Source organism: Mobula hypostoma, chromosome X1, assembly GCF_963921235.1.
Source record: "Mobula hypostoma chromosome X1, sMobHyp1.1, whole genome shotgun sequence".
Taxonomy (NCBI): Eukaryota; Metazoa; Chordata; class Chondrichthyes; order Myliobatiformes; family Myliobatidae; genus Mobula; species Mobula hypostoma.
In genome coordinates, this window is record NC_086128.1 from 13,319,731 (window position 1) to 13,391,819 (window position 72,089).

Consider the following 72,089-nt stretch of genomic DNA (forward strand, 5'->3'; position numbering starts at 1 on the left):
CAATAATAGAGAAAATGTGCATTGCCCACCTCAACTGTTGGTATTGCAATTGAGGCTGCTTAAGTCAGGAAAATCAGGAATCAAATCTAGGCCCTACAAATGATCATTTCTGGGTAATTATTTTCCTCAAACAGTAAATAGACACCACTGTAAGGAAGAGTCAAAAGGAAAAGACAAGATTGGAATGGTTTAGAAATCATTTAAAACTCAAAATAGTCAAGTGAAAATTTATTTTAACTTTCAAAACTGCATAAATTACAAGACAAAAGAACTTAACTTGTGCCCAAATACAACAGATATAGTCAAGATTTAAGCATATATTGGTTATAAAGTGTAAACAATAGTTTTACTGACATTCAGGGCACCAAGCCACTGGCTCATCAGTAACTAGTTAATAGGAATTTTGTCAGAAATATTAAAACTCAACCCTGGCACACAAAAGCTCCACTCAATGGGGAAGTGTGCAAAGATAACATCTGAATAGTATAATGCCATACTTACATATTAAGTACAAGTCAATATGATGCTGAGTAGTTTTCAGACACACCAAATGATGGAGGAGACTGAGGATGGATGTTGTATTTTTAAATTTGCAAACATATTTTGGTGGTGTCGCAAGATTTACAAATAGACTTTGGCTACCTTCACTGTTGAACACTCCTGGTTGAATCTGAATCAAATGAGTCACTGGATTTGGGAAACTACTTTTAAACAGGTTATTTTACACTTGGCTAACAATTCAGTTTAAACTGGATACATTACTGCACCATGGCATTGTTAGAAAATAAACTGTTGTCCTTGTACTTAAGAAGCAGTCATATGTACCAATATATGCTCTGCATTCTCTAGTTTAAATAGGCATTGCATTCCCTTAACTTTGTGGCAGTCGCCAAGCTCCTGCAATCAGTTTATAGGGAAATTTCAGTTAACTGGTGTAACTCAAGGTTGTGAAACTGCAGGAGTCCTTTAATAATAAAACTGGTAGCTCCAAAAGGATTGTAGTTGCATGCATCATAATGTCTTGTTCATATCAGAGATAACAGGAAACACACCACAACTTATTAATCAAGTGGTCACAGTGTGTTAGTGTATTGTCAGGTACACTGAAATTTAGACAATTTCCACATTGCTGAAAGACGTTGTTTACAATAGTAGGTAGAAGTGTTACGTTGCCCGGATGCTTGTGCGAATCAGGCAGTGTATTGAATTGATTAATCACTAAGTGCTTACTTGTACAAATGAGACAGCATATGTAGAGAAAGATTTATGTAAATAAAGTATGGTCTTTGTGTTTTAGTGTGGAACACTGAAAATTGCTCTCCAACTGGCAATGTAACCAAAGTTCAAAGGGCATCATTTTACTGCAATTAAACTTGTTTCCTCACTGGAATTAGAACAATAAAACAGAAAATTCCAAACTTCATAAATGCATCTACAGGGCAGGGCTTCCTTGCTCCTCCTGAACAGACAGTAGACATTCCTTGACAGACTCCTGGCTGGTTATGCGGGGAGGTAGCTCAATTGGGACAAAGTGCTGTGAAGCAGAAATATATATAAAAAAATTACAATCCAAGATTTAGAAGCTTCTAGGCTGAATTTCAGGGTTGCAAATTTGTAAAGTTACAAACCAAAAAAAATGGAAAGCAGCTGCTTCCCACAGTTACAATTTCATTACATCTGGGTTCAAGTAATGGAAACTTCTGCAAAGTTCTCTAAAATTTAAAGATGAAATGCAATTAAAGTGGTGGCAATGTGCTTACTTCATGCAAATTGGCTTCAGCCAATTTGAAGATTAACTTGGAGTCTGACTTTTGAGTGTCTTCCCTACGATTTGCACCTCACTTTGTGTAAGCCATGCATTGCTTCATTGTTTACATGTATTTAGGTCGATTTGTAATGTTGTTGTATACAAGCAGGCCACTAATCTAGATCTGGCATGTTGTAAACCATGAATGGGTCAAGGAATATTGACCCATTTCTTTCCTTACACTGGGGATAGGACAATATTTTTTTTGTTGGTTGCCAGTATTACTCACCATAACTTCTTGCTGCTCAAGTATTTTGGCCACAGGGTTGGTGCAGCTTCTTTCTTTCCTCCCATCAAGTGACAGATTGACATGAGGAAAGTAGCAGGCAACCTCTTCATCCAAAAGAGCCTCCTGAAAATGCTTCCGGCACCCAGAATGGATCTCACCAAACCTCTGTTTCATGTCAGTCAAGTACAGGCTACTTCTCTCTGAAGGTCAGAATGGACAGGTTTTAAAATTCACAGTGCAGCTTCAGTAGTATTCTACTGGAGTCTTTTGGTGACAATATATCCAAGTCAAACATAATTTACTCTCTCCAAGAGTTCTCTAATCAACACTTGCCTTTACGCTTTCCAAAAGTGGAATGAGTAACTATTTCTAAATTGCATTCAACAGGTTTCACAATTCACAAGTATGGGATTAAACAACAGTTATTCATTGATTCACGATCAGGGTAGAAGGTGGAAGTGTTACGGGTTGGAAACTCCACTCCAGGACTCAACCTAGGCCAACACTGGGTGTATTTTAGCTATTCCTCTTCTGTTACACATTGTGCCAAATCACCACTGTATACACAAACAACAGGAATTCTGCAAATGCTGGAAATTCAAGCAACACACATCAAAGTTGCTGGTGAACGCAGCAGGCCAAGCAGCATCTATAGGAAGAGGCGCAGTCGACGTTTCAGGCCGAGACCCTTCGTCAGGACTAACTGAAGGAAGAGTGAGTAAGGGATTTGAAAGCTGGAGGGGGAGGGGGAGATGCAAAATGATAGGAGAAGACAGGAGGGGGAGGGATAGAGCCGAGAGCTGGACAGGTGATTGGCAAAAGGGGATACGAGAGGATCATGGGACAGGAGGTCCGGGAAGAAAGACAGGCGGGGGGGGGGGGTGACCCAGAGGATGGGCAAGAGGTATATTCAGAGGGACAGAGGGAGAAAAAGGAGAGTGAGAGAAAGAATGTGTGCATAAAAATAAGTAACAGATGGGGTACGAGGGGGAGGTGGGGCCTTAGCGGAAGTTAGAGAAGTCAATGTTCATGCCATCAGGTTGGAGGCTACCCAGACGGAATATAAGGTGTTGTTCCTCCAACCTGATGGCATGAACATTGACTTCTCTAACTTCCGCTAAGGCCCCACCTCCTCCTCGTACCCCATCTGTTACTCATTTTTATGCACACATTCTTTCTCTCACTCTCCTTTTTCTCCCTCTGTCCCTCTGAATATACCTCTTGCCCATCCTCTGGGTCACCCCCCCCCCGCCTGTCTTTCTTCCCGGACCTCCTGTCCCATGATCCTCTCGTATCCCCTTTTGCCTATCACCTGTCCAGCTCTCGGCTCTATCCCTCCCCCTCCTGTCTTCTCCTATCATTTTGCATCTCCCCCTCCCCCTCCAGCTTTCAAATCCCTTACTCACTCTTCCTTCAGTTAGTCCTGACGAAGGGTCTCGGCCTGAAACGTCGACTGCGCCTCTTCCTATAGATGCTGCTTGGCCTGCTGCGTTCACCAGCAACTTTGATGTGTGTCACCACTGTATACACAAGTCTTTCATTGATGTATTTTCAGACATGGACAATGACATACAATAAAATGCTATACAAGTGCCAGACCTTTCTTTTCTAAAAGAAAGTTTTTTTCCCTGTACTGTATTAATTCCAGTCACCTGCAGGGATTTTTTTTTTTACTCCTCCTGTGCTGAGAATGACTATCCCTAATTTTTGCTGTATGCTTTTAATTCAGTGATCAAACAAAGATTCAAATCACATAGAGGTGCCGTGCATTTTAGTTCAAATTGGAGATTGTAAATCCTGGCAAAATGATGGATTTTACAGAGTGATTTATTCAATACCATGTAGAACTCAAAGTCATTTTGCAATTCTAATAGTTATTCACAGAATTGAAACATTCTCACTAGCTTTATAACCAACTAATAAATAAAAGGACGGAGTTTTAACAGCATAAGCCATTTCATTTAAATTCTAATTTTAAAAGGATATGGAAGGCAGGTGTAGAAAGAAAAGGGGAATAGATCTAATCAATGAAGGCACATAAGGCCATAAATAAGGAGGCCGCTGTCTATCTTAACGCCATAGCAATTCCCAAGCTCTCAATATATCAGAATATTGCTTCAGACACCCATCCTTCTAAAAAAGTGTCACAATATAAATAAACAAAGATAGGTAGCCAGTTGGATGTTGACCTGGAGCCATACAGGCGTGTGCCAATCTGAAAATTTAACAATGGAAATTAACCTTAATTAACAGTAATTACCATTCTGTGGTTTTTACAAAGGGACATGCCAGATTGAACATAGCTACACTTCTGGAGAAGATTCCACTTTAATAGAACTGTAAAACAGTTCTGCACCTTAACATACAAGTAGCTCACCTGTGTTGCTACTACAGGAGGGAGATTGGCGTTTCAATCCTTGGGCAGTTGGGAGCAAGTCTGCAGAGTTGTAGCTGACAGATGTGGGTAATGTGCCCATCACATTCAAAGGGTGTTCAGTGGAAGGAAGCAAGATCTCAGACTGCTGCTTGATAGTACAAAACTCACTTGCAGCTCCAGAAACAGCATTAATCTTTTCTGAGTCGTGCACCACTGTAGGTTTTTGACTGGAAGTCGGTTCTGTATTGCCGGATGGTGGAACACATCCTTCAGCTTCTTGCTGATTGGAGGCAGTGGCAATGGGACTAGGTTTCAAGATGGCACCAGACAGTTTGGGACATCCTTCTGACAGGAAGGGTACACTTGCATCACACCTGCTTTCTGCAAGTGTCTCTTCAATTATCTTCACCTCCTGAATCTCTTTCCGTAGAAGCTGAGCAAGGAGCTCAATTTTCTATAAAATCAAAATATATCATAACAGTGAGGGCTTGGAGAAAGTAGAACCAAGTGACACAGAAAATCAGTTCCCCTGCTCAGTAAACACATTGCTTCTCACAGTGAGAAGTAAAGATTAGAATTAGCAGCTGAAAACTGAGCAGCTCTTCAACCTGTACATTTGGCCAGAGAACAGTAGACAGGGAAAGAAGCTCAGTACATGAAAAAAAAGATGGGGGGTGGGGGGGGGGGGAGAAGAGAGAGACAGAGAGAAAAAACAAAAAAAATCTCTCCCACTCAGAACTTTAAATTAAGCTAACAAATGCAATGGTAGAATAAATTAGCCTAATTTGCTGTTTTCATTTGTTCAAAGCTCTTTTTTTAAAAAAAAGAAAGGAGCAAGAATGTGGTAGGTTAAAAGGGGCTGAATTTTGCCTCAAGTCTCCCACTAGCCCTGTCTCAATACAAAATTACTGGGGAAAGAAGAAAGTTAACAAAGTACTTATAATACCCAAGGGATGCCAAGTCAACATCACTGGTAGCAATATTTTTAATCAGGTTTAAATTATGTCATTAAACACTGGTTCTTGTACCTTCAGCTTTTCCAGCTTTAGGTCCACAAGTGCTGGACTCTCCTGAGACTTTGGTCCTTCTTGTTCTTGCTTCAGGCTTGGTGTCTCTGGTACTTTCTCTTTATTTCCATCCTCAGGATCATTGAAAAGACAAATTACTACCTGATCCTAAAGTAGAGAAATGACAAATCTATTATACAGTGCAAAATCATCACACTAATTCTCTGAAAAGATGAACCTCTGTCTATTGAAAAATAAATTATCAACATGATCGCACATCTGGTTTGAAGTGATTATTTAGTTCAATATTTAACTATATCATTCAACAACTTTGCACCTTGAAGGGGAGAGCTTACAATGGTGCTTTACAGAGGGAGAGAAAAAAAGATGGATCCAAGCCACAATGCCAGTATTATGATGGGTAACTGAAAGATTGGTAAAAAAAATGTTCAGAACAACTGTTTCAAACGCCAACTCCCCTCCCACACCTCCACCGAGTTATAATATGGTACATCGTTGAATTGAAATCTAGGTATCAGTCACTTGCCATTGGATCCTTTTCATTGTCTGATGCAGTCCTGTTAGTATCCTTGCCTTTAACAGAGCAAACATCTGACCATTTCACATATTTGTAATTTGCAACCTGTAAGAATGAAATGGAGCTATGTTAACAAAAGATTTGTATTACATTTCTCAATGCCTATGAATGAAAGTGTAACTAGAAATTCGAGATCTCAAATTCTCAATCCATTCTTACAAGAAAAGGAAGCATGCATAAAGATCAGGTAGCGAGAATTGTAAAATAAGATCTATTGGTATATGAACTGAAATTGGAACTTGCCAATCATGCCATTAAATGAGAAATCATTCTGAGAAATGAGAAGTAAGAGGAGCAATAACTTTAAACCAGCAAATGGCCACTTCTAAAGATCTGATGACAAATGAAGTACACATGTAAGAATTCTTTATTAAATCGATGAGACCCCATTGTCACTAAATGCCCATTAATTCAGTGGGCATACTAAAGAGGGAAAAATTATGCTCTCATTTTAATTAACACAGATGTCAAATGACCATAAAGCCATGAGACATAGGAGCAAAATTAGGCTATTCGGCCCATGAGTCTTCTCCACCATTTCATCTTGGCTGATCTATTTTCCTTCTCAACCCTATTCTCCTGCCTTCTCCCTGGAACCTTTCACACCCTGACTAATCAAGAATCTCTCAGCTTCCTCCCTAAATGCACCCAATAACCTAGCCTCCAGTCGCCTGTGACAATGAATTCCATGATTTATCACCTTTTTGGCTAAAGAAATTCCTCCTCATCTCAATTCTAAATGGACATCCCTCTATTCTGAGGCTGTGCCCCCTGGACCTAGACTCCCCCATTATAGGAAACATTCTCTCCACATCCACCCTATCTAGGCCTTTCAACATTTGGAAGGTTTCAATAAGATCCCCCCCTCATTCTTTCACATTCTAGCGTTTAAAGACCCAAAGCATCAAATGCTTCTCATATGAAAACCCTTTCATTCCTGGAATCATTTTCACAAACCTCCTCTGAACCCTCTCAATGTCAGCACATCCTTTCTGCTCACAATACTCCAAGCGAGGCCTTACCAGTGCCTTAAAAAGCCTCAGAATTACATTCTTGCTTTTATATTTTAGTCCTCTCAAAATGAATGCATTTGCCTTTCTCACCAAAGACTCAACCTACAAATTAACCTTTAGGGAATCATGCACGAGGACAAGTCCCTTTGCACCTCAGATTTTTGAATTTTCTCCTCATTCTGAAAATAGTCAATAATTTTATTCCTTTTACCAAAGTGCATGACCATACACCTCCTGACACTGTATTCCATCTGCCACTTCTTTGCCCATTCTCCTAACCTTTCCAAGTCCTTCTGTAGCCTCTCTGCTCCTTCAACACTACTTGCCCCTCCACCTATCTTTGTACTGTCCGCAAACTTGGCCACAAAGCCATCAATTCTGTCACTAAAATCATTGACATATAATGTAAAAAGCAGTCCCAACACTGACCTTGTGGAATAATTCTAACAGATTGGTCAGGCAAAACATCCCCATTAGAAAACCATGCTGACTTTGGCCTATTTTATTATGTGCCTTCAAATACTCCGAAAACACATTGAATTTAAGTGAATTGACTTTTATTTCTTCCATCCTTCACATACACGAGGAGTAAAAATCTTTTATGTTATGTCTCCGTCTAAATGTGCAACTTATAGTAATTCATAATAAATAGTATGTACAACAGGACAGTCAATATAGCATAGAAATACAATGTATCAGTGTGAATTAATCAGTCTGATGGCCTGATGGAAAAAGCTTCTCCTGGAGCCTGTTGGTCCAGGCTTTTATGCTGCGGTACCGTTTCCTGGATGGTAGCAGCTGGAACAGTTTGTGGTTGGGTGACTAGGGACCCTAATGATCCTTCGAGCCCTTTTTACACACCTGTCTCTGTAAATGTCCTGAGTAGTGGGAAGTTCACGTCTAGAGATGGGCTGGGCACCACTCTCTGCAGAATCCTGTGATTAAGGGAAGTACAGTTCCCATACCAGGCAGTCATGCAGCCAGTCAGGATGCTCTCAATTGTGCCCCTGTAAAAAGTCTTTAGGATTTGGGGGCCCACACCAAACTTCCTCAACCGTCTGAGGTGAAAGAGGCGCTGTTGTGCCTTTTTCACCACACAGCTGGTGTGTACAGACCCCGTGAGATCCTTGGTAATGTGCATGCTGAGGAACTTAAAGCTGTTCACCCTCCCAACCCCAGATCCATTGATGTCAATAGGGGTTAGCCCATCTCCATTCCTCCTGTAATCCACAACCAGCTCCTTTGTTTTTGCAACACTGGGGGAGAGGTTGTTTTCTTGACACCACTGTGTCAGGGTGATGACTTCTCTGTAGGCTTCCTCGTTATTATTTGAGACAAGACCTATCAATGTAGTATCGTCAGCAAATTTAATTAACAGATTGGAGCTGTGGGTGGCGACATAGTCATGGGTATACAGGGAGTAAATGAGGGGTTCAGCACACAGCCCTGAGGGGCTCCTGTGTTGAGTATCAGAGCGACAGAGATGAGGGAGCCCACTCTTACCACCTGCCAGCGATCTGACAGGAAGTCCAGGATCCAGATGCACAGAGCAAGGTGAATGCAGAGGTCTCTGAGCTTCCTGTTGAGCCTGGAGGGAAGTATGGTGTTGAATGCTGAACTGTAGTCCAAGAACAGCATTCTCACATAAGCATCCTTCTTCTCCAGATGTGCAAGGACGGTGTGTAGAGCTGTGGCTATTGTGCTATCTGTTGAGGCTATTGAGTCATCTGTTATCAGTTGTGTTGGTAAGTGAATTGCTAGAGACTTAACAATCGACTTCAACATCTTTCCAACCACTGAGGTCAGGCTAACTGGTCTAAAATTTCCTTTCTTCTGCCTCCCTCTCTTCTTGAAAAGTGAAGTGACATTTGCAATTTTCCAGTCCTCTGGAACTATGCCAGAATCTATTTATTCTTTAAAGATCATTACTAATGCCTCCACACTCTTTTCAGCTACCTCTTTCAGAACCCCGGGGTGGAGTCCATCTGGTCCGGGTGACTTACCTACCTTCAGACCTTTCAGCTTCCCAAGTACCTTCTCAGTAGTAATAGCAACAACACTCACCTGCCCCCTGACACTCTTAAACTTCTGGCATACTGCTAGTATCTTCCACAGTGAAGACTGACGCAAAATACTTATTCAGTTCATCCACCATTCCCTTGTCCCCATTACTACTTCTCCAGCGTCATTTTCCAGTGGTCTAACATTTCACCTTTTTCTTTTACTCTTTATATATCTAAAGAAACTTTTGGTATCCTCTTTGATAGTATTGATTAGCTTACCTTTGTATTTCATCTTCCCCACTCCCCATACGGCTTTTTTATTGCCTTCTGTTGGTTTTTAGGATTTTCCCAATCCCCTAACTTCCCCACTATGTTTTGCTCTATTATATACTCTCCCTTTTGCTTTTATGTTGGCTTTATGTTGTCAGCCAGGTTGCATCATCCTGTTGTTAGAATACTACTGCACTACTTTTTTGGGATGCATCTTTCCTGCACCTTCTGAATTGCTCTTAAAAATAGCTCTGCTGTCATCCCTGTTAATGTCCCTTTCCAATTAACTTTGGCCAGCTCCTCTCTCATGCCTCTGTAATTCCCTTTATGCCATTGTAATACTGATACATCTGACTTTACCTCCTCCATCTCAAACTGCAGGGTGAATTCTATCATATTATGATCATTGTTCCCTGTAGGGGTTCATTTACCTTAATTAACCTCCCTAATCAAATCTGATTAATTACAAAATACCCAATCCAGAACAGCTGATTTCCTAGTGGGCTCAAACACAAGCTGCTATAAAAGCCAACTTATAGGCATTCTACAAATTCTCTCTCTTGGGACCCAAAATCAGCATCAACCTGATTTTTCCAATCTACCTACATATTGAAATTCCCTATGACTATCATAACATTGCCCTTTTGTCATGCGTTTTCTGTCACCTGTTGTAATTTGTAGCCCACGTCCTGGCTGCTGTTCAGAGGTTTGTATACAACTCCCACCAGAATCTTTTTACCCTTGCAATTTCTTAACTCTACCCACAAGAGTTCTACATCTTCAAATCCTATGCCAACCTCTTTAAGGATTTGATTTCATTTTTTACCATTAGAGTTTCACCACCACCTCTGCGTACCTGCCTGTTCTTTCAATACAATGTATATCCTTGGATGTTAAGTTCCAAACTATAATCTTCTTTTAGCCACAACTCAGTGATGCCCAGAACGTCATACCTGCCAATCTCTAACTGTACTACAATATCATCCACTTTATTCCTTATACTGTGTGCATTTAAATATAACACCTTCAGTCCTGTATCCGTCACTCTTTCTGGTTTTGTCCCCCTTTTTTACATTGCAACTCATCACATTGACTGCAATTTTTCCCTACCATCTGCCTGTCCTTCCTGACAGTCTCCCTACACACTGCATCTACTTGTATACCAACTGCCCCATCCTCAGCCTTATCACTCCAGTTCCCATCCCACTGTCAAATTACTTTAAACCCTCTACAACAGCTCTAGCAAACTTGCCTGCAAGGATATTGGTCCCCCTTGGGTTCATGCATAACCCATCCACAGGGGTAATCAGTACTGGCTGCTCATTTCCTTTCCCACTCCTGACAAAGTCACCCATTTTCCTGCCTCATACAGCTTGGGGGTAATCACCTCCCTGTAGCTTCTATCTATTAACTCCTCAGTTTCCATTATGAGCTGAAGGTCATCGAGCTGCAGCTCCAGTTCCTTAACACGCTCTCTGAGGAGCTGCACCTCAGTGCACCTGGTGCAGATGTGGTTATCCGGGAAGCTGAAGGTCTCCCAGAATTCCCACGTCTCACACAAAGACCACAACACAGCCCCGGAGCCATCCTTATGGCACTAAATACGCACTAACAGACAAAACATGCCATACAAAGTACAGTAAACTCTTAATATGGCATTTTCAGGCTCGAGTGGTGCCGGACCAGCAGATCTTCTGGATTTTTGGATGCTACTTTATTAATAGTTCAATACAATTTTAATTTTAAAAAAATTTACAAGTAACACTTCAGTGAACCCTGCAAGTGGAAGAGCAACTAACATAACCAGGTGAGATAGCGTGTGTGGGGGAACTGGCACCCAAGTTGTAATTGCAAGTGTCTTCTGGTGTGCCAGATGCCGAATTGTCATCCTTTCTGAATGGCAGGATTGTGGATTATCGGAGTTTTACAGCAGAACATGACCTTCTATTTTATCTCAAACAGATTCCTTTTATCATTCTTCAATCACCATTTTTAAGGATTTCAAATGCTTGCTGCTGTATTGTTCTATACTTCCGGTATCACCCCTAATACCATACAGTGCAATTCACAGCAGGATGGTCACTATTTAGGGGCTATGGGCAGGTAGGTTAGGAATATTAAAAAACAGATTGAATGAGTATGGATACAATAATATGATCTGCTCCTTCCCCTGGAGTATCAAGCAACTTAGAAAGCTTGCAAGTAACCAACACTAGGGTAAGAGGCAAGGGTAGATTATTTTCAACGTCAATTTCAATTGAGAGGTGCAAAACATGCACATCATATCCTTGAAGTTACACATTAATTTTCAGGCTCAGTCCCAATGAATAAGTTAATAATCAAAGAGGAAGTAGCTAATAATTTAGGAAAGTTCAATATATTCAACAAATTTGCTCAAAATCTTTGAGGATGTAACATGGAGGTTTCGAGGGGAACCTGTGGTTTCCAAAAAGCTTTTGACAAGGTGTCACTTAAGACGCTGGTGCATAAATTAAAAGCCCGGTGAAGGAAGAAGCATGTTAGAATGAACTGAAAGGTGGCAGTCTCATAGAAAACAGTCAGAATAACTGGGTCCTATTCAGACTGGAAGGAGGTAACTAGCAGCGTACTGCAGGGATCAGATTCTGGTCCACAATTGTTCACCATTTACAATATTCACCTGGAGGAAGGAACAGTATGCAAAGTTTCCAAATTTGCCAATGATATGAAAATAAGTGGAAGTGCACATTGTGACTCTGCAACGGATATAGATGGATTGAGTGACTGGGGAAAAGACTGGCAAATGAAGTTTAATGTGGGGAAGAGCGAGATTGTGCATATTGGTAAGGGAAATCGAAAGGCTAATTATGTATGGAAAGAGACTAAAAGTGGGTGAAGTTCACAAGGATCTAGGTGTTCTAGTGTATCAATCACAAACATTTAGAGGGCAGGTCTAACAAGTAGATAAATATTTGATGCATCATGTAATAGAAGGGTGTGGAGAACTAGCACAGAGCGGAGGCCAGTGTAGATCAGCTATGATCATATTGAATGGTGGACAGGCTTATTCCTGCTCCTATTTTTGTGTGTGCTAACTTCCACAACAAGCACTTTTCTCAGTTATTATTTTCTTGCACCATGTCTTACTACCTTGTTATTTTCATTTTGAGGAAACCAATTAACAACCAGTTAAAACCAAACCCCAACGTATACTGACCACACTGGAGGGGGGAGCAGGTGTGTGGCTCGATTGCCATAGCTTTTCAGATGGAGTGCGAGTACTGCTCGAGGGATAGTTAGATGGCCGTGACACATTTTCAGGTGATTGCATGCCCAGAGCTGAAAGAGAAGTTTTCATACTGTTAGCATCACCATTGCCTTGCAAAACAAGAGTGACAATACAAAAAGGCAGCACAATGTTTTGCCTTGGTTGACAGTTTTAAACTAACATAAAGGACAATGATATCTCTAACTAATCAATTATCTTTGGTGAAAAGACTGAACAATCTCAGTCAAAGCCAACTCCACTTCTGTATTTATTTGCTATGAGTTTCACTGTTGAATTGAATAATTTGAATTGACTATTACTTTCATCCTTCATATACATGAGTAAAAATCTTTACGTTACATCTCTGTCTAAATATGCAATGTGTGATTTATAGTAATTTATAATAAATAGTATGTACAACATGACAGTCAATATAACATAGAAATGCAGTTGTGTCAGCATTAATTAAGCAGTCTGATGGCCTGGGGGAAGAAGCTGTCCCGGAGCCTGTTGGTCCTGGCTTTTATGCTACAGTACCGTTTCCTGGATGGTAGCAGCAGGAACAGTTTGTGGTTGGGGTGACTCGGGTCCCCAATGATCATTCGGGCCCTTTTTACACACCTGTCTTGAATCATGGGAAGTTCACATCTACAGATGTGCTGGGCTGTCTGCACCACTCTTGCAGAGTCCTGCGATTAAGGGAGGTACAGCTCCCATACCAGGCAGTGATGCAGCCAGTCAGGATGCTCTCAATTGCGTCCCTGTAGAAAGTTCTTAGGATCTGGAGGCCCATACCAAACTTCTTCAGCCGTCTGAGGTGAAAGAGGTGCAGCTGTGCCCTTTTCACCACACAGCTGGTGTGTACAGACCACGAGGTCCTCGGAGATGTGGATGCCGAGGACCTTGAAGCTGCTTACTCTCTCAACCCCAGATCCATTGATGTCAGTAGGGGTTAGCCTGTCTCCATTCCTCCTGCAATGTACAACCAGCTCCTTTGTTTTTGCAACATTGAGGGAGAGGTTGTTTTCTTGACACCAGTGTCAGGATGATGACGATTTCTCTGTAGGCTGCCTCATTATTATAAAGCCCCAACCCTTGCTGTAAAGAAACTTCTCATACTCCATTTCAAATACATTTTAAATAAACCTAGCTCTCTGTCAGCACCTCTCGACTCTGTATTGCCTGATAGTTACATGCTGCTTGCTTGACCCCATTTTCTCTGCCACAAATGTCATCATGTAACCACTGGCTTTACTCTCACTTCCTGCCCTTTCTCTCAGGCTCAACACCCTTTGCAACTTTTGTCCAATTTGTTCCCAAGCCAAGATTCCACCTCTCAAAGATATTTTGTTTCTGCTCTCATCCATGCTTTTATTATCTTCAAACATAACTAGTGTAATGGGTTCCTGGCTCACTTTCAATAAGCTTCTTTTATCAATATTCAAAATGATTTTTAGGATGTCTAGTACATAGGACACCAGTTGAAACTGAACAATGCAGAACTTTTGCATACAAAGCTCCACTGCTGCATTCCAGCTTGCACCAACTCTCATGTGAGAGTTGATACTTTGAACCTTTACGTATTTTTCAAATAGTTGCATTACCAATGTATAACCAGAAGACATGGATTCAACCATCGTTTACTGAGCAATTGTGGGCAAATAAAATGAAAAAGAAACCAGCACTGGCCTGATCACTTGGCTCCTGATATTCAGATTAGAACAGCTCGTGGGTCAGATCGGTTGTCCTGCCTAGTTGCTGTTAAAATGCTGCTTGTGGAAGCTTGATACACACAAATTGTCTGCTATACATCTCAATGTCAAAACAGTGACTAGACTTTATCATGAAGTACTCTGGGACATCTCAAAGTTGAGCAACCTATTAAGACACAACAGTTTTTTTCACCTACTTCTGGTATTTGGTTTCAAAGTACAGGAAGCTCCAGCAGAAATCAACATGGGAGTGGCACAGCTAGAAGACTCACTAGCTCCTTCCATCTGAGGAGAGGTGAAGAAAGTGTTATGCAGTTCTTAGATCATGGAAGTGGATTGAAAGGGACGAGGAAACAAAGGCCACATTATGAAACTGGACAATTTTAATGAGTAAAAGACTTACTGATCTTGCTGACATAGCTGAGATTAATATAAATTTATTTCTCCATTCTGAATTTTTTCCAACTTGGAATCCAATAATTGCAGGATGTCTAAATTAAAAGCTTATTCTTTGCTCAAACTGACACACTAGATTGAAGTTGAAGGCAGAGTACAAGGTTAATGGTGGGATTCTTAGTAGCGTGAAGCCGATGTCCACAGATCCTTCAAAGCTGCCACGCAAATTGATAGGGTTGTTAAGGCGACGTATGATGTGCTGGCTTTCATTAGTCAGGATATTGAGCTCAACAGCTGTGAGGTAATGTTGCAGCTCTATAAAACTCTGGTTAAACCACACTTGGAGTATTGTGTTCAGTTTTTGGAAGGACATGGAAGCTTCAAAGAGGATGCAGAGATTTACCAGGACACCTCCTGCATTAGAGAACATGTCTTATGAAGAAATAGCAAGCAGGAACTTTTCTCTTTGGAGTGAAGAAAGATGAGAGATGACTTGATAGATGTGTGCAAGATGATAAGAGGCATAGATAGAGTGGATATTCAGCACCTTTTACTCAGGGTGGAAATGGCTAATATGAGAAGGCACAATTTAAAGGTGTTTGGAGGAAAGTAGGGGAGGGGGGGTGATGTTGAAGATAGAATTAAAAAAAAAACGTGTAAAATGTTAAAAAAATAGTAACTGCATGGGACACACTGCCAGGGGTGGTGGTAGAGGCAGATACATTAGGAGGAATATAGTCACATGGATGAAAGAAAAGTGGAGGGCTATGTGGGAGGGATGTTTTAGATTGGCTTTGGAGCTCAACACAACATTGTGGGCTGAAGGGGCTGTTCTGTACTGTACTGGTACCATCAAAACCATCAAAGATCACAATAAAAGCACCGAAGATTGTAGCAAAAAAAAAATACTGGTGGAGGAACTCTGGAGCGAAATGGACAGTCACATTTTGGGTTAAGACTGTTTATCTGGAACGAGATCAGAGGGGAGAACTGAATTGAAATTTGTCAGTTAAAGACATTGATAGATTATTGTTGATTATCATTGATAGAGTTTACAATAAATTTTACTTCCTAAATATTGTTTGAACATTTAAGACAATTGTATTCCACATTCTGAAATCTACACTCCATAGGTAGTCCCTGCATTCTTTAGTTTCCACTTTGTATTAATGCTTTACAGCAGGTCAGTTTAGTTCTTCTGTATCCTAAAACAAATCAGAAACAGGAAGCCAGAAATCAATTTCCTCTTCACTTTGACTATTGTTGGGATACCTTGCAGTCATTATTTACCACCACATAGCATCAGCCATAAAAGCTAAACAAATAGTCACTAGATGTAAAGAATGCAGAAAATCAAATTTTGAATTTAATTGATACAATCGACACATTAAGTTAGCAAGTAGGAAAACAAATATTGTGGTACAGATTTCTTCACCCCATAAAACACATCAAGAGCAGGTCAAGAAATTTGAATTTCTGAGGTAAATGTGCAAACTTGGTGGCTCAGTAGTATAGATAAGAGAGGAAATACTCTTTTCCATTAAACACATCCCCAGTAGTTGACCAGGATTGGGTCTAACAGGATAGCTACTTCCAATAAAGAACATTATCCTGTAATTAACTTGATCACGATATTCCCATATTTTGACAGCTGGGGTTGGAAGAAAGGAAGAAAATTAAAGAGATTTATAACTCACAAGAGCAAAAAATATCAAGTTGCTTAGTGCTGTTATCCATAGACATTTAAAAGACTTTTACAAACCAAGTTGGAGTCTGGGCCATTAGGTTTATGTCTGGCTAATTTCTTTGATGATAAATGATGTCTACTGCTCATTGGGTTGTACAGTTTCAATGGTTGAAGAATTCTGTTTGGAGAACTTATTTCAGAAGCTGAAACAGAAAGTAAATGGAACGTTGTTAAATTGTTTTCATGATTAAAAAATGCACTGTCATGGTACTTTGTGAACATATTGAAATCTGCTGTTTCCTTAATCAGATCTTGAATAAAACCAAGTATACAGATGTGGAATAAAAATACAACAGCTCCATCAGTGAAAGTTGCGGGGGGTGGTGTGGGGGGAAAAAGGAGTCTGCAGCAGAAGGTGATTCTATGTTATTGCCATTTGGAATTATCATCTGCAGTGAAGACAAAAAATAAATGAAAATGTGAAGCTGGTGGCCTAATTCATACCTTGCCCAGTCACAAGATGAAAACACGCTTCTTTTTATAGGAATGGCATGTGGGTGGGGAAGGAAGGGGCTTCCAGAAGTACCCCAAAAAGAATAAAACGAACCTCTGTTCATCTGTCCATTAGGTACTTTGCCACTGTACATTTGATTCCGTAATCAAATCTGATACAATGACATCCAAGGATGTGAGAATGATCTAATGCAAATTATCCAACATCCAACTTCTCTGGCAGACTTGAGCACCTGGTTGGTCTCAAATTGCTTTCTCTCCCCACTAGCTGGATGCATTGCAGGAAGTAGGTAGCAATGGAATTAGAGTAACACTTGCATTTAGGACAATTACAGGTCCAGATTCCCTACTGGTGCATGGTTTTTCTGTTACACAGGTCTCCATACCCAGGCTGCTTACTGACCTGTAGCACCAGATTCCAAAATGTAGCATAACAAGTCCAATGTCAGTTTATCTTGCCAGTATGGGTGTCATCAGTGGACTACAGTGCTAGCAACAGAAGGAGCAAGTGGAAAAAGATGTTCTACGCTAAACTCATTGACGTGGAAGTCATTCCTAGAATTAGGTTATAACATGGCAGTTCCAAAACTAAAAGCTGTATAGTTCTTGGTATCTCCTTTGCAATTATGGTTTAATATGGAATAGTGGTTGAGTAATGTCTGTTTCTTGATTGCATCGGATAGCAATGTCAAACTGAAATTGATAATTTTAGATGTAGTAACAGTACTTCCTGGAACAACAAAAGCTACGAAGAGAAATCTCGGTGATCTGCATGAACAGTAGAGCAGGACGTGATGGTATTATTAGCAATGCAAGGAAACAAATTAAAAATACAAACTATGTTTTAAAAACGTCATTGAGTTTGTTACACCAGTTTATTTCATTGCACAGGTGGACAAGTCTAGACTATGGACTAAATGAGAGAAGAAAGGATGAGGCTCTGGACAAAACCATGCATATATGGGATGAGAAAAGGGATGGAAAATCACTACCACAACTCTCTTCCCATTCCCTACATCCTGTATGAGGTTTTACATGTGGATTAAAGCAATTATGAACAGCAGCTTACCCTTGGTATCCAGTTTAGCAATACAGGAAGCACGACCCGAGGAAAATGGAAGAGCAGGGCGATTACAAGGCATATATGATGATCTCCCCATCTGCAAGTAAAAATTAAACAAGGTTGAATAGGTTAGGCTTATTATCTTCTGGAATTCAGAGGAGCAAAATGAAACTTAATTGAAACACACAAAAGATCCTGTGGTGGATGTGGAGCATATGTTTCCTTTTTGGAGAACTTAGAACTCAGAGTCACTACTTCAAAATAAGTAGTCACCCACAAAGGTAGAAATGACAAATTATTTTCCTTATGGAAGGTTGATGCCTTTGGAACTCTCTTCCTCAAAAGAGTGGTGGAAACAGTATTTGGATATTTTTAAGGGAATGGTAGATAGATACTGAATAAGGAGGGTGAAAAATTATTGGAGGTAGATGACCGCACATAGTTGAGGCACCAGTTGGATCAGCCACAATCTTATTAAGCAGTGAAACAGGCTTGATGGGCTGAGTGGCCTACCCCTGCTCCTACCTCCTGTTTGTATGACCCATATCTTAACCCAGGAACATCAAATCTATTTGCATTCTCAATCTGTACAACCTTACACATTACAAGGCAAGATATTTCCTGCGGGATTCTTCAATTGTAGCTCATATTGTGAGGAATTGTCCATTCTTAGATTTGCACTTCAAAATGCATTACTTTCCCTACACTGTGTTACAAACTTCAAAGACCAAGTCAGCACTTTTCAGATAATCTGAAGTTATGCTTACACAACTAAGGAAGTGGAATTGAGAACATCAATATTCCAATATTTTAGCCTCTGGAACAACATGTAAAAGAAGAGAACCCATTAGAATTTTTTTCTAATTTGAGCTGTTGTCACTGCCATCCAGACTCTGAAACCCCTTTTTTGGAAGCGCATCTCTTTCTTGAGCCTTTCAATATTAACAGCACATATTCAAGGAAAATACACAACTTTGCACAGTGTTGTGATTTATTTTGATATCTCTGCACAACAAAAGAATTATAATCCCATACACTGGTACATAACCTAAATTACCATTATTCACCAATCCCGCAAGATAATTAACAGACAATTTGACTGTAGGGGTCTACATGGCCAGGCAAAATGAAACACTTATCCTTCTGCTCACTCTCCAGAAGGATCGAACAATGTTGTTTATTTTACCACTCCCTGATTAGGAGCATCAAAACAACTGGCAGAATCATAATTGCAACTTTGGTCAAGTAGGCACAGACCAAGAACAACATTTGGGATCTTTTGATCAGCAAGGTTTCTTCCTTACAACAAATTTGATTACCAGAGCAACCCTCTAATTCCCTTGGGTAGAACCTTAGCTTGGCTCCACTGAATTTTTAATGATGAGGCCAACATTCATTATCTATCCAAATTGTCCTTGATAGCATAGTGGGAAACTACTTTCTTGAAATGCTGTGCTCCCATACTGTCATTGAGCAAGACATTCAAGGATTTAGATTCAATGACAATGAATTTCCAAGTCTGGATGGTGTGCCTGTTAGGATTGTGCTCTATGTATCTGCTGCCATTGTCTTCTTGGGAGTAGGAATAGCAAGTTTGGAAGGTGCAAGTAAATGTGGTGTACTTCACAGACAGTCACTATGCATTAATGGGGGAGTGAATAAATGTTTAGGGCGGTTGATGAAGTGCAAATCTAGCAGGTTGCTTCTCGCAAGTTGCACTTATCCAGGCAGATGGAGCACATTGCTTCAGAGCTCTGACATAAAGATGCAAAATTTATTCAGGGCCCCAGTAAACTCCTTCTTTGTTTCCCATACCAATCTGGGAATAGATGTCATCTGGTCCTGGGAATTTATCAAACCCCATACACCTCACGACATCTAACACTTCCTCATTCTTAATACCGACCTACTCCAGATTATCTACATACTTCTTCCATCTTCTTCATGACCACAAGTGGGAAGTATTCACCTGGGACCTTGTGCACATCGCCTGACTCCACATACAGATTACCCATTTGGTCCCCAAGAGGAGCCACACTTTGCCTGGCTACAGTCTTGCTCCCAATATATTCTAAAAATCTACACTAATCAAGTCCACATTACTTGCAACCAGTTTGTACTTGCCCACATATCCAATCTAGACCCCAGCTAACTGCATACCTGGTCCAGATTCATGAACCCCAGTGACTCCGACCCTGACCAGTTGCCCCTAAATGGTCCTGAATTCAGAAAAGCTCCACTCTTGATACAATGACAACAGCATACTGTTGGTGGTGGTAAAACAAAAAGATAAAAATCATGTACATGCCTTTGGCAGCAGTCAAACAACTCTTAGGAGCAAATGCAACTTACTACCTTAAAAACTAACCACCATCCTATGATTTAATACTTTCTGCTGACAATTTACTTTAAAACTCCGATTCTCACACCAGATTACTTTCACAAATTGGGTGGATACAGTAAAAGTTTCATCCATTCAATATGATAAAATCTTAGTGATCTTATCTTCCGGTTTAAGATGGCGCTGCTGAAGCCCAGACACTACTTACTGGCAACAAACAAAACAAAGATTACATCTAAATACTTTATTAATAACACTTATTCTTGTAAAATTTATAGTAAACGATCAACCCAAACAATAGAGAGGCAAGCGAAGGAGAGGCTGAGAGAGGTTCAAAGTGTATGGGTGCGAGGCAAAGTCGAGGCAATGTGGGGCCAAACAGAGTGGAGGAAAGGCAGATTTGAGGCCTGTCCACCTAAACCAAGAGCGAAATTTGATCGATCTAAGTGCCAGGCCTATTTGGAAAGTGTGGGTATGGGCTGAAACATGGCAGCAGGGTCCGTATCGATGTGGAAGGGCCCAGGCCCTAGTGCGGGGAATGACCCAATGTTTAGAAGATTTAAACGCCGGGCCAGATGGATTAAAAAGCTAGGGTACTGGACTGGTTCTACTCGCTGCTCTGCAATGTTTACTCGGCTCTGCACTGCACTGAGGCTGAGGCCTGCTCCGGGTTTTGTGTCTATGGACTCACTTTTGTTCTGAATGCAATTTGCTTACTTTTATTGTTTGCATAATTTGTTTTTTTTCTCCCCCTCTCTGCATATTGGGTGTTTGACGGACTTTATTTTTAAATGAGTTCTACTGGGTTTCTTTGTTTTGTGGCTGCCTGTAAGGAGACGAATCTCAAGGTTGCATAAAGCACACATAGTTTGATAATAAATGTACTTTGAACTTTATCAACAAGGTTATGATTCATGAGACATTTTCCAACATAATAATTCGACTTCAGAAGTAGTCTATGGATTCAGAAGGACTTTGCATTCCATTCAGAATGTCAGTGATGCTATGGAATGAAATCATATCTGTAACATTTTGAAAGAAGAAAAGCATTAAATAAACTGGAACAAACTATAATAGCATTTATCCAATTATGATTTTTTTTGGGAGAGTGTGTCAGGAGTCTAATATGAAAATCAATAAATTGTAGGTGCCAGAAATCTGAAATTAACACAAAATGCTGGAAATGTTCAAGTCTGACAGCATCTGTGGAAAGTGAAACTGTTAGTATTCCAGATTTAGGAGTCTAAAATGCTTCGAGATCTATATAGAATTTTGTTTCAAATCTCCAAATTTAAAAATAATGCATACATGTAAATTATTTGTTGTAGATTAATTATTCACTCATATCCCCTGCTTGGCATCCCCCGTTAACCTGAATAGGTTTTAATGCTGAGGCTCGGAGTATTGCGAGCAGTTTTGGGTCATGTATCTATGAAAGGGTGTGCTGCCATTGGAGAGGGTCCAGAAGAGGTTCAGGAAAATTATCCTGGCAATGATTAATTCCTGGTTAACGAATGAGAGCACTTGATGGCTTTGGGCCTATATTCACTGGAGTTTAGAAGAATGAGGTGGCGGGGGTGCAACATTCACTCTCTAATTTTTTTTTTAAACTGCCGCACAGATCAACCATTGCTTTGAGCAGGAAATTTATTTTATTTTATTTTTTTTACGTGGCTTGTAAACTTCGTGGCACTTTGTAAAAAAGAAAATTCCAGCTGTATGGCAACAAAGACAAGGTGTGCAGGAGCATTTCAGTTACTGTGTGGCCGTACACCTGTGCAGCTTAAAGGCAACAATGGCCAGGGGTGGGGTGGGGGAGTAGATTTCTTTGTAACCTACCGAGTATTGAAAGGCCTAGATAGAGTGGATGTGGAGAGGATGTTTCCGATGGTGACAGAGTCTAGGACCAGAAGGCACAGCCTCAGAATAGAAGGACGTCTCTTTAGAACACAGATGAGGGGGAGTTTCTTTAGCCAGGGTATGGTGTATCTATAGAATTCATTGGCACAAGTGGCTGTGGAGGCTAAATCATTGGGTATATTTAAATCAGAGGTTGATAGGTTCTTGATTAGTAAGAGTGTCAAAGGTTATGGGGAGAAGGCAGAATAGGATTGAGAGGGGATCAGCCATGATCGAATGGCAAAGCAGACTTGATGGGCCGAATGGCCTAATTCCACTCCTATGTCTAATGGTCTTACAAATAGAAGGAAAAAAAATCAAGGCTCAGGATCCCTAGTTATGGAGTGGTGTACTGCTGGAGTTTAGCACTAACGCTGCAGCTTTCTTTGACTAAGTGTAGTGAGGCAGGGCCAAGCATTAAGTATCCACCAGCAAGGGCAAGATGGAAATAGAATAAAAGGAGGCAGCAGTAGGCAAAAGTATGCATGTGCTAGTGTCCATGTAGCAAGGACTGGTCTCACAAGCACCCCCTTATTATTGGGCTGAAACCTTGCCATGGTCAGTCTCAGTGGCAACTGGAGAACAATGGCCACAAATTATGCACAGGCCAATTTCAGGACTCTGTGAACAACCTAACGGGAGCAGATGAAATGTTGCTTTTATCATAGACAAGGAATTTGGATGCTCTGATCTTGACTTCATTGCTCTAAAAAAATAGAGCAAGAGATGGCAAGAACAAGGAAAGGAAAACAGAAGGAATACAGTCTTTGTGGAATCAATTTCCACAAAAAATTGTGTTGTAGGTTTTCTATGTTTCTAAAAAGAATGAATTATCTGATGTCTCAGAGACTTTCCCTGTAGGATAAATGAATGTCTCTTGACCCTAAGCTCACTCTTAACATGGAACCAATACATATGCCCCAACTCTAGAAGCTACAGGTCAGGGCAAAAACCACAATCTATGCCATCCTTGAGAAAACTCATCCCAAAGGCAACCAAACCGAACCCCCGGTCGACCTCAACACTAGCATCTAAATATCCACAAATCTCTGGAAATGTATGATTAGCAAGGAACGCCAACTCTAACAGATTCACCCTCCTGCCAAAATACTTGGAGCACAATTTAGTCATAACAAGCTCCATATTGTCAAAGACACACACATAAAACTTCAAGGCAACACTCATGATCCAGACATTCGTTTCATCACCCATCTCAGAACCAGAGTGCAAGCAAGTCACCCATGACCTCAAGGGTATATCAAAGAAAGCAAAGGCCAATTAAGCAGTTCATTTTCAGTTACTGGGAGCAAACGGGGTAGAAATACAAACAAACTGTAATAGGTTCAGATCTCAAGCTATATGTAATCCAAATCTCATTAATAACTCATTCATCTATTAGATCAATCATCAGCAGGATATTGTAATCTAAAGCCCTGTATTACTTCCAGAGGATGCCACAAAGAACCAAATTTATTGCAATATCCCATTAATTTAAGTGAAGATGGTATTTCCAAGGACTGTGGTTACCAGCTTATCTTTAGACATTAGTTCGTATTTATTTGCATATGCCATTCACCACCTCTGGAATTCCCAAAGCACATTGTAGCCTATGAAGTACTTGTGAAACTTTGCTCCTGTTGCACTCCATCAAAACTGGCAGCAATTTGCACACTGCAAGGGCTACTACCAGAAGTATGATAGTGACCAAATAATCTGTTTTTGTTACAAGTATGGGCTGGTGCACCTGAGACTGAAGGCTATACTAGAAGCAGCCTCTGATCAGCAGAAATGGCCCATAAATTGTGAGAACATGAATAATGCTCTGTCCCTGAATGCAGGAATAAATACATGTCAGGCCCCAAAAATTGTTCATTCCAGATATAGGAGATATGCTTGCTTCTGCAATGAGGTAGCTGTTAAACTCAGAAAACACCATCTTCTGGGTTATGCCTTCCAGAAGCTGTCATCCAAAGTTCAGTGCTTTTTCATCCACAATATGGTGGGTGGAAGGGGGCATGATGGTGTGTAATCTGCTAGTTACTTCAAGGTGCGATATAGCAAAGTCCAGTGCTGTATGCCAAGCCTCTGCCCCTACAGAAGTCAGTCAAATAGAGTTGTACTTGCCAGGGAATCTTTACTCCCTGTAAATCCACTTAACAGCTTGGTCTTGGGCATTTCACATGGGCCAAAAGAAATAGCAAGGAACTCCGAATTAAAGCATGATATAGAAAAGTTATTGCCAAAATTGCGCACAATGATACTAAACTCAGATAACATTTTGAAATTACTGCAAGTATTAATTATGGTAAAGACCTACACTTAAATTGCTTACAAATATCAGCCAAGTTTGCGGCAAATACTTTGAGCATTCTTTTCAAAATAACCTACCGCAAATGGGTTTTGCGCAGGATACTTGCAATGGAGTACACTGTCCTTCGCAGGGGCTTGGATTATCATGCTAGATTTGCCATAGAGGATGCTGAAAGTATTCCTGTCATCAGTCGATAGGGCATTCCCCAGTGCCATACTTTTGATATTACCTACATCAAGAAAATCCACACAAAAAAAAACTTGTAGCCATGGTCTCTTTACAGCTTCTGATATAAACAATGCTACTTGTTTGAAACAATACAGAAACTATTAAAAATATATGGAAAATACCTGGATTTAGATTAGGTGGCTTAGAATTTAGGATGCTCTTTTTCACAGACACTCCATTTGCCAGACTGGGTTTGTCACTGATAATATTAAATGCATCAATTCCAACATTCGATAGGATGCTCTGTAATGCCATTGGATTACTCACAAAATCTCCATCACTATTGCCTATAATTGTATAGAAAAGTGTTATTCTGGATGTTCCCACATGGAAACACTGCTCCCACTTTAAACATGCAGAATACCGTGCTATTGTACATGCAGAATTAAGAGAAATGCAGGACTACATGGAGAGGGCAGGGAAACAGGACCCTCACTAGCTGCATTGCTCTTGCACTGAGTCCATTCCACTCTGTGATCAATGTCCTTCTTCCACAAGTGAAGTTTGTCATTCTAGTATCAAATCCTTAAACTCACTGTTTACATAATACATGGACAATTAGAAACACTGGGGCTTTGCTTAGGAAAATACCAGTGTGCAATAGCTTCCACTTTAAAAGGATGACTGAACAAATGAATGCTCGACATAAAAATGCTATTAGTACAAGTGTTTGTAATTTATTTCCAGTTGGTGAGGGAAATGGAAAACTCTGCCATTTTGAAAAATGTAAACATTAGAGATTCTGGAAATCCAGAGCAACACACACACACACAAAATACTGGAAGAACTCAGCAGGTCAGGGAGCATCCATACAAAGAAATAAATAGTCGACGTCTTGGGTTGAGACTCTTCATCAGGACTGGAAAGGAAGGGGGAAGAAGCCAGAAAAAGAGAGTAGGGAAGAAGTAGAAGATAAAGATGATAGGTGGAGCCAGGTGGGTGGGGGGAGAGGGAATGAAGTGAGAAGCTAAGAGGTGATGGGTGGAAAAGGTATAGGGCTGAAGGAATCTGATAGGAGAGGAGAGTGCAGCATGGGAAAAGGGGAGGAGGAGCAGCATCAGGGGGAGGTGATAGGCAGATGAGGAGAATAGAAGAGGTATGAGGTAAGCCAGAGTGGGGAATGGAAGAAGAGGGAAGGAAAAGGGGGAAAAATTAGTGCAAGTTAGAGAAATTGATGTTCATGCCATCAGGTTGGAGGTTACCCAGATAGAGTTCGAGGTGCTGGTCCTCCAACCTGAGAGTTGTCTAATCGCTGCAGTGGAGGAGGCCGTGGACCAACATGCCAAAATGGGAAAAGGGATTGGAATTAAAATGGTTGGCCACCAGGAAATCCTGCTTGCTGTGGATGGAGCAAAGGTGCTTTGCAAAGCAATCCCCCAATATACAGTATCTTGGGTCTCACCGGTGCAGAGGAGGCCACTTCGGGAGCACCGGATACAGTAGACAACCCCAATAGATTTGCAGGTGAAATGTTGCCTTACCTGGAAGGAAGGTTTGGGGTCCTGAATGGAGGTGAGGGAGGAGGTAAATGGGCAGGTGTAGCTTTGTTCCATTTGCAGGGGTTAAGTGCCAGGAGGGCGATTAGTGGGAAGGAACAAATAGACAAGGGAATCACAGAGGGAGCGATCTCTGCAGAAAATGGAGAGCGGTTTGGGGGGGGGGGGTGGTGATAGAGGATGGTAAAGATGTATTTGGTGGTAGAATCCCAGTGAAGATATTGTTGGTTGCAGAGAATGATATGTTGGATATGGAAGCTCATGGTGTGGTAGGTAAGGACAAGAGGAACTCTATCCCTGTTAAGGCAGTGGGAAGATAGGGTGAGCACAGATGCTCATCTTTAAAAGGTAATATAGCTCATGTTAAAGTTGGTATATCCTATTCAAAGAAACAGCAGGCAACACAGAGGCACAGCTAATAGAGCCACTGCTGCGCAGTGGCAGAGGCTCAGGTTTAATTCTGACCTTGGATCTTGTCTGCATGAAGTCTGGATGGTCTCCCTGTGACTTGTGTGGGTTTCCTCTGGTTTCCTCCCACTTCCCAAAAATTGGCCACTGCAAATTGCCCCTAGAGTGTAGGCGAGTGGTAGAAGCTGGGAAAGGAAGGGGTGGACAGGGTTGATGAAAGTGAAGGGAGAATTTTTTTTTTTTTTTTTTAAAAGAGGGATTAAATGTAGGATTAGTGTAAATGGATGGTTTTGTGTAGAATTGGTGGGGTAAAGGACCTGTTTCTGTATGACCATGACCCCCATGACAAAGACAGGTAAAGCACATGAAAGGGCACACAAGATATCTTGGTTGTAAATATATCCAACAAAATATGATAAACCTAACTTTAATCTCTCATTACTCAGAATAAATGAGAGATCCATAATAAATGCAAAATTCCAATGGAGGGAAATGCACACGGCAAAGAACATGTCCAGATGATAATAGTGATCATAAAGGTGCAAGATCTGATAAGTGTTTACAAGAAGTTTAAAAGTTAGATATCCAGTGGCGCACACACATAGTACAGCTCAGGCTGCTGAGCTCTGGTCCTGACAATGCATCCAAACCAGAATGAGCGTCAGTGTGCTGAATAAGTTTCAGATGATCTACTTTGTCAGTACTATGCTATGTCAATGGGCTCTAATGTAAAGCATATCTGATCAAATAGCCTTAATCAGTACACACTGGCCAAATAAGTTTTCAGCTATGGCAGTAATGAGAATACACAAACGGACGTTCCCTCTTATCCAGTGGCAGGTTACTGAGATTGTGGGTTAAGTGTTAGCCAAGTCCTGAACTGGGCAACCTTTGGTTTACAAAAGGCTGATGCCAATTTCCATAAGCAGGCAATCTATGAATGCAAAGAATTTCAAAACAAATATTGTGTGCCACCTTTTAGAAGCATGCAGCAAAAGCAACAACACAATAAAAAAGGAAAGAAGAAATGCTCCAGTTTCACCAACACGATCCTCTTGAAGACGAGGAGATTAGGTGGCTCGGTGGCATGGCAGGAAACTTACCAAAAATATCTGTATTGCTACCTGGTGAATAAATGAATGAAGCACTTTTGAAGTTAATCGTTGCAATTCAAGAAAATGTAGTTGCCAATCAGCATACAGTGATGTCAATTAGGAGATTGATGTTGACAAGGATACCAGGTTGCTCTGGTTTTTTCTTTGAAATGGCACCATAGGATCTATTATATCCTTGATGACAGACACTCAAGTTTAATGTTCCAATGTGGACAGCGTGTCCAACAGTGAAGCATTTCCTGTATGGGAATGTCAGCTTAGATTTTAAGATCTGCACCTATAGCTTTGATTCCTTGCTACAGGCATCACAGTTAACATTATACCCACATGACTGTTCAGAGGTCAGTATTTAAAGGTGTGCAACACAGATAGATTACATGAGTTACACGAGCCTACAACTTCCATTTGCAGCAAGTCAAATTTGTCTTGGTTTACTAATGCCTGGAACAAAATAGCAGCTTCTCTGGGATCTGCAACAGGCAGTGGTGGAGTCCAATCAGTGATTCAACTTCATGGAAAAATAGGTTGCAATTCTGTTGGCAACCTAAAAAAAAAACACAGCTTCAAGATGTAACAACAGGAATTCTGCAGATGCTGGAAATTCAAGCAACACACATCAAAGTTGCTGGTGAACGCAGCAGGCCAGGCAGCATCTCTAGGAAGAGGTACGGTCGACGTTTCGGGCTGAGACCCTTCATCAGGACTAACTGAAGGAAGAGCTAGTAAGAGATTTGAAAGTGAGAGGGGGAGGGGGAGATCCAAAATGATAGAAGACAGGAGGGGGAGGAATGGAGCCAAGAGCTGGACAGGTGATTGGCAAAAGGGATATGAGAGGATCATGGGACAGGAGGCCCGGGGAGAAAGACAAGGGGGAGGGGGGAAGAACAGAGGATGGGCAAGGGGTATAGTCAGAGGGACAGAGGGAGAAAAAGGAGAGTGGCGAGACCCGACGCAGACTGGGAGACTGCTTTGCTGAACACCTATGCTCTGTCCGCCAGAGAAAGCAGGATCTCCCAGTGGCCACACATTTTAATTCCACATCCCATTCCCATTCTGAAATGTCTATCCATGGCCTCCTCTACTGTAAAGATGAAGCCACACTCAGGTTGGAGGAACAACACCTTATATTCCGTCTGGGTAGCCTCCAACCTGATGGCATGAACATCGACTTCTCTAACTTCCGCTAATGCCCCTCGTACCCCTCGTACCCCATCCGTTATTTATTTTTATACACACATTCTTTCTCTCACTCTCCTTTTTCTCCCTCTGTCCCTCTGACTATACCCCTTGCCCATCCTCTGGGTCCCCCCCCCCTTGTCTTTCTCCCTGGACCTCCTGTCCCATGATCCTCTCATATCCCCTTTGCCAATCACCTGTCCAGCTCTTGGCTCCATCCCTCCCCCTCCTGTCTTCTCCTATCATTTTGGATCTCCTCCTCCCCCTCCCACTTTCAAATCCCTGACTCACTCTTCCTTCAGTTAGTCCTGATGAAGGGTCTCGGCCTGAAACGTCGACTGTACCTCTTCCTAGAGATGCTGCCTGGCCTGCTGCGTTCACCAGCAACTTTGATGTGTGTTGCACAGCTTCAAGATCATGGGAGGGGATATGCAGGTTTTTGCCTTTTGGGGTTTTCAAAACCTGATAGCTATTACTAACCCCAAAGTCAATATGTAAAGAGATCTCAGAACCAGAGACAATGTGACAGCCAGAGTTGACCCATTGATATGGTTACAATATCACACACCAGGAAGGCCTTCACTACCTCACTTTGAAGTCATCAGTGGAATGGGAAAGATGGCAGTGAGAGGTGGGCTTTTCGATTTCTATGACATTTTTGTGGTGTGTTAGCATCGATCACCTTTTATGATCCGGCCATCTAAGAAACAGAAGAAAATCCCATTCTTCATGGAGCTTATGTAACAGAATAGAACATTCACCGAAGTCACATTTTGTTTCTCATTAAATTTAGACGTTAGAAAAACTACTATTCACCTGAATGTGCAAAGTCACATTGGAACAATGTCAAAGAGTAAATGGTTATGTTGTGAGACAGATAGCGCTTTAAGGAAATGCCTCTTCATTTGAGGGTAGCAGTGAAAGAGACAATACTCTGGTGTCAGTAGGAAGAAATGCATTCTGAAGGCTTATCCAGTAAATATTTCCAAATTCATAATTACTCTATTGAGCTGCCCTAATGATCATTACAGTACATGCCATACCTGTTCCCAAGGAGCCCCAGCAGCAGATGAGTGCGTAAACTGCCTGATGAAAGGAGACCAGAAGTAGGGAGTCCAGCTGAGTGTCAGCAGAACAGCAGAATAGGAAAATGGGTGCAAGCAAAACCTTACACATGTTGCAGTCTCAGGTGATCAATTGTAACTTCAGATGATGTCAGCTGATTTTAGTAACCGCCATGCTTTTCATCACTTTCTACTGAACTTACCTCAACTGTTTTAGAGTGCAAAAAAACACCCAGGAAATTGCAAATCACAATATCAATGATGTACATTTTTTGAAAATTAAATTTATTGGGATTTCTTGGTAAATCACATTGAGAGCAAAAAAATAAACAATTGGAATTTGGAGTGGAGACAAGCTCTTGAAATTTCAGGCAAAAATGCCCCAGCCCCATTTTCATCTCTCAAATGATTACTAGATTGGAATGTGCACTGAAATTCTCCACTACACTTTTTACTATTTGGATTCTTTGTTAGTTACCTGTTCAAAGCATGCTAACTACGTTCCAAATTCAAACATCTGAAATGAATATACCAAATGTATAATTTTACAAAAATGGAAGAATCAAATTAGAATGTTGAACAAAAATCTGAAGATTCCAGCAATATTTATAAAAACTCCATAGGCCACAGTCATGGCTCAGAGACAAAAATATTACTAACTAGGTATTTGGATTAGTCAGTCAGCACAATTACTAACTTGCAACCTGCAACTTCAAAATTATAATGCTTTCTACACTTAAACCTGCCGTTAACCCCAAGTACCACTTGGTACTTTTCTCCTACAAAATGAAATTGTATGCCTTCCATCATGCAGGGAGAAACTGAACCCAATTATCACAGGGCTCTGTTTTCCATACAAGTAATGGAAACGTAATTTTTATCTTTTAATGAAAATGTATTTTGTGACTAAGCAACTGTTATTGACACCAGGAGAGGGCAAAACAAGTTCTCTTCTCCACATTACTGGAATCACGTGTTGGTAACAATCTAGAGAAAAGCAATCAACATGCTTTAGTAAAGTGGCTTTCATTTTATGTAATGGGTCAATTAGTTCAATCGGCTCACGTGGTATGTTGCCCAATTAAAATGGAGAGTAGGAGAGTAGACTGCACATGTCTCCCCATATATTTGGCCCTCTTCCAAGGTAGCAACAAAGGATTTAGTCCAGGTACCTGCTTTTGGTTTAATGGTCTTTTTCTGTAGGATCTCAATTTTTTCTTTCACTGGCGAAGACGACTTGATCCCTGGTGCTAAATTCTGGACCTTGGAGCTCTTGGTTTTGCTTGGAGTTTGACTTGCCTGCCAACGATCAAAGCTAGAAAAAATAAGATAAATGTAACTGAATTGTAAGGATAGAACTTAACCACAAAGGAGGAAACAAAAAACAGACTAAGTAGTTTAACATCACTGAATGCCATAGATGACTCGGGGACTGAACCTTGCTAAAAACACCTTTATATATACCAACCAGCTCAGAATGATTGAAATGATAATAGCGTGCATTACAAACTTAAAACGATTTCATCTGATTTAAAATCATTTCCTCTGACCTGCTCTGTGGGTAGTCCAGTTAAATTATATTCCTCAGACAATGGAGAAAAAGCATTCCGGACTTTATTTCTACAGGCAATGTGCAATTTTTAACAAGCTAATTACAAGAATGTTGTTTTCCATGGCTGGGGTTTTGAAAACTAGAATTCAGAATCTCAGAATAAGGAATAGGCACTCAAGACCAAGACAACATTACTTGATTCAGAGAATAATGAATCTTTGTATTGCTTTAAATAAGAGCTTCCTGGAGACCGAGTTGCCAAGTATATTCAGAAGAGAAACTTACCAAATTAAAGGATATAGGCTTAGTGTAGGAAAATTATGCCATGGTAAAAGATTAGTCATGAACATATTGAGCTGCAGAGATGGGGGGGGGGGTGCGGAAATGAGGGTGTTGAATGACCTGTTCCTACATTTATTACTTGTGTTTTTATTGTATACTCAGGTGAGGGGCTGAATGGCCTCGTTATCCTTCTCTGTTCTTATAAAAGGCTCTGTTTTCTTAAAATCACATTTCCCTCCCATTTTTCCCCAAATAGATTTGGTTATTCTTCATAATTTTGCAGAGATAACTGATTAATACTCTATAACTGACATTTTTGTTCCCATATTAACTAGTGAAGCCACTTTGTGTAATTTCAACTAACTTGTGCAGATAGAAATACTGCACAGTATGCCAATCCAATCATTTCATCAGCAAATAGCCTTTTTACAAGTGAAGTTGGTAAATGTAAAAAAGAAATACTCAAAAACATTTTAGATAACTGATTGGTGAATGGATTTATAACTTCATTAGTAATATGACACATGGCCCTCAAGCTTGCCATTTACCACAATCACAGTCAATCTGATCTGATGTGATATTGGCCTCAGCTGGCACCTTCCTGTCAATTCTCCCCAGTCCAAAAGTCTAATCTTCTTGAGATGAATAAATTCAGTAATTCAGCCTCCACAGCTCTCCGGAGTAGAGAATTCTAAAGATCTACAAACATTCTCAGTCATAAAGGGGCAAACCATTATTTTGGAAAATGTGCTACCCACATGAGGGGAAGCACTTCTTCAGCATCATTGTTAAGCCCCCTTCAGAATCTTATGTTTTCAAAAATCCACCTCTCATTTCAAGCTTCAATAAGTATTAGCCTAACGAGCCTTATTTGAACTGCTTCTGATCCAAGAATATCCCACCGTAAGTAAAGGAAATGACAACATTTTTAAGCATGGCCTTACCCATGCCCTATAGTTATAAACAGGACTTGTCAATGTTTATACTCCACCCCCTTTGCAATTAAAATCTACCTTCTATTTGCGTAATTACTATCTGTTAAAGAGTTTCATGCAAGAAAACACCTCTTTGCAACAGCATTCTGTAGTCTATGGTTTCTCTGTATAAACATGTTTCATTCTTTAACAGTTGGCAAGGCTGAGAGAGATGAATTTTTACGTACTGTTTCTTTTTCTTCATTGCCACATTCTGGTCAATTTGTTGATTGGATGTACTAGGATTGAAGCCTTGCTTATCTTGGAGCAGTAGCTCTCCAGAGTTAGGCTTCAGGGTTGGTACTGTTTCAGCCAGATCTGTATCTACCATTACACATTTGGCACCAACTGGACAACTTTCCTCAGATTTGAGTGACTCTTCCTTGGTTACTGCCAACGACAGTTCCAGAGTATTTTTACCAGTTGTTTGATTTGTGTTCACAGGCCCAGATGATTTGGCTCCTCTAGGTATTGCAAAGTTAAATGGAACTGGCTGTGTGCAAGCCTTCTTGGCAGCTGTTTGTTTCTAGAATAATAAAATAACCATATTCAGAATAAAATGACATCTACTAAATTCAGTGGCATTCAGCAGGAAAGCAAAAGACTTAATTTGTTGATTTCAGATTTTGGCAGTTAAACAAGTAAATAGGTTAAAATTACATTCAAATTACTTCTGATCTTAAATGAACTATGAAATACTGTGCAACCATTTTGAAATGTAGAAAACAAATGAATTTATTAAAATGGCTTTGAATGACAGGTGGAGTGACTAGCAATAATCTTTCTTTCTTTCTTTTTAAATCTTTTTATTGAATAAGTATACAAAAAGATAAGCCATATAGGCACTAATACACTGTTAGAATATAATAAAATTACAGGAGATATTAATACAAAAAAAATGATACAAACAATGTAATTTAAACATAACGTACCAAGGTAACATAATAGTATACTAATTTTTATATATATATCAATAGAGAAAAGAAAAAAAAAAACCCCAAAAAAAACCACCGTGCAACTAACTAAAAGGAAAGCAAAGCAATGGGCTAACTTGAAACCAAACAGAGTTAAAAAACTTAAAATCACGTCCTCAATCCCAACCTCCATTAAAAACAGTAAAAAAAAACAAGAAGGGTATATATTACATTAAATGAAAATATTGAATAAAAGATCTCCAGGTCTGTTCAAATTTAAATGAGGAATCATAAAGATTGCTTCTAATTTTCTCCAAATTCAAGCATAATATCGTCTGAGAAAACCAAAAAAAGGTAGTTGGAGCATTAGGCTCTTTCCAATGTTGTAAGATACATCTTTTCGCCATTAAAGTAAGAAATGCAATCATTCTACGGGCTGAAGGAGAAAGATTACTGGAAATTTTACGTAATCCAAAGATAGCAGTAATAGGGTGAGGAGAGATATCTATATTCAATACCTTTGAGATAATATTAAAAATGTCTCTCCAAAAAGTTTCCAGAGTAGGACAAGACCAAAACATATGAGTTAAAGAAGCTATCTGCCCCGGACATCTATCACAAAAAGGATTAATATGAGAATAAAAGCGCGCTAACTTATCTTTGGACATATGTGCTCTATGAACAACTTTAAATTGAATTAGGGAATGTTTAGTACAGATAGAGGAAGTATTGACTAATTGTAAAATCTGCCCCCAGTCATCCACGGAAATGATAGACCCCAATTCCTGTACTCAATCTACCCTAATCTTATCAAATGGAGCTTTCCTAAGTTTCATAATAATATTATAAATCATAGCCGATGCACCTTTCTGACATGGATTAAGGTTAATTATAGTATCTAAAATGTATGTAGGAGGAAGCATTGGAAAGGAAGAAAGTATAGTACTTAGGAAATTTCTAACTTGTAGATATCTAAAAAAATGTATTCTTGATAAATTATATTTATTAGATAATTGTTCAAAAGACATAAGGGAACCATCTGAAAATAAATCCAAAAACCGTGAAATACCCTTAGTCTTCCAAATTTGAAGAGCACGATCCGTAAAAGAGGGAGGAAAAAATATGTTACCTAAAATAGGAATCGCTAGCCCAAATTGGTTAAGATCAAAAAATTTTCTGAATTGAAACCAAATACATAAGGTATATTTAACTATCGGGTTAGATACCTGTTTAAGGCGTTTCAAATCAAAAGGAAGAGAGGAACCTAAAATAGAGCCAAGTGTATAACCCTGAACAGATTGTAATTCCAATGCTACCCATTTAGGAATGGATAGTATATCCTGGTCAAGTAACCAAAATTTCATATGTCGAATATTAATTGCCCAATAATAGAATCTAAAGTTAGGTAATGCTAAACCTCCATCTCTCTTAGCTTTCTGTAAATGTATTTTACCCAGTCTCGGGTTTTTATTTTGCCAAATAAATGAAGAAATTTTGGAGTCAACTTTATCAAAAAAAGATTTTGGAACAAAATTTGGTAATGCCTGAAATATATATAAAAATTTTGGCAAAAAAATATCTTAACTGCATTAATATGACCAATCAAAGTTAAATATAAAGGAAACCATTTAGATGAAAGTTGAATAATATGGTCAATTAAGGGTAAAAAGTTAATCTTAAATAAATCTTTGTATTTACAAGTAATTTTAATCCCAAGATATGAAAAATAATTATTAATCAATTTAAATGGAAAGTTATGATATAAGGGAAGTTGTTTATTAATCGGGAAAAGTTCACTCCTAAGATTTAATTTATAACCTGAAAAAAGACCAAATTGTGCTAATAGCTCTAAAACAGCAGGGATAGATTTTTGGGGATTAGAAATATATAAAAGTAAGTCATCAGCATAGAGTGATATTTTATGGGACTTTAAGCCCCGAGTTATCCCAGTAATATTTGGAGATTCTCGAATGGCAATTGCAAGAGGTGCAATAATCTTTGAAGTATGTTAATACGACTTCAGTGATGAACGGATTCTTAAAATTGTTTACTCTAAAATCTGTGATTATTTAACAAGGTTTTGTCGAGGAACTGTTATGATTGGCACTAATCTAAGTGTAACAAATCACTGCAATGAACATGCCAACTCTATATTAAGGTCATTGTAAAACGCATTGCGAGTTTCATCTGAAATGCTTGCAGTGCAGCAAAGCAACTTACAAGTCAACAATTAAAAAGTCCAAAATGAGACCCTCTATCATCTTTGGCGAGATAGCAAAATCAATCTCACGAGGGTGCTTACATTACACCTCATGGGCTTGCGGGAGAATGATGATGATCCAGGCAGGACCAGTGTGTGCCTTGCTGTTTAGATTCACATTCGAGTGCCTTCTTAGCTGAATATTTGGAAGTCTTGAAGTCTCCAGTTATTAAGAATCAACATCTCAAAGCAGATTAGAATAGTGAGAGTTTCTAAATATCCCACCGCCCCGAAATGTTGCAGCAAGTCAACAGGCTCGAGCACCCATCTAAACCATCAGCTCCCTTCACCAACGTACTCTGTCTATGTAATGCACTGCAGAAACTTGCCCTGGTTTCTTTGACAGCACCTTTCAAAGCTGTAACCATTGCAACAATGAGGGCAGTGGGTGAAGGGTAATGCAACTCATATGGCATCCTGCCATTCCTTCCTCACCACTTGGCACAAATTGAGCAACACTTGGAGAAAATTCACAACCAGCTTATCTCTCCCAAAGTTAGCATTTAATGTGCATTCTTAGATCACTTGAGGAACACACAGCTTCTCTCAAGAGCGTAGTGAAAGTCTGGAATTCTCTGCTGCTGAAGGTGGTTGAAGCCAGGAATTTGATATATTTTAGCTGGAATAGATAAATATTTGAAAGATCAAAGAATTAATGCTTATGGGGAATTGGCAGAGAGGAGTTAAGGCCAGTATAGGTCATCCAAAGCAAGATTCTAATTTTACCTTTTAACTGTGGGAGTCCTAACTTTGAACACACAAAAAATCCAAAAATTCCTGAAAAAATGTGACCTGGCTGTGATACCTCTGTACCAAAGGTGGGAAAATAAACCACAATTCCTGGTTTGATCAAATGTTTTAATTATAAGATCAGCCATGTGCAATAATACCATAGAAAAGCTTGCAGAAAGGAAAATAAAACCGTACACCCTATTGTACTTTATTGGGATGGTGTCCTGATCTTTTGTGGTGGAAATCAACGCTGACTGTATAATTAGAAATCCAGAGACATGTAGGGTCCACTGTTCCCTTTGGTACATGCTTTAAGAAGAGAAGCCTCCAAACTAAGCAATGACTTATTTCCATACAAAGTGAGAAAGTGAGCAAGTGAGCCCCTGAAGATTGGGGTAACATCAAGAAATTGTTCCAATTTTACTACAATTAATTGTGCCACTGGTACCCCAGTGTGAGTGACTTCTTGGAAATGCTTTGCTAAAATTTCAATGATTTATTTCAAATGAAAATTCTGCTTACAGTGGTTCAGAAGATAACAATGAAATTCCTTCAACTAAAATGGGCACTAAGTTGGAATTCCTTTCCTTTAAATAGGATGAACAACACAGGGGGGGAAAGCTGGAATGACCCAATTTATCTATGTTGATGTCTCTGCTTCACATAAGCATCGTCTCACCCATCTCAGCCTATCCTTTATTCCTCATGTTTACTTAACTTTGTCTAGTGCGTCTTTGCTATTTATTTCAATAACGCCTCTTCACATTTTCTGAGTAAAGAGATTTCACCATAACTCTAAAGAAGTGAAAAAAATCCTTTCTATATTTGCCTTGTAAAACCCTTTGATCATCTCAAAGACCTTGTTGGATCTTGAGATGATATTGTTCAGAAAGTTCTTCGGTAGTCAAGGATGAGGCATAAATCTTGTGGTTACAGCTGTTTTATTAGCTGTTCATAATAAAGAAATAACAGTAACCAACTCTCTACTGTAAACAAGAACCAAAGACAAAGAAAAGGCAAAGAACAAAGTAGTTATGGTTGTCATATAATGAAAACTACCTCAAACTATACAGATAAGAAAATTCCTTGATAGGAACAAGCTATGAAACAGTTTGACTTATGGTGTGACTCAGGCTTCAGACGAAGAAGCTACCAAAAAAAAAACCAGAACCAGCTATACTACAAATTACTAAAAATTCCAGTGAGCATTTTACAAACAGGTGATTATACAAACAAAATAAAAGCATTTAGAAAGTTAAACTACAAGAAAAATGACATTTCAGTGCCTAATCCACCAAGCTCTATCTCATTACCATCTGTCTCCACTCTCAATGGAAAAAGAGCCCCAGCCTGTTCAACATTTTGCATACAATCAGCAGATTTCTTAAGTCCAATCGAAACTTACCTTCTGGAAGTTTCGATCCCAATTTTGATGCAACTTTTTGAAGTCTGGAGCTGATTTTACTTTGCACTTTTTCACTGGCACAGGTAGTCTACTGCCACGCTTGGTAGCTCCTTTCTCTGGCTTCACTAGGTCAGGACAGTTTTCTTTGTTGACGTCAACCAGCTTTACAGATCGAATCCTACATTCATTTCTGTCCAGAAACCACATATTCAGTTATTTTGGTTGGCAAATCACAAAGCACACAATACCAAAGCAAAATAATGGCATTTTACTTTCCTGTCAGGTATACTGAAACTAATTACATGCAAATGCATGCCTCCAACAATCAGGGGACTTTGAATCAAGGTGGAAATTAATGATAGGTCAAAATTGAAATTCGTTGCCCCAAAACACAAACTGTTTCCTCGCTCCACAGCTACTGCCCAACATACAATAAATTTCCAAATTTATTGATTCAAACCATCCTTTGTGTAATCTAAACACGAGGAAATTTGCAGATGCTGGAAATTCAAGCAACATGCACAAAAAATGCTGGTGAACGCAGCAGGCCAGGCAGCATCTATAGGAAGTGATTCACTACTGCGAAGCCTCTTCCAGTGATACCTACACTGAAGAAATTTAAATCTTCTCTTCAATGGGAGTTTAGTGAAACCCTCTCTCAGTGCTCTCCATCTATAATTTCTTCGGCCCTTCAAATTTTGGACCACATTTTGACTCTAGTCCTGACGAAGGGTCTCGGGCCCGAAATGTTGACTGTACCTCTTCCTATAGATGCTGCCTGGCCTGCAGCGTTCACCAGCATTTTTTGTTTGTGTAATCTATATGCTTTTGGAAAGTTATTCCAGATTGGCGTATATGACACAGATACAGAGACTACACGGCAACCAGTGATTACCTTAGAGTATCTATCCTGAGACAATATATTGATGTAATCATGAAGGCGGCACACCAGTGGTTATATAGTACTTCACATAGAAGTTTGAGATTTGGCACATCACCAAATCCCTAAAAAATTTCTGTAGATGTACTATGGAGAGCATTCTGACTGACTGCATCACAGCCTGGTATGGAGGCTCCAGTGCACAGGATCGAAAGAGGCTGCAGAGCTTGTAGCCTCAAACGGCTCCATCATGGGCACAACCCTCCCCATCATCAGGGACATCTTCAGGAGGTGGTGCCTCAAGAAGATGTCCTCCATCATTAAGGACCCTTATGATCTGGGATATGCCCTCTTTTCATTACTACCATCAAGGATGAGCTACAGAAGCTTGAAGACCCATATTCAACATTTTAGGAACAGCTTCTTCCCCTCCATCAGATTTCTGAATATTCCATGAACACTAGCTTGCTATTCCTCTTTTGCATTTTTTGTGTAACTTACAGTAATTTGTCTCACACAAAACAACAAATTTCACACCATGTATCAGTGATAATAAACCTGATTCTGACATCAGCTACAACAGCTTCGGCAACTCACACTGAAATAATCCCGAGAGGGGTGAGAGCTGCCTTAGCACGAGGGCAGGGGAACCCAATCTTACCTGGTCTGATTGCAAAAATCAGAGGCAGATGTCTTTTGGTTGGAAATTTCTTAAATATTTTGAATGACTCTGGATTTTTAAGTAGTGTTACAACATCAGTCTGGGTGCATTTTCTTGACGGCAAGCCTGTACCCTACTTCTTCCTGCTCTACTGCTTGATATTGACAAACTGGTTTAAGTTTCTTGAACCCTTGCACAAATTGTGTTCATTGCAAACTGGGCCTTACATATCAAGCATAATAGTCGGTCTCTAATGCAATGGGACCTCATCCAATGTGGGCACAAAGGAGTTGCTGGACATCAGGAGAGGTAGGACAAGATTACATACAATAAGAGATTAGTGAAGTGGGGCCTATACTCTCTTGGAATTTAAGAATGAGAGGGAATCTTGCTTAAACGGGCATTAAACAGGCAGCACACGGAGCCATTCTGAATTGATATCGTATCTGTGAAGTAGGATGCCGTGCACAATCCTGATTTGATAGAGACAGACGTGAAGAAGCACGGAGGAACATCTGGAGAAACTTCTGAAATGCCTGCTTCGCTGCCACTGCGTGATCGAGAATCTCCGGAGGGAAGGCCCCAAATCTTCAGCCTTGCCTATTGCCTGTTGCCGGGACCGAAGCGCTCAGCAGAGATGGTGCTCGGTGTCGGAGAGTTGGTTGGAGGCTCGGAGTTTTCGGACGGACTCGGAGTCGGACTGTGGTCGGATGCTTCCGGGATGCTGCATCGGCAAGTTTGTCGCGCTGGAGGTTTACCGTCTGCGTGAGATGATGGGATTTTCGAGAGACTCTGAGACTGTACCGTGCCCATGGTCTGTTCTTATCAAATTACGGTATTGCTTTGCACTGTTGTAACTATATGTTATAATTATGTGGTTTTTGTTAGTTTTTCAGTCTTGGTTTGTCATGTGTTTCTGTGATATCATTCTGGAAAAACATTGTATCATTTCTTAATGCATGCATTACTAAATGACAATAAAAGAGGACTGCGTGTCCTCATAAGCTTAAAAAAAATTTCTTTTTAAATATGGGGCCTGATAGTGTGCAGGCATGACTATTCACGGGGCTGGAGTGTCTAGGACCGGGGACACAGAATGAAGTTAAGGGTTTGCCATTCAGGACAGGGGCAAGAAGAAATTTCTTGGAGGCTCGTAATTCTTCAGAGTTCTCTGCCAACAAGGGCTATGGGAGGTAAATTCACTGCCATTTATCAAATCACAAATGGAATTTTGATATTAAAGGAATGAAGCTTTATCAGGTTACTTCAGCAAAGGGGAACTGGGGTAAAAGATCAGCCATGATGATTGAATGGCAGACTGGGCAGAAAGGGCTGAATGGCCAACTCCTACTTCTGTTTCTCAAACAGGGCTGGGTAGAACTGTGAAAGATTCTCAATACCAAGAGGGCTCAACTGTGCTTGCAACTTAAGGAACTGCTATGCAAACTACCACTTAGTAGATCATGTGCTCCAACTTATTTTTGATGTGACTGGGATTGCTGGGGCTGGAAATCTGCCGACAAAAGGGCCAAGAGATAAAACTAGTCCTTCAAGTTCTAAAGTTATGGAGCTAACCTTCACAAGGTTTGACCCAATGGGATAAAGGATACAACTTGGTAAAGCCCTGCCCAGAATCAGAATCAAGTTTATGTGACGTGAAATTTGTTAACTTGGCAATAGCAGTTCAATGCAATACATACTATATAGAAGAGAGAAAAAATAATAAATTAAATAAAAATAATAATAAGTAAATCAATTACAGTATACATATATTGAATAGATCATCCCTTATTCTTGCAATGGTCTTTGCTAAAACTACTGCTGTACCCACATTGGCTCCCTACAACACACAGTACCAGTTTAATGCCCCAATTCAGCTTCTGATGATCACTTTAAGTAATATAACCTACTGCTACGGGGAGCTATTTTACATCACTATACAAAGACCTTGTTGACTGTGTGCATAAACATGATTTTTACTTGGCAAGTTCATTGGCTATGAACTAAAGCAGGTTAACAGCTTGTTAAAAGCTTATTCCTCAAGTTAATTAACATGATTTGTTACAACATCCAAGAAGCTCTCCACAATACCATTACCTTTGCTCACTTCATATTTTTGAGTTCCAGAGAAACAATTAACCATTTCTTCACTAATGCCAACTAGCCTGATTTGATTTTTGTTTGGAAATATATTATCCAGTTTTCACATTTCACAGGTTCCCATTCCTGTTGTTTAACATTCCCTCAGAAAGCTCCTGCAAGGATGGCCCAATCCCATCATTCTGAAAATGGTTTTCCCAAAATGATTACAAAAGCTCAGCATATTCACAGAGATTCCCTAACCACCTACAGTAGTTTAAGAGTTCCATCCCAGACATTGTAGACAGGTCACCTTGGTCAGATCTTCAATGTAATGAAGAGAACATTGTATAATATTTTGCAGTTAAGGTACAATCTGTCTAATTAAATGACCATCTTTTTATTTTCATTGAGTGTCAGCTGCAATTTGATTGATACCCTGGGTTGAAGTTGGTGTGTTTGAGCCCTCATACGAAAGAAGTTTCCATATTTTAAAAGAAAACGGTTGTGCTAATACTAAGAGACTGCTGCACCACTGAAGATGTAGTCTTCTGGATCAAATATTGACCCGAGGCCTCATCCACCCTCCTGGGTTAGTCGCTTTTATATTTAAGAACAGAGTATAATCCAAAGTAACACACACAAAATGCTGGAGGAACTCAGCAGGTCAGGTAGCGTCTATGGAAATGAATAGACAGTCCACTTTTCGGGCCAAGACCATTCTTCAGGATTGAGAAAGAAGGGGGAAGACACCAGAATTAAAAGGTGGGGGAGGGGAAGAGAGTCAGCTGGAAGGTGAGAAGTGAAAGCCAGGTGGGTGGGAAAGGTCAAGGGTTGGCAAAAAGGGAATCTGATAGGAGAGGAGAGTGGACCACAGGAGAGAGGGAAGGAGGAGGGGACCCAGAGGGAGGTGATAGGCAGGTGAGAGAAGGTAAAAGTTAGAGTGGTGAGTAGAGGAGGAAGGGGAGGGAATTTCTTTTTAAAACAGGAAGGAGAAATCGATATTCATGCCATCAGGTTGGGGACTACCCGGATGGAATACAAGGTAGTACTCCTCCACCTTGAGTGTGGCCACAAAAAAGCCATGGACCAACATGTGGAAATGGGAATTAAAATGTTTGGCCACCAGGAAGTTCTGCTTTTGGTGGATGGAGTGGAGGTGCTTGATGAAGTGGTCCCCCAATTTACAATTGGTCTCACCAATGTATTCTGATTAATACACATCGCTCAACAAACACAGAACACACCTCCTCCCTCCTCACCACCATTCAGGGCCTGGATATAGATTGGGGGAGGAGGGGTGTGCTTTCACTCTGTTCACCGCACAACCAGGCTATCCCAGTAGCCACTTTTGACTTCCTATTCCCTGAGCAATATGTTTGTCCACTGCCTCCTCCACTTCCACAACGAAGCTGTTGGATGAGTAACACCTCATATTCTGTCTGCATCGTCTCCAACGTGATGGTATAAACAGATTTCTCTAACTTCCAGTAACCACTCCCCTCTATTTCCCTCTCCCTTTTATTTTCTCTCACTCTGGTGACCCTCCCACCCCTTCCCACCTTCATGACCTGCTGCTCATCATCTCCCTCTGGTTCCCCGCCTCCTTCCCTTTAGCTATAGTCCACTGTCCTCTTTATCAGATTTCTTCAGCCCTTTAACTCCTCAACCTATCACTTCCCAGCTACTCATATCATCCCCACCCACCAACCTTCCCATAGACGCTGCCTGGCCTGCTGAGTTCCTCCAGCATCTTGTGTGTGTTGCTTGGATTTCCAGCATCTGTAGATTTTCTCGTGTTTGTGAACCTTCCCCCTCACCCGATTTCACCTATCACTTGCCAGCTTGTACTCCTCCCCACCACCACCTCCATATTCTGGCTTCTAGATCCTTCCTTTTCAGTCCCGTTGAAGGGTCTCAGCCTAAAACGTCGACTGTTTATTAAATCGCCAATCAATTTATTAAATACTCAATTGTTAAATGCTCTGAAACTAGCCGAAAGTGGAAACAGTGCAAGATGAATCCACAACTGACTTTTCTTTTATATTGAGTAACAGTTCAGTCAATGATTAGATTCACGTAAACATGCTTGTCATGAACCGTTGGTTGTGGTGCTTTTCAGGCGCGAGCTCAAAATGAAAATCTTCCCCCGACGATTCTCACCTGGAAACTGACGTAACGGGGTTCGTTTTCTTCAAGGCCTCTGTCATGATGAACTTTTCTTTGGCGAAGGAGGCGCCCAAATTTCAACGTCCACACCGTTCCGACTTCGATCGCGACAGAAGCCCGTTCTCCTCAGCCGGTTCGAGCTTTCCGCGCAGAGTTCGCAAAGCAAAGTAGACTACCGCTATTGGCCCGCTTCTCCGCCGAAACGTCCAATCCAGCGCCGGGACCAAAAACATCACCAAGGCAACTCGCAGAACTATCGTCAGCTCTCACGAGATAATCTGTCAATTTGAAAAATAAACAGAACATACTGGAACCACTGACTGGGTCAAGCACCGTCTGTGGAATGAAAAGCAGTTTATGGTTAACATTCGGGATTTTTTGGTTAGAACTCGCGAGGGGAAGAGGAAGAAAAGCTTAGTTTAAGTTGCAGGAAAAATGGGGGAGCGTTGAATATAACAAAGGGATTGCCTGTGTTAGGGTGAGGCCAGGGTTGTTGGGGAGTTAAATTGGTGAAGGGGACAGTTGGAGGATGTCAATGAAATGTGAGGTATTGCAAATAGTAAATCAGAGTAAAATTAAGCAACTGGTGCAGACTGGCCACGCAGCGGAAATAGTCTGTTCTGATACAGTGAGGGAAAGGACATTGAGTTCAGAATGCTGCACGGTACTTTGACAGGAAGTGAAGTTCCTCGGGGTTATGTTGGGTTTCACTATAACAGTGCAGGAAGTCACAGGGTAGGATGGTAAATTGATTCTGTAAGATTCAGCCAGCTTGAGGGGGAGGGATGATGTGCATCTGGCTCTGGGTGTACCATGCAGGGTGTTCAGGGAGAGTCTGGAATGTACAAATCAAGTAGGGACTAATGTTTGAGTTTAATTTGTTGTTTTATACTAATTATGGTCTAGGTTATTGCTTGTTTATCTTTAAAAAAAGAGAAACTTATTTGCTTAAGTTGATTGATGGTTAGTGACATAAGTGGTCCCAGCTGAAAACCTGAATTTAAAAAAATGCTCAGCAGGTTAGATAGCGTCTGGGCCCTTTATCAGAATTTAAGAAAAGTTCAAAGATAGTTAGGTGTCAGCCAGTTCAGTCAAAAGATTGTGGGTTCAAGTACAGTTCCAAAGATGCAAGCACAAAAACTTTGGAGCATGTTCCTGTGTAATACTGCTGGAGTTGTCACACGTTTGAATACTTTGAGATATTAAAACTACAAGGAATCGGACCAGAATTAGGCCCCTTGACCTATCGAGTCTGCTCCATCATTCCATTGTGGTTGATTTATTATCCCTCTCAACCCCATTCTCCTGCCTTCTCCCTGTAACCTTTGACTTAAATGAAATCTGTGCTGAATGTCTAAAATGAGACTAGATGATCCCTTATGCTATTTCAAAGAATTACCTAATCACATTTCTTAAATTAAAAAAAAATCCCTGGTCACTATCATGTCATTCTTTGTGTAAGTTTGTTGTGCACATTGGCTGCTGTGCTTCTTATATTGCAGCAATGACTGATACACGTAAAAATGTGAATGATGAAAGCTCCAGTGTAAATGGAAATGTTCTTTTCTAAACAGAAGGGGGAAGTCTGCATTAGAATAACCATTTGTTGTCACTTGGAGTGTGTTTTGTACAGATATTGTAGAGTTCTTTAAAGTGAAATAACTTAAGTCATGTAAATATGATATGGGAAGGGGTCCCTCTTGGGCCATTCATTCAGAGAGAGGAGAAATTTCTTGCCTTTTCTGCGGGCAGAGACAGGATCAACCTGGCTTGTCATGTGAAGAGCATTTAATGGTTCTGGGCCTGTATTCACTAGAACTCAGCAGAATGAGGTGTGACCTAACTGAAATCTATTGAATGGTGAAAGGCCTTGACAGAGTGGATGTGGAGAGGAAGAAAACTGCTGTGTTCATTTTTTAAAAATTGCCTTGAGCATATTTTCATTTATTAATTAGTTCAAAAGAAATTAAGACTCTTTGAGAATTTAGAACTACCTAGTTGGGTTTTAAAAGATACTGTTGCATAGGAATCCATCTCTGGTCGGCAGTGCTATGTACACTTTATAGTTGTTTGAGTGTTTTGCAGGTGTGGAAAGGCTCTGCACTGTGAGCAGGTACATGTTACAGAACAAATAGTAGGAGTCACTGAAAGATAGGAGGGAATGTGATAATTATTTCCAAACAAACCTTGCCACCTGAGAACCATGTTTTGATAGATTGAAATAAAGAGGGGTGGAAAGAGGTTCATGGAGATGTACACAATGTCCATGGGTTTGTTGAACCAAATACAGTGGACTAGTTACTTTGGACATATCAGCACCAGTACATTTTGGCCCAGTTAAGTAGCTGCCTTAATTAACCAAAGTTTCATGGGAAATGGTTAAAAAAAGTATTTAAAAAATGACAAACTACCATTTAACTGAGTAACAAATTATGTATTTAAATGAAATACAGAACAAATTAGAACACTATCAATATTGCTAAAATACTATAAAATTGTGTATTAATTCCTAGTAGTCATCAACATTTATAGAACATAGAAGCCTCCCATATAAGCCCCCACCTTAAATTCCTCCATATACCTGTATGGCAGTGTATGCTGCCGTGTCCTTTTGATTGACTGTAAATGAACAAAATCAATGTGGGCACCTAGTGTAGATAATGGACTGCTGTCATACAATGCTATAGATAATTGCATCTTCCAAATCTTCATCTTCATTGTACCATCCAAGGTGATTGTCAACACCTTCAAATTCTCTGTAGTTCCTAATTTGCTGCAGTAGAGAAATTGTTTCATTTTTACTCCTGGCTGTTTCTAGCATCTCCAAGCCCAGCGAGCAAAACAGTTCCGGATTGTCTTACTGCTTATTTCTCGCCAACTATCAATGACAAAAATCACCGAATAACACACGCAACTGACACTATTTAAAAACTTCGCTGTAAGCACAGTGTAGTGTCTAACGGCCACACAATTCATGTGCTAACATAAGTTGGAAACTGTTTGGCAAAAGTCTGCTGCCCTAATTAAGTGGTACAGTGTCCCAAATAAACAAATAGAATCCCAGATATTTTCTTGATTAGGTTTTGTTCTTTCAGAGTTGTCCCAAATAAGTGGCTGCCCTGATTAACTGATGGTCCAATTAACCGTAATGTGTTTCTGTTCTGCAAATAACTGGAGGATCTCACATTGCCTTCACTAGATTACAAATTCTCTTTTATGTGTTTTTATATTATTTACCTAAGCCTGCAATTTCCTTTTTCACCTCAACACTTTTCCCCTGAAATCTGCTAATGCTCTTATTGAAAGTTACAGGTTGTGTGCCTGACAGATTGTGCCACTAAGGGGCACTAGAAACCTTTGCAGTCATTTCATAGTTCCTGTTGTAACCATAAGACATAGGAACGGAATTAGGCCATTTGGCCCATTGAGTCTGCTCCACCATTCCATCATGGCAGGTTATTTTTTCCCTCTCAACCCCAGTCTACTGTCTTTTTTCCAATAACCTTTGACACCCTTACTGATCAAGAACCTATTGACCTCTGCTTTAAATATACACAATGACTTGGCCTCTGCAGCCATAAGTGCCAATGAATTCCACAGATTCACCACTGACTGGCTAAAGAAATTCTTCCTCATCTTTGTTCTAAAGGGATATCCTTTTATTCTAGGCTCTCCCACTATTGGAAACATTCTCATCATGTCCACTCTATCCTGGCCTTTCAGTATTCCTGTAAAATTCCTTTGGATGCTCTCCAATGCCAGCACATCCTTCCTTAGATATGAGATCCAAAATTGCATATAAAAATCCAAATGTGGTCTGGCCAATGCCTTTAAAGCCTCATATTTACATCTTTGCTTTTATATTCTAGTCCTCTCAAAATAAATGCTAATATTGCATTTGTTTTCCTTACTATCGATTCAACCTGAAAGTTGTCCCAAAACCTCATCCTTAATAATGGACTCTAAGATCCTACCAGTACCTCACTATAATTTCCTGCCTTTTGCCTCCCTCCCTTCTTATAAGACCAGAAGATGTGGGAGCAGAGTTAGGCCATTGTGTCCATCAAATCTGCTCCACTATTCCATCATGGCCAATTTATTCTCCCTCTCAACCACATTCTCAGCCACATATAGTGTGGAGTGGCATTTGTGTTTTTCCAGTCCTCTAGTATCATTCCAGAATCCAGTGGTTCTTCAAAGAGCACTACAAATGCATCCACAATTTCTTCAGCTACCTCTTTCAGAACCCGAGAGTGTAGTCCATCTGGTCCGCCTTCAGACCTTCAGACCTTCAGACCTTTCAGCTTCCAAAGCACATTTTGAATAGTGACTGCGCTCATTTTTGCCTCCTAACTCTCTCAAATTTCTGGCATGTTGCTAGCGTCTTCCACAGTAAAGAGTGATGCAAAATACTTAGCTAGTTCGTCTGCCATTTCTTTACTCCCCATGCTACTTCTCCAGATGTCTGATGTCCACTCTTGCCTCTATATATACCTGAAAAAAACTTTTGGTATCCTCTTTAATATTACTGCCTTCTTTACCTTCATATTTCATTGTTCTCTCCTTATTGCTTTTTATAGTTACCTTCTGTTGGTTTTAAAAAGCTTCCAATCCTCTAGCTTTCCCCCTAACTTTTGCAATATTGTATGCCATCTCTTTTGCTTTTACGATGTCTTTGACTTCCCTTGTCAGGCATGGTTGCCATTTCCTTCCATTAGAATGTTTCTTCTTTGCCATAAAATGATTCTGTATCTTCAGAATTACTCCCAGAAACTGCTGCCTTTGCTGCTCTGCTGTCATCCCTGCTAGGTTCCCTGCCAATAAACTTGCCAAAGTAGTTACCTTTACTCAATAGTGATACTGATACATTGAATTTTTTTCCCTTTCATATTGCAGGGTGAATTTTCTCATATGCTCATTGCATCCTATGGGGCCTTTTACTTTAAGCTCCCAATCAAATCTGGTTCATTGCATAACACCAAATCCAGAGCAACACACATAAGATGCTGGAGGAACTCAGCAGGTCAGTCAGCATCTATGGAGGGAAGAGAATAGTTGACATTTCGGGCTGAGACCCTTCTTCCAGCATCTGCAGAATCTTGTTCACCAACAAAGGGATGGCAGAGGAACTAAATGAGTATTTTACATCAGTCTTCACAGTGGAAGACATTAGCAACATACCTGATAACCAGAGGCCTCAGGGAATAGAGTTAGGTACAGTCAAGATTACTAGAGAGAAAGTGCTTGGGAAGCTAAATGGACTAAGGATAGATAAGTCTCCCGGCCCGGATGAGGTGCACCCACGGGTTCTGAAGGAGGTGGCTTTGGAGATTGTGGAGGCATTGGAAATGATCTTCCAGGAATCAATAGACTCTGGCATGGTTCCGGAGGACTGGAAGGTCGCAAATGTAGTTCAGCTGTTTAAGAAAGGAGGGAGGCAGCAAAAAGAAAATTACAGACCTATTAGTCTGACATCGGTAGTTGGCAAGTTATTGGAGTCGATCCTCAAGGACGAGGTTATGAAATACCTCGAGGTGCATAACAAGATAGGCCCAAGCCAGCATGGGTTTCATAAAGGGAAGATCCTGCCTCACCAACCTATTGGAATTTTTTGAGGTAATCTCAAATAAGATTGACAAGGGAGAGGCTGTGGATGTTGTGTATTTGGATTTTTAAAAAGTCTTCGATAAGGTGCCGCATAAGAGGCTGCTTAATAAGATGAGAGCCCATGGAATTACAGGAAAGATATTGAAATAGGTAGAGCATTGTCTGATAGGCAGAAAGCAAAGGGTGGGAATAATGGGATCCTATTTTGATTGGTTGCAAGTTACTAGTGGTGTCCCGCAGGGGTCGGTGTTGGGGCCACTTCTTTTTACAATGTATATCGATAATTTAGATTATGGATTAAATGGTTTTGTGGCTAAGTTTGCGGATGACACCAAGATAGGTGGAGGAGCAGGAAGTGTTGAAGAAATGGAAAGGTAGCAAAGAGACTTGGTCAGTTTAGGAGAGTGGGCAAAGAAATGGCAGATGAGATACAATGTTGAGAAATGTACAGTTGTACATTTTGGAAGAAGAAATAATGGGGCAGGTATTTAGATGGGGAGAAAACTCAAAAATCGGAAGTGCAAAGGGACTTGGGGGTCCTCGTGCAGGATACCCTAAAGGTTAACCACCAGGTTGGATTGGCAGTAAGGAAAGCGAATGCTATAGAACATAGAACATAGAATAGTACAGCACATTACAGGCCCTTCGGCCCACAATGTTGTGCCGACCCTCAAACCCTGCCTCCCATATAAGCCCCCACCTTAAATTCCTCCATATACCTGTCTAGTAGTCTCTTAAACTTCACTAGTGTATCTGCCTCCACCACTGACTCAGGCAGTGCATTCCACGCACCAACCACTCTCTGAGTAAAAAACCTTCCTCTAATATCCCCCTTGAACTTCCCACCCCTTACCTTAAAGCCATGTCCTCTTGTATTGAGCAGTGGTGCCCTGGGGAAGAGGTGCTGGCTGTCCACTCTATCTATTCCTCTTATTATCTTGTCTACCTCTATGATGTCTCCTCTCATCCTCCTTCTCTCTGTTCTGATGTTGGAGAGAGTTCAGAGAAGATTTACGAGGATGATTCCTGGAATGCAGGGGCTAACATATGAGGAGCGTTTGTCGGATCTTGGACTTGTATTCATTAGAGTATAGAAGAATGAGAGGGGATCTCATAGAAACATTTCAAATGTTGAAAGGGTTGGACAGAGATGTGGAAAGGCTGTTTCCCTTGGTGGTTGAGTCCAGGACAAGAGGCCACAGTCTTAGAATTAGAGGGTACCCATTTAAAACAGAGATGAGGAGAAATTTTTTTAGCCAGAGGGTCATGGATTTATGGAATTCGTTGCCACATACAGCTGTGGAGGCCCGATCATTGAGGGTGTTTAAGGAGGAGATTGATAGGTATCTAATTAGTCAGTGTATCAAGGGATATGGGGAAAAAGCCGGAAATTGGAACTAGATGGGAGAATAGTTTAGCTCATGGTGGAGTGGCGGAGCAGTCTCAATGGGCCGAATGGCCTACTTCTGCTCCTTTGTCTTGTGATCTTGCGATCTAGAATACCTTTTCCCTAGTGGGCTTGGCCAATTGCTGCTCTTAAAAAAAAACATCTTGTAGGCATTCTACAAATTCCTTCTTTTGGGATCCAGTGTCTATATGGTTTTCCAAGTCTACCTGCATATTGAAGTCCATTATGACTAGTATGACATTGCCTTTCCCACATGCTTTTTCTATCTCCTGTACCCCACATCCTGGCTACTGTTTGGAGGCTTGTATATAACTCCCACCAGTTTCTTTTTACCCTTGCAGTTTCTTAACTCTACCCAGAAGGATTGTACATCTTTTGATGCTACATCACTTCCTGCTAAGGATTTGATATCTTCCTCCCCACCCCCGAGAGAGCCACCTCACCCCTTCTGCCCACCTGCCTGTCCTTTCAATAGGATGTGTATTCTTGTGTATGTTTAATTCTAGTTGTGATCATTCAGCCACAACTCCGTGATGCCTGTAAAGTCATAACTGCCAACCTCTAACTGCGCGCTAAGCTCATCCACCTTCAATGAGGTCACTGCTTATTCTTCCGGGAGAATTCAGCCAAGTATACTCAATTACTCCTATGGTAAACCTGTTATCCTAGGAGTCAATCTGATGAATCTTTGTTGCACTCTCTATATTAGCTAAGGAGACCAAAACTGTACAAAGTAATGCTGGCGTGATTTAACCAAGGTTCCTGTGTAGTTGCAGTCAGATTATCTCTGTACTCAAATTCTTTTGTAATAAAAACCAGCATACTATTACCTTCCTAATTTAATTACTTGTTGCCCCTGCTTTTTAATCTTAAGTGACTCTATAAAGAGACATCAACATTTCCTAATCTGTTCCCATTTACAAAGTACTCCCATTTTCCATTTTGTGAACCAAGGTTCCCCCTCACATTTTTCCACATTATATTTCATTTTCCATGTTCTTGCCTACCTGGCTTGCTTAAAATCCATTCAAGCCAATTTACATCCTTCTCTATACTCACAATCTTAACTAGTTTCACATCAGCAGACTTGGAGTATGATATTTGATCCCCTCAGCCAAATCATTAATATAGATGCTTCTCCAATGTACCCTGTATGGCAAAATAAAGAGAAAATGTTGAAAATAATTAGGCAGTAGCTGCAAAGCACTCCTCTGTGTTCCCCTCCACAGATGTTGCCTGAGTGGAATATTTTCACTATTCACTGTTCTTACTTCAGATATATAGCATCTGCAGTTTTTATTTGCTTTTCAACTGGTTCATTGGCTGGATATGAAGGCACTAAAGACACCTCTCTCAGTAGAAAAGATAGGATCTGAATTCCCACTGTGTGTGTACGTGGATACATGATCAATTAGGGTTCCTCCTCAACACTCACTGAATTATGGAAGTGCAGTCAGTACTGCATATTGGTGGTGCTTTAGTGGTTAAATTACTAGACTAATAATCCACAGGCTTGCACCAATTAATAGTGACCACAAGACTATCAGAATGTTGTAAAAACACTCAAGGCCGCCAATACTCTTCAACAGCTGTCTTTGCCTGATTTGCTCTATATGTGACGGCAGATCAGTAAGTAAAGGGGTTAAGCTCTTAATTGCATAACTGCTCTCTGAATGGCCCACAAGACCATTTAGTTGTGTTGTAATTGCTGCTATATGTAAAAAGAATAAGAATAAAACCAGAAGGGCTTCCTGTTGTTGACCAAGGCAAGAAATGGGATATGATAAAGCCACACTCAGCTCTGTTGATCTTGTATAGCCCTCTACATGATCGTCTGGTGATAATCCTCATTGGATTGGTAGAGCTGCCCCACAAATTAGTCAAGCAAATGTCTGATATAGTCACGCTTATTGAATCCTATTTCGAACACTCGCGCTGCAATCCCACCAGCAGAACAGATCTACTGAAGGTGGAGACACAGTGGCATACAGACAAATTCAGAATTGGGTTTATTAACACTAACATATGTTATGAAATTTGTTGTTTTGTAGCAGCAGTGCTGTGCAAGACACAAAAATTACTATAAATTAGAATAATAAATAAAATAGTGCAAAAGAGGAATAGTGAGATAGTGTTCATGGGTTCATGCATCATTCAGAAATCTGATGGCAGCGGGAAGAAGCTGTCGCTAAAATTTTGAGTGAGGGTCTTCAGGCTCCTGTACCTTCTCCATGTCTGTAGGAATGAGATGAGGGCATGTCCTGAACGGTGAGGGTCTGTCACGATGGATATCAGCTTGAGGCTCTGCCTTTTGAAGATGTCCTTGATGGTGGGAAGGGTTGTGTTTGTGATGGAGCTAGATGGGTCTATAACCTCTGCAACTTCTTTTCATCCTGTGCATTGGAGGCTCCACACGAGGCAATAATGCGACCAGTCAGAGTGGTCTCCACTATACTTCTGTAGAAATTTGCTGGAGTCTTTGGTGATGTACCAAATCTCCTCACACTCCTAATAAAGTATTGCGACTGGCGTACCTTCTTCATGATTCATCAATATATTGGGCCCAGGATAGATCTTCTGAGAGATTGACGCCCAGGAATTTGAAGCTGCTCATCCTTTCCACTACTGACCCCTCCAATGAGGATTGATGTGTGTTCTCCCGACGTTTCCTTCCTGAAGTCCTTGGTCTTGCTGACGTTGATTGCAAGGTGGTTGTTGTGACATCACTCAGCCAGCTGATCTACCTTATTCCTGAGTACCTCCTTGTCACCATCTGCAATTCTGCCAACAATAAGTCGTGTCATTGGCAAATTTTAGATGGTGTTTGAGCTGTGCCTAGCCACACAGTTGTGGGTGTAGAGAGAGTAGAGTAGTGGACTATGCATGATCCTTCAAATGCATCTGTGTTGATTGCCAGCGAGGAGGAAATGTTGTTACTGATCCGCACTGACTCTGATCTCCAGATAAGGAAGTCAAAAATCCAGTTGCAGATGGAGGTACAGAGGCCCAGGTTTTGAAGCTTGTTGATTAGTAATGATGGGATGATGGTATTGAACACTGAGTTGGAATCAATAAAAAGCATATTGATGTTGTTGTCCAGCTGGACTAAGGCTGAATGGAGAGCCAGTGAGATTGCATCCGCTGCTACCTATTGTGGCGCTAGGCAAATCGGAGCTGGTCCAGGTCCTTGCTAAGGCAGGAGTTAATTCTATTCATGACCAACCTCTCAAAGCACATCATCACAGTAAATGTGAGTGTAACTGGGTGATAGTCATAGAGGCAGCTCACTCCTCTTCACCTCTGACTACAGCAATGAGAGGTTGAAGATGTCGTTGAACACTCCAGCCAGTTGTTTGGCACAGGTTTTCAGTGCCCTGCTGTGAGTACATCATTGGGGCCTGACACCTTGTGAGGATTCACTCGAAGGATGTTCTGAGACAGAGATCATAGAGTCGCCACTGGTGTAGCGTTTTTCTCCCTTTCAAAGCGTGCATAAAAGACATTGAGTTTATCAGGGAAAGATGCATCACAGTCATTTATGCTGCTTGGTTTCGCCTTATAGAAAGTAATGGTATGTAAACCTTGCCATAGCTCTCGTGCATCCAATAGTGTCTCTAGTTTCACATGGAATTGTCTTTTCTTCCATAGGTTGCACCTGGACTTCTTGTAGGGCTCTAGATTGCCGGTCTTGAACGCCACGGATCTAGCCCTCAGTAGACTATGAATCTCCTGGTGCATCTATGGTTTTTAGTTTGGGTATGTCCGGTATGTTGAAGGCACACACTCATCCAAACTGGTCTTGATGAAGTTGGTGACAATTGTAGCATATTCATTCAGATCTGAAAAAGAATCTGTGAATATGGTCCAGTTCACAAAATCAAAGCAACCCTGTAAGTGCTCTTCGGACTCCCTTGATCATACCTTCAAGGTCTTCACTACTGGTGCTGTGGTCCTTAGTCTCTGCCTGTACGTTGGAAGTAGAAATACAGCCAGGTGATCAGACCTTCCAAAGCGTGGATGTGGGATGGCATGGTAAGCATTCTTAACGATAGTGTAATAGTGATCAAGTACCACAGGTGACATGTTGGTGGTAGTTTGTCAGAGACTGCTTCAAGTTGGCCTGGTTGAAGGCTCCCAAAATGATTGGGAAGGCATTGTGACCGTTGATTTCAGTGCTCAGTTTCTCCAGTGCTAGCCTGACATTTGCCAGGGGTGGAATATACACTGCAAGCAGGATGACGGTGAAGAACTCCCTCAAAAGATAAAATGGACAACATTTGACTGCCAGATGTTCCAGGTCAGAGAGTGGTCCTTACCACAGGATCCCTTACCATAAACCCATGAGGTATTGGGTTAAATGTGGGCAAAGAAACCATCTCCTAGTTATCACCTATTGTGCTTTCCCAGCACAATGGGAACAGAAAATACTTTGGGTAGGGACTTCAACATGCAGTGTGTTACTAAGAGTGGATTGGTAGTACCGCCACTGGCTAGCCTGGCCAAAATCTTAAGGATCTGTGTGTCCTCTGGATTTTTGATAAGTAGTTTAAAAAAAAGTGTAAAAACCACAATACAGAAACCAACCTCCCCTTCATGGACTCTGTCACACTTCTTGCTGCCTTGGTAAGCAGCCAAAACAATCAAAGACCCCTCTCAACTTAGATATTCCCTCTTCTCCTCCACCCTCCCCACCCCATTGAGCAAAAGATATAAAAGCTTGAAAGTACGTACCAGCAGGCTCGAGATCAGCTTCTATCCTGCTGTTATAAGATTATTGAACTGACCTCTTGTACAATAAGATATAGTCTTGTCCTCAAAGTTGACCTCATTATGCCCTTGCACCTTATCGTCTACCCGCACTGCATTTTATTCTGCATTCTGTTATTGATCTTCCCTTGTACTGCTTTACTGCACTGATGTGATGAAGTGAACTTTTTCACTGTACCTCGTTATATGTGACAATAATAAACTAACGCACCAGTTTATTTTAGCGTGAAATAAAAACTACTTGTTGTCTTCTCCAGTTTACCTATGGTAGACGAATCTCGATAATAACATTGGTAGGGATGCCTATACAGACACTTTAAAGACCTGCTATTCAGAAGTAACTGCACCTCCAGCTAAGTTGTCCCAGTGCAGCTACAATACTGGCATCTACTTGACAATGCGGAAAGTTGGGAAACACTGACTATTTATTCTCCTCCATAGATACTGCCTGACCTGCTGAGTTCCTCCAGCATTTTGCATGTGTTGCTCAAGATTTCCAGCATCTGCAGAATCTCCTGTGTGTCCTAAACCCAGATGTCTTCAACTGCTTCTTCAATGACTTGTCTTCCATCATGAGGTCAGAAGTGGGGACATTTGCTGATGATTGCAAGGTGTCCAATTCCATTTGCGACTCTTCAGCAAATTAAGCAATCCACGCCTTAATGCAGATGGACCTAGGCAATCTGCAGACATGGGCTGATAGGTAGCAAGTAGCATTTGTAGCACTTGTAGCACACAAGTACCAGGCACTGACCATCTTCAAAGAGAGAGAGTCCAACTACATACTTTTGATATTCAATGAAATTATCTTTGCTAAAACCCCACCAACAAAGTGGGGTCACCATTAACCAGAAATGGAACTGGATTCGGCACATAAATACAGTGGCTATAGAATCAGTTAAGAGGCGGTACAGAAGGGTGCTATTTGGTTCTTTGTGACAGCTCTTTGTTGGAACAGCCCAAAAGGAATTTTTGTTGCTTGTCTCTCACCCACTTCAAAGTTCTTGTTTATATACAGAAAAATATCACTGTATCATAAGAGCATTTGAGAATGGTTGTTCATGCTTTATCTTCTGTAGGATGTGGGTGGGGTTTGGCAGGCTTTATAACCTTTAGGGAAAACAATGAAGTCCTCAGATTTCCATTCATTTAGAGCATATCAGGTACAAGCAGCATCTTGAGAAGTCTGCATTGGCTGAGTTATTATTGTGTAATGCTTGCTGCTTGCAATTAAAGTCATTTGCTACAATGATAGGATGACTTCCCTTAGGATAGTCAATGCCATTGTTTGGAAATTCTGAGCCGGTTTCCTGAGAAATTTTGTTATTCCTACGTAAGAAAGTTTTTAAAATTGGTTGCTGCAGAGAACAGCTTTTCTTGTTGCAAATCTCAAAGTAAACCTGCTGTGTTTTGACAGGTGTGGTGAGAAGGCGGGGTCCTGTCCCCCTCAGCCTTACTACTTCCAGGTCATGTATACCCACTAATAGATTGGGAAACAGAAACTGGTTTGAACATCTCACCTTGACCAAGAATAATTATTTTAAAAATCTAGGAAGGAAAGTATAGGGAAGGCTAGGCAGGCAGAAAATAAAGGGAAGGCATATATGGTTGAAGGAAAAGGGATGGTTAATTTGTAAGATACGTGCAACTTGAACTTGTTTCCATTCACTTTGCCCAAATGGAGGTGAAGGGAAGGATTAAATCCAGATGTAAGTGAAAACAGAAGGTTCCACACATTTTGTTGCAAAAGTGATTTATGCAGAAGATTTGAAAAATATTGACAGTTTGGTAAGAGCCTCCTACTTGCAGGGAGGATTGACCTGTGTGTGACAAGCCTGTGCATTGATTTTTTTTCTGAATAATTCCATAAAGTTATTCCTTAGACACTTGCCCAGCAAGGATGTGGATGAAGAAATGTGAGTCGTCAGTCAAATCTGTGCACTTTTTAATAAGATCCCAGGATGGCCTGACACGCAACCCATGTAAAATAGAATCTATCAATTTATCTCAACAGCAGGGACAGAGCGCACAACTGAAATACAAATGAGTTGATGCTTTAGAAAAAACGGGGCTGAATCAGGGATCAGTACAGTCTTTTGACAGCTTATTGCCAATCCTCAGATACTGGGTGAAAAGCATTCTCTTCAGATCCCACTGCTAACAGCTGTTGCACAGTCAGACAGTCATACATGTTCTTCAAAATACAACAGCATTTATGACAGGGAACATTTAGTGCCTACTTTGTGTTAGAGACCTGCTGGAGACTCTCAGGATACAATATGATGTTAGATATTTATGATGTCTTCCCCTTAGATATCTTACATGTAAATAGCATTTATGAACCTGATTAGAACTTGTTAATACAACGCTGGATGGGAACAGGCCACTTAACTAATTTGGAGAATGCACTAGTAAACTATAACTGCAGTTTCAGGCATAATCATAAAAGCCTAGTTTAAATCCCCTTTTCTTAGTATGATTGTTGATTCAGATAATGGGGAAGATGCAGGGTTTCAATGTTAGAAACTCCCAGAGCGTGCTGTTTTAACAGATGACCATTTGTTGTTCAAATAGTTTGTTTAATAAATACATCATTCTTTTGTATTTGGGAGCCAAAGAAGCAAATGACAAATTGTTTGAGCCCCATCTCTTGGACAATAATTTAAATTGCCATGCATGCCTTTTAACATCAATTGTAACTTTGCCAAAAATAGGAATCAATCTTAATGAAAGAGTTCCTTCATTAGTCCCACCTCCCCTTTGAAATTTGCCACTAAAGACTATAACTTCATGATCTTGAAGGGGAAGATCAATTGGTTCGTTAAGGTTGCTCTGCCACTTTTTAGCCACGGCCTCAGCTGAGGTTTATGTTTTTCTTTTGACTTTTTAAAATGTATTTAACACTGGTTATTCAAATGGGAAAATGGCACTGAGCAGTTTAGCATAGCGAAAGAGCTCATATGGTGAAAAGTAACCCTGATGATTGTACCTGCCGATGCCTATTTAAATCCGATTCCTTATGAAGCCACACCAAAGTGTTCAATGAGAACATGTAATCAATATTTAGAATGCAGAAGTCCATCACACACTTTGGAGCATTGTTGATGCTTACAGAGTACTTGGGTATGGGTTTGTGCTCAACATCAATATAAAGTTAGAGACACGTGGCCTGTTGACATCTGACGTTGGTTCCAGTGAATTTGAAGGATTTTGTGCGGACAATGTTGGTGGTATTTTTCCCAAATTCACGAGGACGACAAGCAGACCAATGTCAGCTCCCTCTCCCAGGTCAACGTCTACAGTGCTGAGGCTCTAGTTATACTCAGTTGCTTCCTTTGGGCAGGAACTAGTCACCTCCAAACCACAGAACAGGAGTGGAAACCAGTCATTCTCAATCCAAAGAGATTGCTTAAGAAGATGATGATGTCTGGTATAGGAAGACCGAGGTAAAGAACAGATATTACATTTAAAAGTAGTTAATATAAAGTTAGTTTTTAAACCTTTCAGCAAGAGAGTTTTATGTCTGATGCCCTTTATGAAAGGGGGTTTATGGAGACAAAATGCATTTCAAAGAAAAATACTGCACTCAAGTACCAGCTTTCCCCATGTTAGATATTGTGCATGCTTTTTGGGGTCTTCCAAGTGTCAGTCATTGTTATCATACATGTGATTTTTCATGATGACTTGCTTCCACTCCAACTCTGTGGGGATTGAGGCCAGTGTGAAAATATAGATGAGATTGGAGGTTTAATACAGCCATATTGTGGGTTCTCCTGTCCTGTCCCTTTCATAAAGGGGCATCAGACATAAAACTCTCTTGCTGAAAGGTTTAAAAACTAACTTTAATGAATTCTTCAGTGACAAGCATGTTTATGGCTTCTAGTTTTGGACTCCTTCATACAAGGAAATATTTTTTCAGATTTACTCCAAGTCCCTACATAAGTTTGGCCGGCTGGTGGCGTAGTGGCATCAGCGCTGGACTTCGGAGTGAAGGCTCCGGAGTTTGAATCCAGCCGGCTCCCTTGCACGCTTTCCATCCGTGCTGGGTTGAGCATCGAGCTAGCAACTCGGCCTCGTAAAAATAAGAAAACCTGCTAAAAAAACGCCGTCATGACGGCGTCCCGATGACTCCACTTGAAGATAAAGGCTTTCTTCTTCTTATTCCACATAAGTTAAGTCCTGTATCCTTGACAGATGCCTGATTCCCCTGGGCTTCATTCTGTCCTGCTGCTGCTCATCGCCATGATAATAGCATGTAGCAGTACATCTATAAGAAATTCCTGTCCAAACATCCTGTCAATTTCCCATTATTTTCTGTCACTGTTATAGCTGGGTAATTTTTTTATTGGTCTCAGGATTCATTTTTGTATGCAATATAAGAAAACAGGAATTGAAGTGTACCATTAATATTAACGTAAGCAACATAGCGTATCAGATTTGAGAGCTTGACAAAATAATGCTTGCAGTCTGAAACAAGCCAGCCTAATTAGTCATTCTGCTCTTTGTACTAAGCTTTAATTGCAAAGATCTGGAGGCTGGAACAGATATCAGAGGAAAAGCAGTGAAAATCAGCAGTCTGTGTGTTCTAAAACCTCGTAAGCCAGCTGCTGTTCAGGATGCCAAGTTATTGACTTTTGTTAAAAGGTTTATTTATCCAAAAAGCAGAATAAAAGATACTTCCAATGGTGAAGCAAACATATCGGTTGTATGTGTAAGTCAGTTCTTTTGAAAATTAGACACACACTTAAAGGAACATTCCACTTGTGAAAATTCATTGCGATTTTCTTTGGTATTCTTTAATATGCTGCAATGAGAATATTTAATTAGAAATCACCACTTTGTGATAATTTCTTTGTGTCACTTGCACATGGTGTCACACAGATAGAACTCAGCTGTTTTTTGACCAGCAGCACCATTCCACAAACATCGATTAGATTAGATTATGAGAACACTCAGTCCTCTTTTATTGTCATTTAGAAATGATACAATGTTCCTCCAGAGTGATATCACAGAAAACAGGACAAACCAAAGACTAACACTGACAGAACCACATAATTATAACATATAGTTACAGCCGTGCAAAGCAATACCATAATTTAATAAAGAACAGACCATGGGCACGGTAAAAAAAAGTCTCAAGTCCCGATCAACTCCCGAGTCTCCGATAGCAGGCGGCAAAAGGGAGAAACTCCCTGCCATAAACCTCCAAGGCACCGAAAACTGCCGATGCCTTGGAAGCAGCCGACCACAGCCAACACTGAGTCCATCCATCCGAAAACTTCGAGCCTCCGACCAGCCCCTCCGGTACAGCCTCCTGAGCGCCATCCTCTGTCGAGCACCTTCGATCTAGCCCCGGCCGCTGAAACACGCAAAGCCGAGGATTTCGGGGCCTTCTGCTCCGGAGATTCTGGTTACCACACAGTAGCAGCGGCAGCGAAGCGGGCATCTCAGATGTTTCTCCAGATGTTCCTCCGTACTCTCACGTCTGTCTCCATCAAATCAGAATTGTGCACGGTCCCCTACTTGACAGATTACAGATATCATTCACCTGAGAGGCCGCCTCTGAGGTCAGACTAACTGACCTATAATTTCCTTTCTTCTGCTTCTCTCCCTTCTTGAAGAGTGGAGTGACTTTTGCAATTTTCCGGTCCATGGAACCATGCTAGATTCAATTGATTCTTGAAAGATCATTACTAATGCCTCCACAATCTCTTCAGCTACCTCTTTCAGAACCCTGGGGTGTAGACCACCTATCTGGTCCAGGTGACTTATTGACCTTCAGACCTTTCAATTTTCCAAGAGCCTTTTCCCTAGTAATGATAAATTCACACACTTCTGCCCCCGATACTCTCGAACTTCCGGCATACTGCTCGTGTCTTCCACATTGAAGACAGATGCCATTTATTCAGTTCATATGCCATTTCTTTGTCCCCCATTACTACCTCTCCAGTATCATTTTCCAGCTCTCTGATATCCACTCTCGCCTCTCTTTTACACTCAATATATCTGAAGAAACTTTTGGTATCCTCTTTAATATTATAGGCTAACTTTCCTTTGTATTCCATCTTTTCCTTCTTTATGACCTTTTTAGTTGCCTTCTGTTGGTTTGTAAAAACTTTCCAATCCTCTAATTTCCCGCTAATTTTTGCTCTATTATATGCCCTCTCTTTGGCCTTTATGTTAGCTTTGACTTCTCTTGTCAGCCACAGTTGTGTCATGCTTCCTCTTCAGGATGTATCTATCCTGCGCCTTCTGAATTGCTCCCAGAAATTTCAGCCACTGCTGATCTGCCATCATCTCTGGCAGTGTTCTTTTCCAATCAGTTTTAGTCAGCTCCTCTCTCATGCCTCTGTAATTCCCTTTACTCCACTGTAATACTGAGACATCTGACTTTAGCTTCTCCTTTTCAAATTGCAGGGTGAATTTGATCATATTCTGATCATTCCACCTTTACCTTAAGCTCTCTAATCAATGCCGGTTCATTGCACAACACCCAGTCCAGAATAGACTTTCCCCTACTGGGCTCAACCATGAGCTGCTGTAAAAACCATCTCCTTGGTATTCTAGAGATATCCCCTCTTGGGATCTAGCACCAACCTGATTTTCCCTATCTACCTGCATATTAAAATCCCCCATGCCTATCATAACTTTGCCCTTTTGACATGCATTTTCTATCTCTCGTTGTAACTTGTAGACCACATTTTTACTACTGTTTGGGGTCTGTATATAACTCCCAGCTTTTTACCCTTGCAGTTCCTCAGTTCTACCCACAACAATTCAACACCTTCCAATCCTATGTCACCTCTTTAAGAATTTGATTTCAATCTTTACCAACAGAGCCCTGCCACCCCCTCTACCTACCTGCCTGTCCTTTCGCTACAATGTGTATCTTTGGACTTTAAGCTCCCAGCTATAATCTTCCACAATATCATACATGCCAATGTGTACACTTTTCAATTTTGTTTGCCTTTAATATTGCAACTCATCCTGTAGACTCTAATTTTGCCCTGTCATCAGCCTCTCCTTGCCAGCAGTCTCACTGCACACTGTCCCATCCTCAGCACTATCATTCCCATCCCTCTGCCAAACAACACTAGCAGACATGCCCAGAAGGATATTGGTCCTCCTCGGGTTCAGGTGTAACCTGTCCCTTTTATACAGGTTGTACCTTCCCCAGAGAAGATCTCAGTGATCCATAAATCTGAATCCCTGCCCCTGCACGAGTTCCTCAGTCACACATTCATCTGCCATGTCATCCTGTTCTTACCCTCACTGGCATGTGGCACAGGCAGCAATCCAGAGATTACTAGCCTGGAGGTCCAGTTTCTCAGCTTTCTACCTAGCTCCCTAAAATCTCTTTTCAGGACCTCCTCTCCCTTCCTCCCTATGTCATTGGTGCCAATATGTACCAAGACTTCTGGCTGCTCATCCTCCCCCTTTAGAATGCTATGGACCCGATCTGAGACATCCCTGATCCTGGCACCTGGGGGCTTCATACCATCTGGGTGTCTCTATCGGGCCCACAGAACCTCATCCTCTGAGTATGGAATCTCCTATCACCACTGCAGACTTCTTCACCTCTCTGCTCTTCTGAGCCATAGCACCAGACTCAGTACCAGAGACCCGGTCACTGTGGCTCCCTCCTGGTAGGTCATCCCCTCAACAGTATTCAAAGTGCTATACTTACTATTGAGGGGAACAGCCACAGGGGTACTCTGGACTGGCTGCCCATTTCCCTTCCTTCTCCTGACAGTCAGGCAGTTACCTGCCTCCCGCAACCTAGGGGTGACTAGCTCCCTGTAGCTCCTATCTATCACCTCCTCATTCTCCTGTATGAGCTGAATGTCATCGAGCTGCAGCTCCAGTTCCTTAACATGTTCTCTGAGGAGCAGCAGCTCGGTGCACCTGGTGCAGACACGGTTATCCAAGAATTCTGGAGATCTCCCAGAATTCCCACATCTAATACACAGAACAAAACACAGCCTCTGGAGTCATTCACACTGCACTAATTGTCCCCTAACAGACAGGAATGAAGAATAAAAAGAAAATAAAAGATGAAGAAGGAGAAACTTACCAGATACTTACCTCGTCCAAGGCTGTTCTCACCAAAGCCTAATGAGCCAAAGCCACTCCAACACTGGCCCACTCACACAATGGCCACTCCGCTTGCACCTACCTTATTTTCATTTGTCCTTTCTAATGAATACCACTCAGTAATTGGTCACAGTCCAACTCCAAAAAAACTGCCATGAAGTGCTGCCTTTTTAATTTTGAATAATGATGTGATTTGCATGACTAACTTTTCACTGTGTCATGGTACGTGTGACATTAATAAACCGATCAATTCCATTTATAGAGTTGATCTTGGGGAGCAGGAAGAGCAATTTATTGACAGCCAGCTGGACTGTTTGCAGCAGGAAAAGATTGTACTTCATTGCCTCATTGTTTCATAAGCCCTTGGACCAATTTTATCATGGTGGGACATCAGTATAGTGGTGGAATGGGTTTTCTCATGGGAGAATGTGCAAAGAAGTGGCAGATGGAATTTAGTGTAGAGAAGTGTACTTTGGTAGAAGACATAGGACCAGAATTAAGACATTTATCCCATCAAGTCTGCTCTGCCATTCCATCACGGCAGAACTATTATGCTTCTCGATCCCATTCTCCTGCCTTCTCCCCATAATGTTTGATGCCTTGACTAATCAAGAACCTATCAATCTCTGCTTTAAATATACTCAATGATCTGGCCTCCATAGCAGCCTGTGGAAATGAACTCCACAGATTCACTACCCTCTGGCTAAAGAAATTCCTCCTCATCTCTGTTCTAGATGGAAAATACTCTATTCTGAGGCTGTACCCTCTAGTCCTAGATCCACATACTATAGGAAAAATGCTCCCCATTCCACTCTATCCAGACCTTTCAATATTCGACAGGTTTCAATGAGATCCCCCCATTCTACTAAATGAGTACAGGCTCGGAGACATCAAACACTTCTCAGTGTTAACCTTTTTATTCCCAGAATAATTCTCGTGACCCTCGTCTGGCCCCTCTCCAATGCCAGCACATCTTCTTTTTTAGATAAGGGGCCCAAAACTGCTCACAATACTCCAAGTGAAGTCTGATAAATGCCTTATAAAGCCTCAACATTACATCATTGCTCTTGTATTCTAACCCTTTCAAAATGAATGCTGATACTGCATTTGCCTTCCTTACCACGGACTCAACCTACAAATTAACCTTTAGGGAATCCTGCACTAGGAATCCCGAGTTCCTTTGCACCTCTGAAGGGGTAAAGGTGTAGACTATTTTCTAAGTGGGAAGAAAATTCAAAAATCAGAGGTGCAAAGGAACTTTACATCTGTGAAGAGAGAAACGGAGTTAATATCAGGTCGACGTGACGTGGTATCTCTGCTTCTGTCTTTGAGGATATGGCCTGATCTGCTGAGTATTGCCAGTATTTTCTGTTTCTTCCTTGGAGCTATGTTGTCATTCTTTTGTTATTGCTGTGCCAAAATGCTAGCAATCCCTGCCCAAGAACACCACCAGAGTTGCTTCACTTCAAGGACTGGAGCACTCCAAGAAGAACTGCTACTATCTCAAGAGCAATTAGAGATGGACATTAAAAGTGAATTGAGTCACTTTTTACAGTCACCTTATAACTGTACTGTATAAATTATGATGTCACAGGATTTCTTCATTTCCGAAAGCTGTTAGGCTCCTATAACAAACAGCTTGTATACCTATATTTTGAAATTAAACTGAGGAAATATAAGTTATTCAGAATTAGTACTTACCATGGTGTGGCCTCCCAGAAACGGGTTCAAATGCAGTCTCAGATTACGGGAATACACAAGTGCTTAAATGTCCCAGAGAGCACTTGTGAGCCTCTGTAAGTGGATGGGTTTAGATATAGATAGAATACTATGTCTTAAAAGCTCCATGTGGACAGCAAAACATTGCAGAATACCTTTAAGTTCATTAAAAGTTCCTGTCTGAAATGTGACCTTTGATCTCAGCATCCCTTGGATAGGGGTGGGAAGGTGAAACAGCAATTTAGCAGCTGGGATTCCTGCTTTATCTGTTGCAAGAGGCTGCTGTCTCAATGTCAGATGATGGATATGGGCCCAGCTATAATGTCATCTTTGGCTAAATTGTCAGCTAATACCCAGGCCCATGGAGGAAGAATGGCTGCTTCACTAAGGTGTCTGGAAGCCTCTCAGACCCGTACCATATCTTGCATAAGTGGAGTCTGCAGAGGACTGGAAGAGAGACGTATTTTGAGGCAATAAATAAATGGTTTTATTTAGTATTTTGTGCAATTTGTCTGTCCTTTGACTGTAAACTAAAACTTTCAACTCCTAGACTATGCTCAATCACCGAAGAGGCTTAGAGAGAGTTTTTCTTTTTGCCTTAATTAGCCTGGGCCTATTTCTGCCTTTTATTTTAGACTGCCCCAGAAGATTACATGCACTACAGAGCCTGGGGAGTGTCTGTAGTGTGATAAACAAGGCATCATAGCTATAGAACTGTCTAAATGGATCAGTCTTTTCATACAATTTTTGTATTTTTAATATTTTAAAGTCATTTCAGTTACCACTGCAGAAATTAATATTCAGAGCCATTACCATAACAAAATGCATAATTCTGACTGATCAACCAGTGCATTTTCTCATGCAAATGAACAGAAGCTAGTGTTCGCTGGTTTTAAACAGCCCTTCTTCCTGACAACAACATCTGGACTCTCAACCAATTTCATGAGACTTTTTATAATCCAAGCATTTCCTCAGCTTTACTTTTATCTCTTTTTGCTCCTTGTTTGCAGTACTTAATTGGAATTGTGCTGCATTTTGTTGAAATGATTCAAATCATTTTGTTGACAGGACCACTTGATGCTTGTAGCTGGATTAATCTGAGCTTTGTAAAGACTTCAGTACATAGTGATATTGCAAATTTCATTCAAATTGCTATGAAATATTTGATTTGAGTTTCAGTTTCTGAAGTTCAAGAAAAAAAATCACAAAAATACTTTGGGACTGTTCTTTCAAAAAAGAATGCACTCGCTGCTTTATTACTTATTATATACTGAAGTTCTCTGTCCCAGTATTAAACAGCTTGCATTTACAGAGCCCAGTCACATAATGAATAAACAGGAAAATGGTCTACAAAACTTCAGCTGAGCTACATAAGATATAGTGGAAAATGACCAGAAGCTTGGTTATAAAGGATGGTTTTAATGAACGTCTTGATGCAAAAAAGGTAGAGATGTAGATTTTTAGAGAGACTTCTAGAGCTTTGTTCCTTCTTTGGTGGAATGATTTGTAATTAGTGATGCATAAAAGGTGAGAACTGAAGGAGGTTTGGTGAAAATTATGGAGGCAAGTTCCTAAGTGTTGGAAGGATTTGAAAACAAGAATGAGAATTTTAAAATCAAGGTTTTGCTTAACTGAAATCTACCAAGCATGGAGGTGATGGATGTAAGGGACAGTGCAAGATAGGACGTGGGTAGCAGAGTTTTGGATGAGTTCAAGTTTGACTGTTGGTTAATGGGTCAATGAGTTTGCAGAGTTACTCATCTTTTCCTCTCTCCATGTCTGTTACCCTCTATAATTTATGTATTTTCTTCCTATTCCCTGGCTGAGGGTTCTCAGAGATTCCGATTCAGATTCTTTTATTATTGTATACACCAAGGTTCCTTGTTTGTGTAAAGCTCGCAGAGTAAACTGTATACATAGAAACCATAGAAACCACAGCACAGAAACAGGCCCTTTGGCCCTTCTTGGCTGTGCCGAACCATTTTCTGCCTAGTCCCACTGACCCACACACAGACCATATCCCTCCATACACCTCCCACCCATGTATCTATCCAATTTATTCTTAAATGTTAAAAAAGAACCTGCATTTACCACCTTGTCTGGCAGCTCATTCCATACTCCCACTACTCTCTGTGTGAAGAAGCTCCCCCTAATGTTCCCTTTAAACTTTTCCCCCCTCACCCTTAACCCATGTCCTCTGGTTTTTTTTCTCCCCTTGCCTCAGTGGAAAAAGCCTGCTTGCATTCACTCTATCTATACCCATCATAATTTTATATACCTCTATCAAATCTCCCCTCATTTTTCTACGCTCCAGGGAATAAAGTCCTAACCTATTCAACCTTTCTCTGTAACTGAGTTTCTCAAGTCCTGGCAATATCCTTCTAAACCTTCTCTGCACTCATTCAACCTTATTAATATCCTTCCTGTAATTTGGTGACCAAAACTGAACACAATACTCCAGATTCGGCCTCACCAATGCCTTATACAACCTCATCATAACATTCCAGCTCTTATACTCAATACTTTGATTAATAAAGGCCAATGTACCAAAAGCTCTCTTTACGACCCTATCTATCTGTGACTCCACTCTTAGGAAATTTTGTATCTGTATTCCCAGATCCCTCTGTTCTACTGCACTCCTCAGTGCCTTACCATTTACCCTGTATGTTCTACCTTGGTTTGTCCTTCCAAAGTGCAATACCTCACACTTGTCTGTATTAAACTCCATCCGCCATTTCTCAGCCCAGTTTTCCAGCTGGTCCAAGTCCCTCTGCAGGCTCTGAAAACCTTCCTCACTGTCCACTACATCTCCAATCTTTGTATCATCAGCAAATTTGCTGATCCAATTTACCACATTATCATCCAGATCATTGATATAGATGACAAATAACAATGGACCCAGCACTGATCCCTGTGGCACACCACTAGTCACAGGCCTCCACTTGGAGAAGCAATTCCCTACTACCACTCTTTGGCTTCTTCCATTGAGCCAATGTCTAATCCAATTTACCACTTCTCCATGTATACCTAGCGACTGAATTTTCCTAACTAACCTCCCATGCGGGACCTTGTCAAAGGCCTTACTGAAGTCCATGTAGACAACATCCACTGCCTTCCCTTCATCCACTTTCTTGGTAACCTCCTCGAAAAACTCCAATAGATTGGTCAAACATGACCTACCACGCACAAAGCCATGTTGACTCTCCCTAATAAGTCCCTGTCTATCCAAATGCTTGTAGATTCTGTCTCTTAGTACTCCCTCCAATAACTTACCTACTACCGACGTTAAACTTACTGGCCTATAATTTCCCGGATTACTTTTCGATACTTTTTTAAACAACGGAACAACATGAGCCACTCTCCAATCCTCCGGTACCTCACCTGTAGACAGCGACATATTAAATATTTTTGGAAGGGCCCCTGCAATTTCAACACTAGTCTCCTTCAAGGTCCGAGGGAACACCCTGTCAGGTCCCGGGGATTTATCCACTTTAATTTTCCTCAAGACGGCAAGGACCTCCTCCTTATCGATCTGTACAGTTTCCATGATCTCACTACTTGTTTCCCTTAATTCCATAGACTTCATGCCAGTTTCCTTAGTAAATACAGACGCAAAAAACCTATTTAAGATCTCCCCCATTTCCTTTGGTTCCGCACATAGCCGACCACTCTGATCTTCAAGAGGGCCAATTTTATCCCTTACAATCCTTTTGCTCTTAATATACCTGTAAAAGCTCTTTGGATTATCCTTCACTTTGACTGCCAAGGCAACCTCATGTCTTCTTTTAGCCCTCCTGATTTCTTTCTTAAGTATTTTCTTGCACTTCTTATACTCCTCAAGCACCTTATTTACTCCCTACTTCCTATACACGTCATACAACTCCCTCTTCTTCTTTATCAGAGTTGCAATATCCCTTGAGAACCAAGGTTCCTTATTCCTATTCACCTTGCCTTTAATCCTGACAGGAACATACAAATTCTGCACTCTCAAAATTTCTCCTTTGAAGGCTTCCCACCTACCGATCACATCCATGCCAGAGAACAACCTGTCCCAATCCACGCTTTTTAGATCCTTTCTCATTTCTTCAAATTTGGCCTTCTTCCAGTTAAGAACCTCAACCCTAGGACCAGATCTATCCTTGTCCATGATCAAGTTGAAACTAATGGTGTTATGATCACTGGAACCAAAGTGCTCCCCTACACAGACTTCTGTCACTTGTCCTAACTCGTTTCCTAACAGGAGATCCAATATTGCATCCCCTCTAGTTGGTCCCTCTATATATTGATTTAGAAAACTTCCCTGAACACATTTTACAAACTCTAAACCATCTAGACCCCTAACAGTATGGGAGACCCAATCAATATATGGAAAATTAAAATCCCCTACCACCACAACTTTATGTTTCCTGCAGTTGCCCGCTATCTCTCTGCAGATTTGTTCCTCCAATTCTCGCTGACTATTGGGTGGTCTGTAATACAACAATAAATACGGCGATGAGTGCAAAAAGCAGCGGGATGGTGCAAAGTATAGCGGTGCAAACTGAAGTAGTGCAAAAAGAAATGTTAAAATGATAATAATGGAAGAAGTAGAATTTAAAGGTTTAAAACTGAGATAGCACCACTAAGACTGGGATGTGAAAGAAGTGATCAGTTCAGAAGTCTGATAGCAGTGGGGAAGAATCTGTTCTTGAATCTGCATGTTCGGGCTTTCAAGCTCCTGTATCTTCTCCCAGAAGGTAGAGAAAAGGGAATGGCCGGGGGTCTCCTCCGATCATTCTCTCCCTGTCGCAATGGCTTAGATATTTACAGGAGTGAGGGGTGAGAGAAGGTTGCACGTGAGCAATAAATCAGGCTGGGTGAAGAACATGGAGCCACTGCTAATCTTAACGACCGGCCCTCGTTTGAATAAACCTTTGCTGAGTTCCACTGGGTATCTAGACAAATTAAATATATGTCTGGCAGGCAGGAGAGGACAATTTGCACTCAGAATCTGCAGACGTGATTGTGTCTCTGACTGCTGGTGGAAGGATGATTTAGTTGTGGTTGGAAGTGGGATAGCTCGATAGATTAGAAATATGGGAAGACACCAAAAAATCCTTGGCTTTTGGAATTGAAAGGGTTTAGAGAGCATTTGATCTGTGAATTTTCTCCTCTTTTCTTCCATTCTTGTCACTTTAAGAGCAAGATTCATTTCATTATTTTTGCAGCCTGGTTACCCCAGTGATTGAAGATAACCTTTCAATCTCACAGTTTGTCCCATTAAACAGATGTGATTTTACTTCAGTGAACACCAATTCCCATCAATCCAACAGTCTGAAACCAATTATTAACAGTGGGAAGATGAATTCTTAAACAACCAACATCATGTAACAAGATTTTTTTTTTTGTGCAAAGACATGAGCTTTTATTTTAATAATGTAAAGAATCTCCAAAAAGATATTCCCAGCAAGGCTTAATTTTCAAAAGGATTTGTATCAAACTCAAACAACCTTGAAGGAAGAAGCAGTTCAATTATTACACTGAGCATATTTTGGTGGGGGAAGGCGTGCACGAGGAAACAGGACGGGAGGAATCTGGTGAGCCCTCCACCCCATCCCATCCCACAGGGGAGCCTAAAGGAAAGTTTTTAGATTTACTATCAAGTTCTTAGTAGTTGACAACTCCTCTGCTTATATCCAGTAACAATCACCATGTGGGTTTCCTCCAGGTGCTCTGGTTACCTCCATCATTGCAAAGATACACGAATAGTAGGCTAATCGGTGTTTTGGGTGGCACAGGCTTGGTGGGCCGGGAGGGCCTGTCACGTGCTGACATAGTGCCAACTTTGAGTAGCTTGCAGATGCGGGACTCCCGCGTGTCTCTAACCTTGCCCTTCGAGGTGTAGAGGTCATAGCTTCGAGAGAGTTTCTATTGAACAAGCCATGGAAATTTGCTTCTCTGCATTGTGTAGCTGGTGCACTCTGAGAGTGTGAGCTGATGATGGACGGAGTGCCAATCAAACAGACTGCTTTGTCCTGGATGTCAAAACTTCTAGAGTGGTCTACAACTTCACGCAGTATGTGAGCTGTACAACCAGAGGGGAGAGGACTCTGGATTTGATGTACACTAACGTTAAGGATGCATACAGCTCCTCTCCCCTCCCCCCACTGGGAAGGTCAGATCACAACCTGGTGCATCTAAAACCCTGCTACGTGCCTCTGATGAAGAGTAAACCTGTAACCTCGAGGACAGTGAGAAAATGGTCAGAAGAGGCTTATGAGGCGCTCCAGGGTTGTTTTGAGGTGACAGACTGGCAGGCACTCTGTGAGCCACATGGAGAGGATACTGATGGGCTCACAGAGTGCATCACTGATTACATCAACTTCTGTGTGGACTGCAATGTTCCGACAAGAACTGTCCTTTGTTATTCAAATAACAAGCCGTGGGTGACAAAGGACATTAAGGACATCCTGAACGCTAAAAAGAGGGCGTTTAGAGATGGAAATAGGGAGGAGCTGAGGGCAATACAGAGGGACCTGAAAGCCAGGATCAGGGAGGCTAAAGACAGGTACAGGAGGAAGCTTGAGTGGAAACTCCAGCAGAACAACATGAGAGAGGTCTGGAGGGGGATGAGGACCATCACTGGG

At 41.0% G+C, this 72,089-nt stretch overlaps 1 protein-coding gene across 1 annotated transcript; it reads right to left on the minus strand.

Annotated features, from left to right (window-relative positions):
• Positions 1-201: 201 nt before the first annotated feature.
• LOC134340642 (uncharacterized) lies at positions 202-44,342 on the minus strand. The gene is made up of 15 exons (XM_063038091.1): positions 43,863-44,342; positions 38,080-38,269; positions 32,957-33,294; positions 31,133-31,275; positions 24,824-24,988; positions 24,551-24,702; positions 17,929-18,019; positions 16,422-16,549; positions 14,461-14,548; positions 12,501-12,622; positions 5,968-6,063; positions 5,442-5,588; positions 4,414-4,867; positions 2,037-2,236; positions 202-1,534 (listed from the first exon to the last, which is right to left on the minus strand). Exons 1-15 carry the CDS (start codon positions 43,907-43,909, stop codon positions 1,433-1,435), a joined length of 2,463 nt encoding a protein of 820 aa, XP_062894161.1. The 5' UTR covers positions 43,910-44,342; the 3' UTR covers positions 202-1,432.
• Positions 44,343-72,089: the final 27,747 nt, after the last annotated feature.

Bases quoted from the DNA above. Each gene is read 5' to 3' on its own strand.
- LOC134340642 (XM_063038091.1), bottom strand. From the start codon at position 43,909: ATGACAGAGGCCTTGAAGAAAACGAACCCCGTTACGTCAGTTTCCAG. The intron at 24,989-31,132 runs GTACCTGGACTA...ATACAATTATAG, and splicing joins GACCATTAAACCAAAAGCAG to GCAATAGTGATGGAGATTTT. The intron at 16,550-17,928 runs GTAAGCTGCTGT...TTTCTGTTTCAG, and splicing joins TGCTAAACTGGATACCAAGG to CTTCTGAAATAAGTTCTCCA.